The following is a 69,799-nucleotide window of genomic DNA, read 5'->3' on the forward strand; positions in this document are numbered from 1 at the left end:
TGAAATATCTAGTCTGTGTTATTGACGCTTAAGAGATTTCAGTACTTACATTTGTTAAGAGGAAACAGTTAGTTCTTATGATAGAAAGCTTTAGTACTTGTTAAGAGGAGACATCCAGGTCTTCTGATTCTCTTTGCAGTGCAAAGAGAGAGAGAGATAAAGAAAGAGAAAGAAATGGGTTTGATTTCCGATCAGCTGAACATGAAGGTCATCCTACAGGTTAGAACTTTTTCTTGCTACCAATGTTTCATTTTCCGTTCTAGTAGATCCAATTGTTCTTACCGTTTTGTGTCTGATTGTTGCTCAACATTTGACTATTGAATGATTTAATTTTGGTTGATCTGAAGGCTTTATTATTTCATATCTGATTATGAGCTTCAGAGTTCACTTATTGTTCTCAAACTGCCAGATATATCAAGAGTTTCTTGAATTTAATTCTAGCAGATCTAAAAGGCTTTGTGATCCATATTTGCTTGAATTTGGCAAACATGTGGAGAATATTTGAACTTGGAGCTTTATGAAACATTTGAATGTAGTATATAGCTAATGGAGTTATATGGCATTTGAATGAATTACATAGTTGGGAGGAGCTATATGGCATTTGAATGGATTGCATAGCTAGAGGTGCTAAATTAAACATGAATAGAATACAGAGCTAAAGGATCCAATGTCTTTTGAATGGAATACAAATGTAGAGGAGCTATATGCCACTTTGAATGGAATATGAACCCAGAGGAACTATATGTATTTTGAGTTTATTAAATGCCTTCCATAGAGATGGAACTCATTAGCATGAGCTTATGTGGATACCTGCACTTCCTCTTTCCAGATGTATGCTTGTGTGACTGTATCTTCTGAATGCTAACATTTGTGATCAGACTGATATGAGTAAATGATTATCTGCTAGCATTATGCTGTTAAATCTTGTTAATCTGTTACACTATCCTGTTTTTTTTAGGATATTGCTCTATGAAGACGATGAGAGCAAAAGGATTTTTCTTATTGTACCTCATAATCCTTGGATTATTCAGTATCTCATGCTTTTCTCTAAGTCCTGATGGTATGTCGTTGTTTGTTACATACGTTTAAGCAATATTGTAGATTGCTTTCTTTTAGGCTCGTTTTTGTTTTGGATGTAATCTCATGTTTGTTGTTATATGCATAATCAGGAGAATCATTACTTGCGTTTAAAATGAATTTGAGAAATTGGGAGGAAGTGTTGCCTCAATGGAAGGACGATGGCCTAAGCCCATGTAATTGGCATGGAGTTACTTGTGACAGCCAAACAGGCCGTGTGGTTTCCCTGTAAGTTAGTGGATGCTCAAGGTTTTTCAAGTGATCAATTATGAATTGAAACTATCTAACAGAATTCTGTTAAACAGAAATCTTGCCTCTTCCAAGCTGTGGGGAAATATTGCAACGAATCTTGGAAATCTTGATCAACTGCAGAGATTGTAAGTTGAGAAAGTTTTAATGGTCAATTTGATATGCCTATCATGAGGTATCTGTTTGTCTTTTTATGATCTTCTGATTGGACTGGTCTGTCTCAGGGCTCTTTATCAAAACAGTCTTTATGGTCCTATTCCTGCAACTATTGGCAACTGCTCTCACCTGAAAGCTTTGTGAGTTTTGTTGTCAATCTTTTCTTTTCTATTTCTAAATTTCGTAGTGTCTATGTTTTAAAGGTAAATTTGCTAACTTTCCTGTGGAAATGACCTCTTGGAGACCTATATTTAGTACTACAAGTCATAATGCCAAAACCTAGGCACCCTATAGATAATGAATAATTCAGACCACATAATTGAGAATTCACATGGTAAAGCCATTTGTAAGAATAGATCATAAGCTCTTAGAAATGTGCAATCTATCAACGTTTATATATGCTACATTTCTTGAGGACATGAAAAGCCATAATAGTTGCATGGTTTAAGAAAGTTGGGGAAATCTCTATACAAATGAACACCTTAGAAAGGCCTGGAATGATATTTGAGAAATAGCGTTTGATACCAGTCAAGGATTTCAAATTTCATCTTAATGTCGTCCCATTGATTTTCTCAGAGCAGTTATTATTAATTTTCAACATTTCATGTAGAAGATTCTTCAAGAAAATCCAGTAGTTTGATCCAAATATTTATGTTCATAAGCCAAGCATGCTATGTGCTCACTTATTGGATACTAAGTTCCCTTCATCTCTACATGAATGACTCAGCTGGAGCTGGATATTATGATTAACCTGATTCTGAGCTAATTCCTTGTCTCATGGGGTTGATATTTCTGTAGTAAAAAGATGAGCCGTTTAATAAAATTGCTTCTGCTAAGAAGGATGCAATTTCACACTTCTGAACATTTTCCTTCACAGACTTTTGCAGGACAATTATATAAGCGGAAAAATTCCTCTGGAGCTAGGTCAATTGATGGAGCTCAATATTTTGTAAGTGCATGCAGTGAAAACATTCAATTCCTTTGCATGAAGCAATTTATTGCTAGTTTAGTATTTATGAACTTCCTTTTTATCAGGGATATTTCAAGCAACTCACTGAGTGGAACAATTCCAGAATCTTTTGGAAATCTCCAGAATTTGACAAGTTTGTAAGAACACCTTTCTCTTTTCAGGACTTAAGATATGTTGGAAATGTGAATTGTAAGCACACTATTTTGTAAGCATCAAGTACATTTGCTAAAAAATCAGATTGATTTACCACAGGACATAATCTGACCTTTAGGCATAGGGCCCATGATTTCTTCTAATGTTGCTTATCTGATTTTCAGCAATGTCTCAACAAACTTTTTGCAAGGTGAAATTCCTGAAAATGTAGTTATGAGAAAATTTGGACAAGATTCGTAAGTGTTTTTTCATCAACAAAGTAGAAATTTCTTTTATTTCATTAGTGGAGCAAACTCTAGAAAATTATGATCTAAATTACATGAAAAATATACAGGTTTATTGGAAATATGGCCCTCTGTGGTCAGCAAGTGGATGAAATTTGCAAAAGTTCTCTAGAAGGTCCTTCTATTACCTCCAATTCTTCATCCTCTCCATTAGGGGATCTTCCAAGGCCCCCATTTGGTAATGAGTTCCGCCCCATCTCTTTTCTATCTAATGATTTGCTTTTTCTCTCCTCAAATTTTCTAGAATGCCCATTAATGAATCCTCACTTTGAACAGGTTTGATGAAGAAGCCATCCAAATTATCAACAGAGTTATTGATTGGGGCTGTAGTTACAGTTGGTTTAATACTTTTCATTGCATTGATGTGTTTTTGGGGCTGTTTATTGTACCATAAATATGGGAAGAAGCAAAACTCCTATGACGGAAATGGAGAGGATGGTATGTATAGGTTTTTTCTTGGACCTTGTACTAGAATCTGTTGTTTGTTTAAGCTGCATAAGTGAGGTTTGGATAGTGAAAATTTTGAAGTGTTGCATTATTACACCAATGGCCATTACTGCTCTCAATTAATAATGAGGGAGGTCTGCACAGGGCACATAAATGAACTGTTTTGCTTCTCCTATTATATGTTGCCATGTCAATAACCCCTTGTTATCAATGGGTGAATGTAAACTTACACTAGTAAAAGACCCAAGGTCTTACGTATTACTGACCACAGGGGGATGACTATATCTGATTGATCCTCCGTATTCACGTGTTTCTATTATTTAACATTGATCAATTACCAGATTTGGGATAATAGTGTAATACAACATCCACCCAATATATGGTCTTGAAATGAATGGATTTAGGAAGGCCTGTCATTATTTTCCTATAACACGTGGAAAGGGATTTTTAGTTATGTGCAATGATACAGTCTATGTATTGACGATGTTATTAGCATGTTTTTCTATCATTTGAAAGTACTTTTTATAGGATTCAAAGTCATTTCTATTTTGCCAGCCTACTTCCACCATGCTGCGCTATTTGAAACCACCATTTCTATTTCTACTCCTTTGGCTCTACAAGGATGCAAATCAACATAACTAGGGAGTTTCTTGATGAATGTCCATATGTAGGACAATATTCTTACAAATCGAAAACACTTATATAGTGGTTTTTGCAGAATTACTAGCTGATGGACATTTTTGTACTTATAATATTTAATTTTCTGATTCAGCAATATGGATTGCCTTCTTTTTATGCTATTTGAAGAACTCCACTGAGCTTTCTTCTCGTTTTCAATTCTATTTTTATGTTTTCAAAGTAGCACCATGTTCTGGATGTAGATACCTATGAATTTGTTATTATGCTTTCAGTTTGTTTTTTGTTTCCACGCGAAGATGTAGTATAATAGTTATCCTGTGGTGCTAGGAAATGTTAACATATCATATCATCACTAATCTTGTATTTCTGTAGGTGCTGCAATGGTAGTTATATTTCATGGTGACATACCCTACACATCAAAAGAAATAATCAGGAGGATTGACCAACTTAATGAGGCACATATAATTGGCCATGGAGGGTTTGGGACAGTTTACAAGCTTGCAATGGATGATGGGAGTGCATTTGCTGTAAAAAAGATCGACAAAAGTCGTCTAAGTTTTGACCTCCTTTTTGAAAGAGAATTGGAGGTCTTAGGAAGCATCAAACACCGAAATCTGGTTAATCTCAGAGGATATTGTAATTCTCCATCAGCCAAGTTGCTGATCTATGACTACCTACAGAATGGAAGCCTTGATGAAGTCTTGCATGGTAATCCAAAGCTTTTTCAAATTATTTGTTTACTCAAGTCCCAAATCAGGGTTTTGGTCCTGGGAGAAACTTATGCCATTCTTAGAAAAATAAACTTTCGAGGCTGTCTTATTTTTTCAGGTCATGACCCAAACAACTTAACACTAAACTGGGGAGCCCGTTTGAAAATCGCTCTAGGGGCTGCTCGAGGGCTAGCTTATTTGCATCATGACTGCTCTCCACGAATCATACATCGCGATGTGAAGTCTAGCAATATTCTGATTGGAGAAAATTTTGAGCCACATGTGTCAGATTTTGGTCTTGCAAAATTGTTAGAAGACAACATCTCCCATGTGACAACTGTCATCGCTGGAACGTTTGGGTATTTGGCACCAGGTATGTACATGTTTCACTGTACTAATATATAAAATTTTATATGTAATTGAACCCAACTATTCTTCTGTATTGTCATGGACAAAGAAATATGCATATTCTGGTATAACTATGCTTGTAGATGGCAGACTATGTTTCTTTCTCTAAGCTTTTGAGCCATGCAAAAAGGGACTCTGTGAAGCTGCACTTCACTGGGTCGTCATTTTCACAACCCATATAAAGGATGACTCACTGAACTTGCAGTTTGATGAGTCATGCAGGCTTGTTGAATTGAGTGATACAAAAGATGACTTGTCAAAGTCAAAAATAGACTAACCAAGTGGTCTAGACAATCAACATTGAGGAAATGAGAATTTTCTGAGTTTTTACCATTGTTTTGTAGTTGCATTGCCAGTTTTCTTATCCTTTAAGCTCTGATCCGTTATTCAATATGCTTTATAATATGTGTGTACAATATATCTGTATGTATGAATGTGTGTCTGTATGTTATAGTACATATACATCTGTGTGTGTGTGTATATATTTCAACTTTCTACATGCCATTCCCGCTGCCTTTTTTTGTTGTCTGTCAGTTCATCTATTCATCCATGCTCTTGTCCCTGTCTCCATTTGTTAATTGTGTCCCTCGTCCATTGTCCCTTCTGTATTGTGTTTTCTTTGTGACTTGAATTTGCTGGTGGAAGTGGGTTTTTGAGTTCGTTGTTGTTGAGTTCTGTAACTGTGAGGTGCTAGAGGCCATGATTCTCAGTCGATCTATTGTGGTGGAGCTTCATCTGATGGAATTTTGAGTGAGAAGTCCGCATTGGCATTCAAAGCTCAAAATAGGTGATTTGACTTTGTTTCTAGAATGATGCTATAAAGCAGAGGGAATAGTTTTTGGCAATGCAATTTTAGAAAGAAGAGACAGTTGAATTAAAATTGTTCATATTCTTTGCATATAAAAGTGTTAAACTGAAGCTCTTTCCATAGAAGCAATTGCTGAGAACACAAGAGAAGAGTTTAAAGCAGCAAAGATGAACCAATTAGAAAAGCAAAATGGAGAATCAGTAATTTCAAAATTTCATAACGTGTCTAGTCCACGTGTATACTAGTATATATAAAATAATGGGATTAACTATACCAGAAGGATGTCTATTTTTTTATTACCATGGGATAAGTTGCTGAAACATAATTGAGAATTGGGCAAACAATGTTTTCTTCACATAGACGGAGAGGCCTCAAGAGATGGAGAGGAAAATCTTATTATGTTAGGATTATGGATTTGCATTCTTGGTATTGATTGAAACAGCTTGGTATCTATCTATCTATACATCTATATATATAAATATAAATAAATAAATACAAATAATATTGAATGCATGTATATATATTGTATGTATCCATAAATAAAAATCCCAAACAATTTGTATAACTAAATCTAGTATTAGGAATGTGTATTTAGAAACATTTTCAAAGTGTTGAGACTTGGTCTTCTCTCTATTCTGTAGAGTATCTTCAAAGTGGAAGAGCAACAGAGAAAACCGATGTTTACAGCTATGGAGTTGTTCTTCTTGAACTGATTAGCGGCAAGCGACCAAGTGATGCATCTTTTGTTCGGAAGGGGTTGAACATTGCTGGATGGGTACAATGAAAATAATCTCATTTATCTACTAATTTCAAGGTCATTTGATGCCCTTCATTAAATTTGCTCTTTTATATCTGAATAAAAATAGGCAAACTTACTCAAAAGGGAGAAGAATCTATGGGGGATTCTGGATCCTATGTGTGAAGGAGCTTTCATGGAAAGCTTGGAAGCATTGGTGCATATATCTACACTATGCTTAAGTTCAATGCCAGACAATAGACCCACCATGCATGATGTTGTGAAGATGCTAGAAGCTGAGATTCTATCACCTTGCCCAAGTGATTTCGGTGATTCCGAATGAAAATTGTTCATATTTAAAACATGGTAAAAACTTGTCCATATTTATTCATCATTCTTTTGAGTATTATGTGACCCCTGCAAGACCCGACATCCGGAAAGAGAATATGGCAGAGTACTTGGTCGAGGAAAAGTGTAACCACCCTCACCAATGCATGAGAGTGGCTTTTACTTGTATATGTATATGCATCATGTACATAGTAATTCTAGAGGAGAGTCTCCTCCATCTGAAAGTTATTTCATGTATACCCTCCATTAGGGATCAAAATCAGTTGGCATATAATTCCACTACTGAGTCCCCATTTATGACCTGGCTAAAATGTGGCATAACTATTCGAAGAATATGTTGTCCCTTCTTGAATAATTGAAGTTGTGGTGTCCAGTGCAACTATTTCAAATGTTTTTTTTTATGTAGTCTTAGCTTTGGATTAGGTCGAGTTCACAAGAAATGGAAGGATACCAAACTAAAATTTCATGAAAGTGATGCAGTGAGGGTGCAGTATCAAAGTGAAATGTTTTGGAGTTTGATTTTATGATGGTATCTCGTTGAGGTTTCAAAGATAAAGGCAGTGAATGATAGTAACCAATGGTGTGTTTAGATTAATGTTGCTGCTTTCAATGTGTAATTAATTACCAGCCAGTAATTGTGTGCACGGATAGTTTTTAAATATAGTTGTTTTCCTCTGAAATTTTTGAGGTCAAATTTGATGTTTGTAGTGGAAGCATTTTGAGTTCTAGCTGAAATCAATGTGCCCCTACATTTGAACAAAAATGTATCATATGGAAATATGTGGCTGTAAGTTTTGAGAAATATTTTGCTTGTACTCTGTGTTTTAATCTATTATCAAGTGACAACCATGTTCAAAAGTCATGGCTGTTATTTGGCCCTACATATGGCAAAAGATTATAGGCAAGCATGAATATGTCTTACACACACATTTCTCATATGTAACCCCCGTGTGGCTCCATTCATTGAAGAGTTAATAACCAATCAAAAGGAAAACCATATAAAGGAATTTTGCTTCATCCACCCTCAATAGTAGTGGGCACACAATGCTGAAGTGGAAGCTTGAGGCATTCTGTGGCCCCATTCATTGAAGAGTTACTAGCCAAGCAAAAGAAAAACTATATGAAAGAATTTTGCTTTGCCAAACCATGGTACTAATGGTTCACAATGGATACGTGGTAAAAAGGCCTCATGTGTAGAGCATGAACATTTCTTGGGATCACCAACTTGGAATGGTAAAAATATGATTGATGTAGCACAAGTGGGTTGGGCCATCAAGTAGTTCCTTGTTCAAAGTATTTGGTAGTAACCCAATAGAGAAATGAGATGATTGTGAAAAGAGAATTTCCCATTGAATTTGTGAATATTTTGGGTTATCATCAAGTGTCTTGTAATATGAAGTTTGAGATTGTTGACATAACATGTCTACATCACCCACAACATAAATTGTATATAGGTAAAATCAAATGCAATGCATCAAACCCATGCATGTGACTCAAACTGAGAAAATAGTGACAAAAATGTAGTGAGTGAAACGTATCTGCTTAATCTTGAACCTTTTACTAATCAATCTCACATCAAATGTGTTGGCTAATCCCTTCATGTTATGAGTGGAATGAATTGTCATTTTACTTGGAGAATGCTTAAAGAGAAACCTCAATTGATTCAATTGTGATTAGACATAAAGAAGTGTATTGAGATACTACATATAAATAAATAAATGTGAGTAGGAAGGGGCAAAGCATAAGGTGTAACTTGTTTGAAGTAAAGGTTTGAGCCATACAAAGATCGTATATACCATACCAATTGTATCTTGCATTTTTTACCCATGCTTGCAATTGATCTAATGTTCTAATGGATGTACCTCAATTTTTACTATTCTTATATTATATTTGAATGTTCACGATGCCATAAGCTTTCATGTGATTTTTTATGTACACATTTTGTTTCTAGTGTCAAAATCACCACATATGGTTAAAGCCTAAAGGTTGTATACCCATTACAAAGATGCCATTATACTCTTTAGAAAACATAATAATGCATTCAAAATTTATAGATTTATGAGTTAGAAGAACATAAACTATATACCTTATGAGACATTATTTATATACATAACCTTAAGTGGTATACATAAATTGGTCCTTCAGTTCAATGACTATGTCGTACTTTACATTTAGTAGTTATGGATAAAGATGATTCATACTTTTTCCAATACCAATTCTTTCTTTCAATCTCTAACTGATTCCCAATATTAGCTTATGTATTTGGCAAAAGGAAGACTTGTCTTCTACGCCCTTACAACAATATCTACCACACAAGATGAAGGATTAATTACGAACATACTCCTATTAAGAAGCTGAAGTAAGACCAATTCTAGAGAAGTGCATGACTTGGGTAGCTCATGGTTGAAAACAAATCTAGGTATATATTACTCATATTGTTCTCTAAGTATAAAAAAAGATGGTGATGTCCACAATGAGTACATTGGCCTATCCCCAATTCAACATTAAAGCCAAGGCTCTGTATTGGGCTCGTATATTCCTCATATTATTCTCTATGTATCAAAGAAGATGGCAATGTCCTCAACTAGCCTATCCCCTTTCAACAATAAGGCCCGGGCTCCGCATTGGGCCCAAATGCGAGGACATGATGGAGAAGGTAATGGAAATGGGCGGCAAAGCAACAAGTTGTTCCGAGTTCTTGTCTAATAAAACAAATGTGTGTGTGTGTGTATGTTGGCATGATGGGCAGCCAACTTATTTGTGTGCATTGAGTGTCCAAACAAGAACACTTTTGTGATACATATAGATTTGCCCAAGAGATATATGTCAAAAAAAAAAAGGAGTCACGGGTGAGCTACCCAGTGAGAGAGAGAGAGAGAGAGACAAAGAAAGAGATCAAGAGGTAACTAAATGTTAGCAACTTCTAGTCTCTTGCAGAGTAAGGAGAGAAGGAGAGACAGAGACAGAGGAATATATAATAATTCTGGTAAATTGTAATAATAGCCCATAATGGCTTCTTCCACTCACATGGTGCACCTTCTTATGATCATGGCCTACATGTATTCCACCATTACCCTATCATCCTTGGTATGGTGTGGCGGCCCGAGCCCGCAAGCATCCGGCATTGTCCGAGAGAATGATGATGATGATGACACTAGTCTTGGTACCAACAACATCCCCGCGCTCTTCCTCTTCGGAGACTCGATCGCCGACACCGGTAACAACAACTGGCTTTTCACACTCGCCCGCGCCGACTTCTACCCTTACGGCAAGAACTTTGTCGACCGCGTCCCCACCGGACGCTTCTGCGATGGCCTCCTTGCGGTCGATTATCTCGGTAAATACAAAAAAGAAGAAGATAAGCCATCGTGTCTCATGGGGTCGTGCATCGTTCCTTCCGTCCAATCAGTTCCCCTCCCCCCGATGAATTTGTTACAACTTTATTACAATTACAATTTTGTGTTTTAACAATTGAGCTAGACTAGGCACATTAGCTATTGTTGTTACTAGGGGGCTACTTGGAAGGCAAAAGTAGGGGTTAATTAGGGCTACAATCCCCTTTAGGGGTTAATTAACGCGAGTATAGACCCGTTTGTTGTTAGTAAAGGTTAACTAAGGCTAGAGTAGCACATTAGCTACGTTTCATTATTAAACAAGGGCCTATTAGGGATATGGTAGATGAATTAGCTACCTTTCGTCGATAAACAAGGGCCCTCTAGGGATATAGTAGATGAATTAGCTACCTTTCGTCGTTAAACAAAGGCCTATTAGAGAGGTAATGGACTAGAGTGCCCATGAAAAACTTCCTTTCCAACCTAGCAAAATGTGTGTGGCTCGGTTTATGTGCATGCAAATTTCATGAACATCTAGTTTTATGTGGAGATATGTTAAAAAACAATTGCCGGAAGATTTTAGAATGTTTGTTTTCCGTATACACTATAAATATAGCATTGGGTTCTCAGAGATATTCTAATAGATGCATGGTTATCATTTCCCATGCAGCTATCTTCTTAGGGCTCCCTTTTGTGCCCCCTTACCTTTATTGTGGAGACAACATTTTACATGGAGTATGCTTTGCGTCGGCTGGTTCGGGAATTCTAGATACTACTGGAGCATTTTATGTAAGACCCCAAGAGTAAACATAAGAAGGAAACAAAATATTAGCCTTGTTTTCCATTTACATGTATGATGTGTGAAATATTAATTGTATAAGTTCATTGAACATGGATTCATCTCAAGATGGTTCAAGTGAGGAATATAGTTTAGCCATATTTTGTTAAACATGAAATGTTTCTCGATTTCCCTAATAGTGCCTTTATTGGAATTGCTGCCTAGGGACAACGCATACCATTATCGAAGCAAATTGACAATTTTAAAGACGTGAAGCAAAGACTTGTCACCAAGATTGGGCAAGAGCAAGCTTCCCTCCTAATTTCGAAGTCCCTTCATCTAATTGTCACTGGAAGCAATGATTTCTTTAGTTACTATGACGCAAGCTCCATTTTATCTCCTCACGATGTTGGATTTCCACCCACATTCCAAACGAACTTGTTGAGTCAATTCGTGTCCCAATTACAGGTATTGACCATTCAAATATACCTGTCAAATTTGCACAACAATTTAACCCAAGGATTTCTCTAGTTCAATTAAGTCGTTTTGTAAACACAATTTCTTCATGTTTCATGTCACATTTATTGTTCTATTAAGGCTTTATTATCATCAATGTACCTTATTCTTTTCCAGTGGAGTTCAAAACTCATATTTTCTAACCATATGACGTGATCATGGATGTTTAATGTCTCATGTGTAGAACTTATATAAATTGGGAGCAAGAAAGATGTTGGTGGTATCTGTGCCACCTTTGGGGTGTGTGCCATCAATGCTATATAAGTCACACGGTCAATGCGCTAATCCCCTCAACAATGCCATCCAATCCTACAATGTTGCCCTTCTCAATGCAATCACATCTCTTCAAGCAAGCAATTTCTCAGATGCCCACATTTTATATGCCAATGCTTATGATCTCGCTGTCAAGATCCTTAGCAATCCAATGTCCTTTGGTATGTATTACAAGTACTCATGTGTCTCTTCATACATGCCTACATGCACACTTACATATAAACATGTGCATGCATATAAATCCTTGCACATCATCAACCAACTACTCTATAAGAATATCACAATTGCATTGAGTTAGAATCATACATTTCAACATCTTGTATTAAATGAGCAAATTGTCAAGAGGAAAGTACGAAACCACAAGGGTTTCTCTTTACTCTCGTCATCTTAGTTCCCCATCCTAATAACATGCACACTTACATATAAACATGTGCATGCATATAAATCCTTGCACATCATTAACCAACTACTTTATAAGAATATCACAATTGCATTGCGTTAGAATCATACATTTCAACATCATGTATTAAATGAGCAAATTGTCGAGAGGAAAGTACGAAACCACAAGGGTTTCTCTTTACCCTTGTCATCTTAGTTCCCCATCCTTATAAGTTAAAAAAGAGAGTATAAACACAAGATGTCCATATTTCCGAAGGAAACAAAGACTTTGTGAATTTGGATCTTTATAAGCTTTCGAGAGAAATGTGGACAAAGGCAGGTCTTCACCTCTTTTGGGGAGAGAATAAAGTGGAGTTATGCTCCACCAAGGTGGCATTTTCCGCCCTCCATCACGTGCATGCATATAAATCCTTGCACATCATCTACCAACTACTTTATAAGAATATCACAATTGCATTGCGTTAGAATCATATATTTCAACATCCTATATGAATTGAGCAAATTGTCAAGAGGAAAGTATGAAACCACAAAGGTTTCTCTTTACTCCCGCTGTCTTGGTTCCCCATGCTAATAAGTTAAAAAAAAAGAGTATAAACACAAGGTGTCCATATTTCCAAAGGAAACAAAGACATTGTGATTTTGGATCTTTCTAAGCTTATGTCTCTCGTAAAAACATATATGTTTTTACAAGAGAAATGTGGACAAAGGTAGAGGGTCTTCACCTCTTTTGGTGAGAGAATAAAGTGGTGATATGCTCCACCAAGATGACTTTTTCGGCCCTCCATTATGAAAGGATCCCGATTTTAGATGTGTAAATGTTGTTTCTAAGGTAGCTACGTGAGAGCTTTTGCTATTTGACATTTTGGTTGATGTGGTATGATGGTTGTGTTTTCATGTATGAGTTTTGTAGCGTTTGGGCATATTTCCATCAAAATCGTTCTAAACAAAGCCAATTTGTGTGATTTTGATAATTCTTTGTGGTTTTTTGTGTGTCTAAGGGTTTAATGATTCGAGGACAGCATGTTGCGGATTAGGAGAATTTGGAGGGGCAGCAAGTTGCTTTCCTCTCATAGATTCCCTTTGTTCAAACGCGTCAAACCATGTATTTTGGGATTATGTCCACCCAACTAGTGCGGCATACCACATGATCGCACGTCGACTTTGGGATGGCTCTGTCGATGATATTCTCCCTTTCAACCTTCGACAACTCTCCCTCCTTGTCTAAACCTTGTCCTCTCCTACACCATCAATCTACCTCACTTGTATTTTAAACGTTTTGTGCATCCAATGACACTCAAGGATTGTTGCAACTCAATAAAAAGGATCTATTATTAAACTCATTCATGTATGTATATTGGCAAGTACTCATAAAGTAACATTTATGGCTTTCATAAAACTACACAATAATTATGCATGAGCATATTTTAAGTTGGATTAACTCTTGAATCGTTGATAGTTGTCTAATGACTGAAAAATAACATGCGTAGCTCATGTGAAACTACATGTTGCAACAATGGTAGGCATAACCAAGTCCATTTGATTCTTCGACCTGCAATATTGCTTACGGACTTAACAACAATTTTATGGACAAAAATGTAAATTATTTAACCAATTCAATTTGATACTTAAATCCCTGAAATTTGCTCAGTGAATCACAACAATTCAATGTAGTGCATTGTAAATGGCAATAATACCACCTTCACTAGTGTTTTGGATAGAATGTTAATTTCAATGTTGTAAAAGACTTTATAGTGCTCCTTAATGTTGTGGAAAACTTGGAAGTTGGAAATGCCAATGATGTATACAATCTGCATAGCCAAACCCGTTGTTCCATACCATTCCCTATTACCTCTTTGGGTAATGAAATCATAGCTAAAGTAAAACATCTCATGAAATGTGTTTATTTGGTGTTCAACCAACGGAACTTGGGAATTCTTATTCTTGTATATCAATAGTAAGTGTTTTTCATTTCAATTTGATTATTAAGCATTTGAGTGTTGTGCGAGTTATTATGTTGATTGTCCATGTCTTTGTGCCCGCAAGATGTGGTCAACACATGTTAAAATTGTTGAATGGTTGTGCTAATGTAGTTTATCATATTGATGATGATCGCCCAAATCATATTAGGATAAGCAAAAAAGCAATGTTATAATATAATTGCATATTGGATTTGTGCCTAGACATCAATTGTTCACACACATGTTTAAATAATAACTTTATTAACATTATCTTTTTAATGCAATGGTGTTGTTTTAACATTATCTTTTTAATGCAATAGTGTTGTTCGTCGATGCTGCAGATAATGGATGGTAAAGTGAAGTGGAATTATCAACCACCACGGCGGCTGTTCCCTCCAAGTGTACCTAACATCTACATGGGTGCTGCCATGAGGAGTGAATGGAGGACATCTATGCTGAATTCTGCTTGTATGAGGCTCATGTGGAGAATATGCGTTCAAGTAATGCTATACACATCGAATGATGTGGTGCTTTGGAGTTGTTTTTTTTTGTTGTTTCATCTACACATATTGTTTTCCTTCGACATGCAAGATGTCCTGTAAGATATGAGTTGTAAATTATCCTTTGTACATTGCTTAACTAATGGAAGTAGTTTTTTTTTTGGAAAAAAAAAAACTCTTCCTATTGGAAAGTGCAATAGCGTTGTTTTCACCATGAGCTATTTATACTTGACATTTTCAGTCCATTGTTTTGACGTTGTGAATCTATAAGCAATAACTTTGTGAACGAGAGCAATCATTGGAAGGAGGGTATAGAGTGACATTTATCAAACAATGGATAAATGGTTTTTATTGAAATTTGATCCATGTCCACTACCTTTGATTCTTGAATTTTAGAATCTTATTGCCTTTTAATCTAATGAACGAGACACAATATTCCGATGTATCTTCTTGGTTATGATAGACCTTTTCGGTGAGGATAATTGCATTTGATAATAATAAACAATTTTATTTGAGGATACCATCCTATTGTAAGAGAATATGTCTATGCATCTCGAGGTGGCTTACATTATATTTACATATTCTCATATGCCTTGTGGATCCCTTGATAGAGAGATATTCCAAAAGTGATCGACATGACTTTAAACTCAAAAAAGCCACTTGATGAGGTACATGTAAATAGGTATATATACTTATATGAATTGTAGCAAACATCCTTCTCTGTTGGGATGTGGCGAAGTCAAGATTTCATGTTTTTGGTGTTAATAGGTAAGAACCCTTATAAATAAAGACTAGAATGATGTCTTCGCTTTGTCATTAGTAATTATTACACACTCAATTTTATAGAATATCAATTCTGCGATGATTAGCATTGCATTTTAAATGGAAAATTTAAATTGTGGAAAATGTGTTGACGTCAATTGTTTTTGTGTGTATCAATGTGCATTGTCTTGCAAATATGCATATATGTTCTCTAAACATGGGTAGCATATTTCAAGTTGTTATAGGCGTGTAATAATTTAATGAAAGTATGAAAAAAAAACACATGTATGCCTATTTTGCATTTTTTTGACATGATAATTTTTCTCAAGCTATATGTACCCACATTCACACACTTTTTTTTTTTTGCATTTTACAATTAGTGTGAATACATTCTAAGTCATTCATTTTGGAGACATGTTCTAAATTTATTGTGTGCTTAATATTATTATGTCAAACTAACATTTGATTGTATATAAGCATGTCAATGGCTATTCATATGTTTAATTAAGAATGCCAATGCATTAACTTGGTATGATTACATATAAGCATGTAACAATTAGTGGATGATTGCTTATGTCTTAAGTGTGTAAAAGATGTAATGGATTGTTGGTATGTAATGGGCATTAGGATATTAGCATTATCATTAATATAGCATTCTAGTTCAAATTTTGGTTAGGATAAATTAACCTTCTATCGAGGTTGTAACTTATAATTACAATGGCTGATTTGAATGACAAAATGATAAGAATATCAAATGCAAACAATGTGGTTTGAGAATGGCAACATTTTCACTATCTTTTTGTAATTATACGAATTACACTTACATTAATTGTGGTATATTAATTACAAAAATTATGGTTGAGTTGGATGACAGGATCAATGACAAGATTAGTAAATGCAAATCACATGGAAATGGTGGGGATTAATTATGGTATGGTAGCAGACAACTTGCCACCACCAAATAAAGCAAGGGACTTGATGGTAGGGATGGGTGTCACAAAGGCCAAGATCTACAATGTGAACACAACTGTCCTCAAGGATTTCATGGGTAAAGGCATATCTTTCATTGTGGGGGTTGGCAATGAAGAATTACATGGGTTGGCCAATGATGTTGAAGTGGCAATGATATGGGTTAAACAAAACATAGAACCTTGGGCACCAATGATTAAGGCCATTGCAGTTGGAAATGAGGTGCTTACAACCGGGGATGCTCGCCTTATTGCTGACTTGATGCCTGCCATAATGAATGTTCATGCAGCACTTGGGCCACTAGCAACACATATAGTTGTATCAACACCACATGCAATGTCAGTTCTTGCAACACCATCTTTCCCACCTTCAACTGCAACATTTGAACCTAGTATAAGAGATGTTGTCATGCGACCACTTGCATTGTACTTAGCACAAACAGGGGCACCATTCATGATTAATGCATACCCCTTCTTTGCCTATAGGGCACAACCCGTCTCTATCCCATTGGCGTATGTTCTCTTTCAACCCAATCAAGGGCTTCCTGACCCTGTCACTGGCCATCTTTATTATAACATGCTTGACGCTCAGGTATTCACTCCATATTATGTCATGCCGGTAGAAACTTATGGAAATAGCCCCATTTTTACATTAATAGTAAATGATGCACATCATAGTGAATAACCTTAAAAGAGATTCTAGAGAGGGATTTAAAATAAGTCTCACATGTTTACTCATCCATAGATATTCCAAATATCTAAATTAGAATATATAAACATAATGGTGTAGTGGTAAAGTTGTTTACAATGTAGCATTCATGCTATGTTGGATTATAGGGAAAACAAACATGTACTACGAAGATCATGCATACTAGCATTTGCCCATATTCATAATTTTGGTATGAGATCTTGCACCTAAAGAGTCTCCTTTGGAAATAGGATAGCATTACCCTTTAAAAGCGGTAAAATGAAAGGATCACTTATTTCTAGTGAAAATGCTCAACTATTTTTATGCAACTATATCCCATTAGTTTTAATTGAAAAGCTTGACTATTTTTAGAATTCATACTATTATATTCTAATAACAAGAGCTCGACTATTTTTCATACTTGTACAAAAACTTTTGTTCTCTAAACAATTTAGAAAGGCAAGTCGCAAAATTGATGAGGTCCTCGTTACATATCCTATACTAGTATGCACGTGTGTGAACAACAAGACATACACACATTATGGGTTCCCAATGCCCAAATGCTCATATTGTATGTGCATTGCAAGAGATTGTGTGAATACATGTATCATCTCTTAGGTCATTTGATAGTAAGCATGTATTTTTCAATGAGAGGGTTCCATATGATTGTGTTTGTAACACTTTCTTACTAATCAAACATTATGCATTTCACCATCGCTTCTAAGTTTACAAATTGTCTTTCAACGATTGTTTTTTTACAAACATGATCATTTGGCCCATTTTTGCTCAGGTGGATGCAGTATACTCCGCAATCAAGGCATGCTCAGGTGTCACAAATGTCCCTGTAATTGTTACTGAAACTGGGTGGCCATCATTTGGTGATCCTAATGAGCCTGGTGCTCAACAACTAAATGCACAAACCTATAATTCGAATCTCATAAAGCACTTGGTGTCGCGTTTAGGTACTCCACTGCAACCTCATCTCCCCCTTGAGGTGTATATATTTGCATTATTCAATGAGAACTCCAAGCCGGGCCCTTCATCAGAACGGAATTATGGCCTCTTTAAACCGGATGGAAGTAGGGCTTATGACCTTGGGTTAGTTCAAGATGACATACATTCTTCTCCTTCTACTCAAAATCCACATCCATCATCTCCTAGTAACATTCACCAAATACATCCGAATAACTTGCATAGCTCTTCTAGTGTCACCAAAACCTCAAATTTATTCATTGGAAGTACCACCATTGTTTTTATAACTTTATTATCATTGCCTCGATAAAGAGGCAACCTATTGTAATACAATGGTGATATTTGGAAAGTTTTTCAAGAAGCAAAGAAAGCAACGCGAAATATAGGAGGGGATCATTTTCGATTCGCCTCTTTAATTATGTTTGAGAAATTTTATTAACGTGAGGAATGTGAATTAAAAGTAGAGGGCAATAGTGTTGGTGCTTTTATTATTAACCAAGCATGATAAAACTATGTGTGTGTATTTATGGCTTGTGTCTATCCGCTACCAAATCATAAATAGGGTTGGTGAAGGAATCATGGTCACAGATGGTGAAGATCCCTCGGCTGATGGCAAGTGTGATCTGCACTGTCTGATTTGGATAAATAAGAACACACAAAAAAAAAGGTTGTCAGAGGTATCCCAACTTTGACACCTCGGTCGCCCAACCACATTTGGTCGCCCAACTCTGACCGTTGCAAGTTGGGCGACCACCGTAACAGGTTGGGCGACCTGATTAAAAAACAGTTTGAGATCCAACGAAAACTTGAGTACTACTTGACATCAAAAACATGAGATGAACAACAAAAACTCGAGACAACACTTGACCTCAAAAACTTGAGATCGAACAAAAACTTGAGTACTACTTGACATCCAAAAACTTGAGATAAACAACCAAAACTTGAGATCCAACAAAAACTTGAGTACTACTTGACATCAAAAACTTGAGACAACACTTGACATCAAAAACTTGAGACAACACTTGACATAAAAACCTTGAGACATCCATTTGCAATCACACTTACAAAATCTGGAGATATCCATCCTCGTAAAATCTCCTCGATCAACATCTGTATAGTCTTCATCAAATAAAAGCCACAATCCGAACCATTTGGTTGAGTTGGGATATGCATTATGTGATGTCTACCCTCCAACACAATGCGGTGGTCTCCTGTTGCACTAGAAATTGTTTGAATCACGATATCGACAAGACTCCACATAGTGTCTGTCACCTCGTTGTTCAGTGGATCACAGAAGACTATTGTGTTGGTTAGCATAGAAACTTTCTGCCACATCTTTGTCCACAACACCCAATGGCCCGATACCACAATCAGAATGAAGATGAAATCACGCTCGGCCACACGTTCGAGGATCTCTTGCACCTTCACCATTTTCTTGTGTAGCTGCACCCAAAGGGGTCGACTATGGTGAACCGTTCTAACACCTCATGGGGCAGCGAGTACTCCATCCACATGGTGAATAATGACATGGTCCATGTGGATGCCATTTCTCCATCCTTGCACATTATCTGAAGATTTGACCCCACAATGTCAAAGGTGAGATTGATCCTTCGGCATGCAAGCTGGTACTTGTTTCTGAAAAAGATTATGTGCGGAAGCAATAGAAAACGAACACAGAAAACACGTAGGTTTAATGGAAAGCTTTACAGTACGCGGGAGAGACAGAGAAAGAGCAGAACAACATAATTATATTACAAAACAATAATAGTTCTTTGTACATGAAACGTGCTCAACAACACTATTTATACAAGTCCTGAGAAGACTGACAGAAGTACCGCGTACTTCAATGCTCACTTGAGCGTCTGGCACTGACTATGAGACTATTAACTCCCTAGTAGTCTAGCTGCTACTAGGCTTCCGGTTACTGATGGATCCAGCTAACCGGCTCCCCAGCTCACCGGCTCGCCGATCCGACTCAGGCTTGTTCAACCGATCCGGATCTGGTTGAGCTTGTCGCTCAACTCTCCCCCTCAAGCTCAACTTGAGGTCGGATCGTAGTGTCAGTCTCCATGGCAGCCGGTCCTTCCACCTGGCTCCTTTTGGCATCACTCCGCCTTGCTCGCGCTCCTTGTCCAGTCCGGTCTCGTTTGCCACGACCCTTCTGTTTCTGCGCATCTCGACCTCCTCGGTCACCTTGTCTGCTCAATAGGTCCAAATCAGCTCCCTTGCTGTTGTGACTTTGGCGCTTGTCGACCCACCGATTCCTTCTTGTTGGCGTCGACTTTTGCTGCCATCTCGTCCTTTGGCCTTGAATTGATCCGATTCTTCCAAATCCGTTTGTCGAACCGAATCGGTTGTCTTCAATTCGTTCCAGCTCTTGTCCGAATCGGTTGCTCCCGATTCGTCTTCCGGTTCCAGGCCCTTCACCACATCGGACCATGTCCGGGTCTTGGCCTTCTTCTTCCGGTCGGCTCTGTCCTTCTTGACTCTACCGCCGCTGCCACTTGTTCCGACTTGTTCGGATGTGTAAACTTCCTTTGCCAACTCGACTCCTTTCTTCTTCTTGTCTCCCCCTTTGTCGGTTCTTCCCTCATCGGCGCAAGCGCAATATGCAGTTTCTTTGCCTTTGCCCATTCCAGTGTCTTTGCCTGTTCTCCCCCTCAAGTGTGGCACGTCGAGATGCTGAACACCAAGCATTTCGGTGAAGTGTTGCAAGTTGTCCGATCCGAGAGGTTTGGTGAAGATGTCGGCAACTTGTCGATCCGTATGAACATACGGAAGTTCGACTTCACCGCTCAGGACACGCTCACGCACGAAGTGGTAGTGCACTTCGATGTGCTTTGTGCGAGCATGGAATACAAGGTTCTTGGCGAGCTGCATGCTGCTTATGTTGTCGCAATAGATCAGGATCGGGGTCGGCACCTCGATCTGCAGGTCTTGCAGCAGTCGCCGGAGCCAAATGGCTTCACAGGTGGCAACGGTAGCGCCCCGGTATTCAGCCTCAATGCTCGACAGAGCCACTGTTGGCTGCTTTTTGCTGCTCCACGCAACAGCCGCGCTACCAAGGGAAAACATATAGCCGGAAGTTGAACGGCGATCTGATGCATCGTCGGCCCAGTCGGCATCCGTGTAATCGACTAGCTCTTTGGTCATACCTCGCCGGTATAACAGTCCTCGGTCCTTCGTGCTGCTCACATACCGCAGTATTCGGTGCGCGCACTGAAGATGCTCTACGGTCAGCTTCTGCATGAATTGGCTAATCACACCGACTGGATAGCTGATGTCGGGTCGGGTGATGGTCAAATATATAAGGCTTCCGACAATTTGTCGGAACCATTTCTCATCGCAGGCCGGTCCGGAGTTGGGACAGAGCTTCTGGTTCCGGTCCAGGGTTGTAGAAATAGGTCGGCATTCTGTCATGCCGAACTTGTACAACATATTCAACACATAGTGTCTCTGTGAGAGCAATATGTCGTCGAGGGTTCAAATCACCTCGATCCCAAGGAAGTAGTGAAGGTCCCCTAGGTCCTTCATCTCAAATGCATTCGACAGATGGGACTTAACTCGGCTGATTTCATCGAGTCCGGGTCCGATGATGACTAGATCATCAACATACAACAAGATGCATATCGGACCGTCCGAACCTTGCCGAATGAACAACGAAGAGTCAGACTTGGAGGCCAAAAACCCCATCTTACGCAACCGATGCGTGATCTTCGCATTCCAAGCTCGGGGGGCTTGCTTTAGGCCATAAAGTGACTTCTTCAGCCGACATACCATCAACTTGTTCATCCCTAACTGGAAACCAGGGGATTGGGTCATAAAGACCTCTTCTTCAAGATCGCCTTGAAGAAATGCATTCTTCACGTCCATTTGGTGAAGATGCCACCCCCTTGCCGCAGCAACCGCTAGCACCACACGAACCATCACCATCTTCGCTACCGGAGCGAAGGTCTCGTCGTAGTCGATTCCGTGGGTCTGCGCATATCCCTTTGCTAGTAACCGGGCCTTGTACCGGTTAACTGAACCGTCGGCGTTGTACTTTACCTTGTACACCCACTTGCATCCGATCGGTTTACAGTTACGAGGAGGGTCAACCAGGTTCCATGTATCGTTGGCATCAAGTGCCCGCATCTCTTCCTCCATAGCGGCACGCTAATTTGTGTCCCTTGCCGCTTCTACGTAGGTCTCTGGCTCACGCACTTCCACCACCTTGGTCATGTACGCATAGTGATGCACCATGTACTCATTGTATCCATACCCGGTGTAAACCACCGTTACCCGGTTTGAGGCCCTTCTTGGCCGGCTCGGTCTTTGTTGCCGAAGATCCACCTTCTTTCATACCGGAGTCAGATCCGCTCCGATCCTACTCATTATTACTCATTTCATAATCTGGCATCTTCTTCTTCCCCTTTTCTTTGCGCGTGAACCGTCTCCTTGGTTCCTTGTGTGGGGAGAGCACGACAGAGTCTTCACTACTCGCCGGTTCCTCATCCGATTGGTCATCTCGACTCAGCCACTCATTCGGTCCACTTAACCGAAATGAGATCGGACTCTCTTCTAGAGTGTCGACGTCCTCATCTTCTAACTGGACCGGTTCAGGCTCACTAGCCTCATCCTCTGGTATCGGGTCGGGGTCGGAAGTCGGAATCGGTAAGGCATACCATGATGCCATCTCATCAAACTCAACATCCCGGCTAACCCGGACCTGCTTCGTCCAGGGGTTGTAACATTTATACCCCTTTTGCTCATGCGAGTAACCGATTAGTATGCATTTCTCCGACTTTGCATCCAACTTCCTCCGCTTTTCATCTGGTACATGCACATATGCAATGCTACCGAATATCCGAAGGTGTCGCAAATTCGTCTTGCGCCCGAAAAATAGCTCATGCGCGAACACCTTGTCACCGATCCGGTTTTGGATGTAGATGGCCGTCTGGACCGCCTCCGCCCAGTAGAAATGGGGCATGCTCTTCTCCTCCAGCATCGCCCTTGCCGCGTCGAAAAGCAACCGATTCTTCCTCTCGGCTACACCATTATGTTCCGGTGTGTATCTACAGCTGAACTCTCGCCGAATTCCTATTTGCTGCAGATAACTGTTGAATTGGCCGGAAAAATATTCTTTTCCGCCGTCCGACCACATGCACTTGATCTTCCTCTCCGATTCCCTCTCCACCATGCTTTGGAGGTTCCGGAAACAGTCAAAGACTTCGCTCTTCCACTCAATGAGGTAGATCCATGTGTGCCAGTTGTAGTCGTCGATGAAGGAGACGAAATATCGACTCCAGCCAAGACTCACGTTCTATGTCGGTCCCCATACATCCGAATGAATAAGGTCGAGCTTGTTATGGCTACGATTTCGTTCGGTGGGGAATGGAAGCCGGTGTTGCTTCCCGAGTTGGCAGGCTTCACATACTTGGGCCTTCCGGCCACCGAACTTCGGCAAACCGAAAACAACTTGTTTCATTTGCAAGTCTTGAAGCCTCCGATAATTGACGTGGCCGATCCGCTTGTGCCACAGGTCGATGTCCGATTCGACCTTCTGTCCTTTGGCGAACAAAGCGGTGCCAACGTCATTGGTGTTAAGGATGAACATCCTCCCGTCTCTGCGCCCTTGCGCAATGATTTGGCCCTCTTCCTGGATGAAGCACCCAAGGTGCGTAAACTGTACCTGCATCCCATGGTCAACGATCTGACCGACTGACACCAGGTTCTTAGTGATAGTCGAAATGTGTAATACGTTCATCAACTTCCCCCTCTGTCCAACGTGGCTCAAAGGGACTTCTCCGACATGCACGATTGGGTGAGGAGTGTCGTCTCCGATTTCGATAACTCTCGGTTGTTCCGGTTTCTCCAGGAAGGAGAACCACTCTTTGTGGCTTGTCATGTGATTCGACGCACCAGAATCAACATACCATACTTCCTTTGATTTGGAAGTGGTCTTTTTCATTGAATTTGCCTCGTGCTTCATCACCAAGGCTGACCCCTTATCGGTCTTCCTGGTTCCGGATCCTTTCGATCATTGCGCGTAGTGCGAGCTTTGTCGGTTTTCCCGACCGGTTTTGCCGGATCCAGATCTGTCTGAATCGGCGCGCTTCTTCCAACACTCGCTTTCTCGGTGGCCCTTTTTACCACAATACCAGCATTCTGTGGCGGGTTTATCTTGTCGGCATCCGGTGCCGCCTTGACTCCCCCTGCTTGTGGAAGTCCCAGAACTGTTGTCGGCACGTTCTCTGTGCCTTCTTTCCTGCTCTTGTCGGCCGCCTCCAGTGCGTGCCGACCCACCTCATCCCCCACGCCCACGGGGCTTATCCGCCTCCGTGTACATCATCCGGTTGTCCGATTGAGTGGTCCTAGACCCACTCGCGTGGTTTTCTTCGACCATCAGCATCGATTGCAAGTCAAAGAAGGTCAGTGGTTTCTCCCGGGTGTAGATTGTTGTCCGGATTGGCCCTTGCCTTTGCGCTAGACCACCAAGGCATATTTGTACCATTTCGTCTTCGTCCACCATCACGTTGATGGACCCGAGTGCGTCGCAAATCTCCTTTATTTTGGTGTAGTCCATAACCGACATATCTCTTTGTCGGATGTTGTTCAACTCTTGTTGGAGCTGCAACTTACGGGTTGTGGTACTTGCGGCGAAAATCTTACGCAGATTTTCCCAGGCCTCCTTTGGCGTCTTTGCATCCCTGATGTAGCCGAGCATCTGGTCGTGCACACAGGACGCGAGGCAGTATAATACTTGGCTCGCCCCTTGCTCCCATACCGGGAAGTCCTTGTGTCCAGGCTCTGGTGCTACCTCATTCGTTCCTTCCACGAAACTCCAATACCCATGCCTCAGTAGGTACTGGTGCATTTTGTATGACCAGGACGCATAGTTGCTCTGGTTGAGCTTCTCTATAGGAAGTGAACTTGCCATACCTCTGTCCATTTTATTTTATTTTTCGTCTATTGTTCTATTCTCACAACTTGTAGGGTTTTTCTTGAGAAAGCAAATGTCAGTTGTAGAGGTCTTCAACCCTCACGCTCTGATACCATGAAAAAGATTATGTGTGGAAGCAATAGAAAACAAACACAGAAAACACGCAAGTTTAATGGAAAGTTTTACATACGCGGGAGAGACAGAGAAAGAGCAGAACAACATAATTATATTACAAAACAATAATAGTTCTCTGTACATGAAACATGCTCAACATCACTATTTATACAAGTCCTGAGAGGAATGACAGAAGTACCGCGTACTTCAATGCTCACTCGAGCATCTGGCACTGACTACGAGACTATTAACTTCCTAGTAGTCTAACTGCTACTAGGCTTCCGGTTACTGATGGATCCAGCTAACCGGCTCCCCAACTCACCGGCTCGCCAATCCGTCTCACCGATCCGGTTTCATCCTTCCGGATGCCGATCCGGATCCGGTTGAGCTTGCCGCTCAATAGTTTCAAAGAAACATGCATGCAATTTGACTCAAGCCACCCTTAAATCTGAAAGTTTACAAATTGTATTCCACAAATAAAAAACTTGGCAAACTATTTGCTCAGTGTTTGGATCCACGATCTGATGGCATTGGTGCTTCCATATTTACCGTGGCCACATTCGGTGATGTGTTATCTGAATATGATGTTAATGGGAGAGTATCTATCACCAACTCCACCTCCTTCCGCCTAACTTGCATTTTGGGTTGTCTCTGTCTAGGTGGTGTGGATACATCTGATGGATGTTATGCCTCTTGTGTATTGGTTGACACACCACCCTCTTTGGTGGATAAGCCCGCTTTTTTACACTACTTCACCAAATATGACATAATCCAAAGATTTAACCCTCCAACACTAAAAAAGCATGAAAGGTTCATACTTACATAAGAATCCAATCTGGATGCAATATTCTTCTTCAACATTTCCATCTGTTCATCCTTTTTGGAGTTGTAGATGGCCATCTCATGCTACATAAATCTCGTAGTGAACTTTGCATCGGTGATCCGTCAGAGTTCAACGGGAATGGAGTTGAACCTCAAAAACGGCCCTAACCTTCAACTTCTGGATGTATGATTGCCGATTTTTGTGGTACTTGATTTCAGGGTCCATGAAATGTTTTAGCGATCTCTGGTGCTCATAGTTGTTGAAGCACACCCCTAGGGTATCCTCCTCTATCCTCATCCCTGGTGGTAGCACTATGTCAATGCCATGTGTCTTGCGTAAGTGTGTTTCCATGTCGCATTTCTTGAGATACCATTTTTATGGCAAGACTTAGCCATGATACATGCACGGGCCTTGTTCCATCGTGCATCTCGCCCAACCCTATACAACAAGTTCGGAACCTCTCAATGATCAATGATCAACCAAAACCCTAAATAATCAATAATCAATTAACCCTAAACCCTTGACATGAAAAATATGATCTACACCAAAAACAATTTGCAAAAAAAGTAGAAACATTGGGCAGATGGGAAATAAATGGGTGACGATAGCAAAAGTGGCAAATGGATGTAGTTGATGACAGGCTGCTTGAAACCATTATCGGCAAAAAACCCTAACAATCTCGTTTGAAAAAATGTGAGAAAATGATAGCCGATTTCAAGGTTTTATACACATCGGTTGGGCGACCAAACTTGGTTGGGCAACCTGAATTGCTTGGTTGGGCGACCACAATACTTAATGGGTTGGGCGACCAAACTTGGTTGGGGATACATGTGGTTGGGCGACCTGAATTGCTTGGTTGGGCGACCAAACTTGGTTGGGGATACATGCGGGTGGGCGACTTGAATTGCTTGGTTGGGCGACCAAACTTGGTTGGGGATACATGTAGTTGGGTGACTTGAATTGCTTGGTTGGGCAACCATAATACTTATGGGTTGGGTGACCACACGTCGGTTGGGTGACCACAATTAAACTTGGTTGGGCAACCAAACTTGGTTGGTAGGTTGGGCGACCACATTAGGTAGGTTGGGTGACCACAATAGGAAGGTTGGGCGACCACAATAGGTAGGTTGGGCGATCACAATAGGCAGTTGGGCGACTACTAACAGGGTTGGCCGACCAAGGATCAAATTTGGATGACCTCTGACAACTTTTTTTATCGCATATTTTTTTTTCCAAATGGGACGATGCAGATCGGACGCTCTATCAATTGAGTTACCTGCATTGTCCGTGGCCATGATTCCATCGCTAGCCCTATTTATGATTTGGTAGCTAATAGACACATCAATATGTGTGTATGTATCTATGCATTGATTGACATATTCACATTCGTGGGGCCTCCCCAACGAATGCATACGAATGCGAACACAAATATAGATAACGGGCAACAGTATTCGTTTTTTTCTTTTTTTAACTTTTTTATGAAAAAGAAATCGCTTTTTTTAATGCTAGCTACTGTAAGCGAGCAACACAGAACAATCAGCGAAGAGGCCGCACCCTGCATCTTGTCCGTGATGCTTACACCCTCGCCTCCCCTTGCATCTTGTTCTCTGCCTAAAAATTAGGGTTTCGGGCAAAAACCCTAATTCCAGTCGAAACCCTAATTTTGACCATATTTCTTCTTCTCAGCCTGCATCCTCGCCTCCCCCTCATCCTCTGAGTGACACCTACATATTGTTCTCGGCCTCCAAACCTACGGTTTTGCTAAAACCCTAAATTTGTCTGAAATTAATTAATGTTTTAGTAATTTAATTCATTATTAGTGGGTTAATTAATATTTTAATTCCTAAAACCCTAATTTTGGCTGGAATTAGGAACTTTAATTAATTAATTAATACTTTTAGTAAATTAGTTCATGAGTAGTGAATTAATTAATATTTTAGTGAATTAATTCTTTTTGTAGTAAATTAAATCATTTTTATTAAGTAAATATAATAAAAACGAATGGTTCAATGTAATATTCCTGGGGTCATTTTGTATTGTCGAATATCACGCATCCGTCAATCTATGTATATGTGTGTGTGTATGTATGTGTCATGTATGTATGTATGAATGTATGTATGAATGTATATGTGTGTATGTATGTATGTATGTATGTATGTATGTATGTATGTATGAATGTATATGTGTGTATGTATGTATGTATGTATGTATGTATGTATGTGTCAATGTATGTATGAATGCATGTTATTGATTTTGCCGTCCGACCAAAGACACATAAATATAAATAAATGTAATTTAAATAAATAAATTTCTAAAATCCTGCCACGTGGAATAAGAGCCCAATGCGGGTTTTGCCACGTCATCGTCTCTCTGTTTCTCTGATTCTGCCGCTCTCTCTCTCTCTCTCTCTCTCTCTCTCTCTCTCTGTGTCACCGCTCCTCCCGACATTTCTCTTCCTGCCACATCTCAGAATTAGGGTTAGGGTTTCCTTCTCCATCTCAGAATTAGGGTTTTACTTCTCCATCTCAGAATCAGATTCCTTCTTTTTTTTTTGGGCTCTTTCTCCTCCTTCTTTGCGTGACTGTTTTTTCTAGCTTCCTTCCTTCCATGGATCCTCCACTCACATACCCTTCTCTCACCCCTTCTGGACCTCAGCTTCCCACCACTCTCGATCCTCGATCTCTTCTACAGTACCCCGATCCTGTCTCGGTAGATGCCATAGCGGAAGATCTATCCAAAGCTCCTCTTCTCTCCCCTGTTGAAGCATCAGAGACCATCCTTGTAAACATTCCCGACGCCATAGCTCATCTCATCGATAGAGACAACAGTCTCCTTCTCTCCACGGGCGATTTCTCTCTTGTTCGCCTAACCCAGGGTGGCAATGGGATCGCAGTCTTTGCCCGAGTGGGGAAAGACCTCCAATGGCCTCTAACGAAAGACCAATCTTCAGTTAAACTAGATCCTTTGCATTACTTTTTCTCTATATTAGTCCCACCTGAGGTTGAAGCGGCGTGCAGAACATCTTCTTCAGAGGAGGAATCTGGAAATAGGATATCAGGTAAGGTATCTAATTTAGAGGAATTCAGAAATGACTTATCGGAGGAGGTTCTGCACTATGGTATTACTTTCAGGCCTAGCTCTGATACCGCCTCTTTGGTCCTCTTGGACGACATGCTTATTCAATATAGCCATTTCAGCGCCCCACAAGTTACTCTGGGCAATGGTGAGATTTCTGTGGAAAGCAACGGAGAAGAAGGAGAGGAGAAAGGAAGAGAGAGAAAAGAGCAAGATTTAGGTGAAAAGCTATCTTTAGGGTTTCGTGGGTACCCGTTGGAAGATGGGTCAGCCGAGTATTGGACATTGTTAGCTCCCAATGTTGAGGATTACAGCTCTGGTATAGCTAGGGCTATTGCTTCTGGTGCTGGCCATGTTATCAGGGGCATATTTTGGTGTAGTGATGCAACTGTTGCACAGCTAGAGAAAGGAAATCTCTATATGAAAGGAAGGGTGAAGGCCAAAGATTCTCCAACCCAAGTTAGCCCAGCCACAATGGAAAGAATGAAAAGGTTGGTTTATTTTGCTCATTGAAAAATTGCTTGCTGTTTTCAATTTAAAATGTCGATCAAATGAAAAAGAATTAACATTAATTAATATATAGAATTATGATGAGTGGTATTAAGTCTAAGGTTTTTAATTAACCCTCACAATATGCTGTTTATATAATGAACTGTATTATTGTCATAATGTAACCATCAGAATACTGCTCATAGTAACCTGATTGTAAGGGTTGGTATAGAGCTCATAATACTGTTCATAATAATCCGATTATGAGTGTTGTTCGTCAGAAATAAAGTAGGGATAATTTGGTAATGAAAAAAATAGAAGTATGTGGAACATTAAAAATGTATGGGGTATTCCTGTCAATTTGTGTTGAAGTTATATTTATTTTAATGTTTTCCCCTAAATAATGCTGGCATGAACTTGAGCGTGGTTTTTGAGCGGTTCATTTCTGGTCATATGTGTAACAAATGGGTATTTTGGTATTTTCCCCTTGATAATATCAGCATAAAGTTGATTGAGAATGGTGTTTGATGGATTTGTTAACGGCACAACTGTATATGTTAGATCCTAAATGTGTTCATTGGAAAGAGCATAATTGTGGTGAAGAAGGCCACAATACTGACTAGAACCAATTGGTATGTTATTGTGGGTTGTGATTGTAGATGCCAATCACAGGAGTCCCCTTTGGCTGACCATAGGGACCACATTTTGGGGCAACAGTACTTCCTCTTGGGAAGATTGTGGTAGACCGATAACTGTTATACTCAGACTGCTAGCGGGGCTAGCACTGGGCAAAGATGGAAGGCACTTTATAACCACTTATGAAGCTAGCCTGTAATTATCGATGAAACTTATTTAATTAATGATTAGGTGATCACATAATTAACAGTAAGGGACAACAGAGAGTAAGAGCTTCAACAATACGTTAGAAATGCTAACTTACTTATATTCCTCTCCTCCTTGGGGATCGTTTTACATGGGTTTTATATAAACAAGGATGATGGAGAGGAGATAATGTGTTCATCACCCTATCTGTACTTCCATTCCATTACAGATTTGTTTCCCATAAAACTTTTGGTCACACAACATTACAGTTGTTCACCCCCTTGGCCACACAATATTACAGTTGTGTGTTCATACCCACCCCTAGGGACAGCTTGGAATGTTTCCCATGAAACTTTTGGTCATGACATTCCATCCTCCTGAAGGATTTGTCATTGTTGTCGATGACCAATTTTGGAAATGCTAACATATGTTATGACATTCCATCCTCCTGAAGGATTTGTCATTGTTGTCGATGACCAATTTTGGAAATGCTAACATATTTTACAAGTATTCTACACGTATTCTAAGTATTTAACGTATTTAACGTACTTTTATCTATAAAATACGTATTCTAAGTATTTTTTTTAAAAAGTTAGAATACTTAGAATACGTATTGTACGCGTATTTTATGCTATGTATTTTACAACATTGGTTAGTGCCAAGCAAGAAATGAAGGTGCTCTAGAGTACCACTTATGTAATTAAATCACTAGATTAGTTCACAGATGGCGGCTTTTCACTCAGGCAGTTGAGTCATAATTGCCGCTAAAAGTTATTTAATGAACGATTAACTAATCACTCATCAACACAAAAACACAGTGGAGGGGTAGGGCTTCAAGCAATCTATCAGAAATTCCAACTTAATTATATTCCTTTACTATTGTCAGAAAGTAAAGGATTACTATGGAGAATATAATCATACAATTGAATTTTTTAACAGTTGTACAATTCACAATATTATGATGCCACGATTTTGAAACACAGTTATGATGGAAAATACCTTAATAAAATTGAATTTGTAACTATGGCTTGACCCAAGCACTAATATCAATGTTAATAATTGGGTATAGTTCACACAACACTACAATTGTGATGGGAATAATAGCAGGATTCTATTGGATTTTTTGCAATGTTTTGACCCAAAAAAAAATTCAATGTTATTAGTTGGTATATTCTGATAATACAACTATGGTTTTGAAAAAACAATGATTGTGAGTAGCATGATCCTATTTGATGTGTGACATTGTCTTGGCTTAGCCATGCAATATCATGAACTGTTTCAAGGGGAGCCACCACATGGCTTTTTGTCTTTGATTTCTTTGCTCTGAGGTATCCATCTATTTCAGGGCAAAAAAGATATCAGCAATGTGTGAGCAAGTTTCTGCTGGTGTACTCTCTGGATTTTTGAAAGCTGCAGCATTCATAGCAAGACCACTTGTCACATCAAAGGTTGGACAGAAGCTTTTCAATCTTCTTCCTGGTCAGATTGCAATAGCTTCATTGGATAGTTTTGGTAAGAACTCTTCTTTTGCTCTCTTTTAACCCTTTTTTTATTTCACTTTGTCTTTCCAACTGTTGTTGGCATGAAGCTTCTAAACTAGAGATGAATTCTTTGCAGGGAAAATATTTGATGCTTTAGAGATAGCGGGAAAGAATGTATTAACCACGACATCTGTTGCTACCACCGGATTAGTTTCACAAAGGTAACAACTTAAATCAATCTCTGGGACCCCTGTTAGTTTCTATGCAAGGAAATTCTTAGGTTACAAATGCTATTGAATGGTTCACAAGTGTTTTCTATATGTGAACTATTCCCTCATGTTTTATGTTTTTATGGTTTGAAGGTATGGAAATGAGGCAGGGCAGTTGACACAGGAGGGATTGAGCACTGCTGGAGGATTCTTGACCACGGCGTGGTCAATTTCAAAACTACGAAAAGTGTTATATCCAAGCACTCTTATGAAAGCTGCTGTGAAGGTTGCGGGTAACGAGAAAAAGACCAGAGAAAATGGCAATAAAGATACAAAGGATCCTTCAACCCAAAACTCGAAATAAGTGTTTTATTCTAGGGATCGATGGTACAGTATGATATCAAATGTCAAATGAACTTTGGAATAATCTTCTCTTGACAGAGGATTAATCCTGTGTGCATAATACAGCTCAGAGCTTTTACCACATGTTCAAAATAAAGTGGTTTTGCAATTGGTATGGTTGAGACTTTTTTGACTAAGACTATTGAAGTGAGTTGGTGAGAGAAATAGATCGTGTTTGTACAGTTAAGAAGCAGCATGTTGTGGGTAAAGTACATATACATCCAGATGGAATTGTATGGTTTTGCAGATTGTTGCAGTGCATGTGTCATCAGTAAGAGGTGAGCTAAAAGAATTATCCAAATTAGACTTGATTCGAGTGGGGATATTGTGGACCAAGTGCAATGGGAAGATTATCAGTGTCCCGAAATGCAATTATATAGCAGGACTCTTATCATTGACATCCCTTTATGCTCTATGGCATATATTAATCATAGACATGTATGGAAAGAAATGAATTAACCAATAGATATTCCATGAATCACCTCCACCTTGAATTTTTTTGAAAGACATAGATTATCAAGCTGCAATGATCCACAAGACGATGTGTTCATGATTGAAATAGAAATGTCATTTTTTCCCAGGTTAGCTTTTCATGGAAGTGTAGCACGTTGTATAATGCTCCAAGAAACCATATCATTGGTCTATAGCCTTAATAAGCTAACCAAATCATCAGTAACCATTTTTCTGAATACAAATACTTAGCAGTCTTCATTTCCTAGTGTGCTATCTAAATCTTGGGAAATACCTTCACAGCACTGAAGCTCAAATCCAGCCTGAAAATGATGGAAGCTACAGTGATATAATATCTTAAGATTAAAAACATTGCATATATGACATCAAAGATGGGGATAGTTTTATAGGACATGTACCCACATGCAATGAGGTGTGGTATGGTGGTGTAGGAAATGCAACTTCTCATTTGTGGAATTTTAATGTCACCAGAGTCTTGTACATTTAATGGCATTAACATATAGAGAACTAGCAATACACTATTTTTCAATGTGAGATTCTGTCATTGTTTTATGATAGACTCACACATTGAAAGGTTATGGATGAAAGGTTGCCATTGTAATCGGATAATTATGATGGGAATTAGTTTAAAATCTAGAATGGCTTATTGCCACACTTCAAAGGTTGATGATTTTCAATTTTAATTTTATGCAAATTATTATCTAAATGGTTTAAACAATTTCATTTGAAATACAATTCATTTATAAAGGATTTATGGGTTAAAATTTTCAGTTCTATACGTTTTGTAGTTTGATTTGGTTTTCAATTTTTTTAAATGAGTTTGAGATTCCAAACTGAACCATTGCCAATTGCTTATGAAACCCACAAGTTGTAATCTTGATCCAAGTCTTTAAGAAAGCTAACTATATTGCTTATAGCATATCATTTGTTTGGCTAATATATAATTAAGCTATTAGTCGTGAACCGTAAAGAATCTAACTCTAGTAGAGTTTAGTATTTAGAAGCGTAGTGTGTGTGAGAGAGAGAGAGTGAATGTATAAGCAAGAGAAGGAATTACAGAGAATAACCAGAAAAATAAGAAAACACACAGTAGGGGGATGACAGTTTATGCACTTAAGAGAGCTATATTAATTATCTAAAGATCATCGACAAAACAGAATGGGCAAAGGGGGTTTTATATACAAGTCCTCAAGAGACTGCCATATTAAATGTGTTGGTGGAATCTAACCAAGATATCCACTTGAACACGATTTTGTCATAAGAATATCTAATATTCTTTGACTACATTAACACTCGACAACTACACGGACTACAATAAAGTGTTTTCACACACTTTTTAACACATCGTCCTTTTCTTCATAAGCACATGTTCACACAAGTTGAGCTTGATTCTCAACATGAACCATACACGAGTGGCTTATGATTCAAGACATTACTCTTCAAAACTACTATGAAAAGCAAAAGAACGTTATTTATAAATGAAGTCAATTGACTTTCCTTTGCTCTCTTTTATATTTTTATTACTAATGTGCAAGGTGTTGTTCCTTGTTAATGCTAATATTCTTCAAAAGCCCATATATCTCATCCATTAATGATCAATAAGGTGTTCTTAAACATCCATTAATGATCAATACATTACCAGCAATCCAAGATTTATCTGTGGTTATATATATCCTAGAGATAAAGTCAATATGCATCACAATAGACCCTAATGCCAATCATCAAGAACATTCATTGAACAATAATACTTGGTCTAAAAATGAAAACTGGAAACAACACTTTGATAATGAAGAAAAAAGGAAAGAACATTATTTTACAAATGCTTAAACAATAAGCACATAAATATGATTATAACTCATGCATAAATTGTTTGCCGTTGCATATGTATAGTTATAATGTGAGTAATGAAGGATGGTTAACAAAATATTATATCTATACAAAAAGACTGAAAAGTATATAATGGGATCTCCTATAGTGTAATGCCTCCAATATCTCTTAATGGTGTTCTTCTCCATCAAAGTATGAGATTTGTTCAAACTTTTAGAAAGTATTAAACAGGAGCTGAGCTCAACGTGTTCTTTGGTGCACTTATCCAAGGAGTTCCAGATATCGCAAATCGCCATTGTGCTGCAACATCTTCTGGATTTGCATAATCTATTCCAACTCTGGGTCCGATTAGAATGTTGTCAGCTCTTTGGCCATCCAGAACCTCCAGCCCGCCTATGGAACCACTCTTAATACATTAACATCATTAAGCATGAAAATGTCAAATATTTCCGAAGAATTTGCATGGTTAGACAGTCAAGTACAAGTTCATGATTTGTAAGTGATTCATCTGAAAAAGGAAGTAAACATGTATCTATAGCAATTTCAGTGGACCATCTCACATGAGGGAAATAATATGTCCATACTTTGCACTATCTTTTACAATATTGGTTGGTCCACCACCTGCTACTATGTAACAAGGTACAACATTTCCAATTTCCAATAGACAATAGAACAGTTGAGATCTGTGTTTTCATAGCACTAGTAGAGCTCATGAATAAAATATCTAAAATTAGTGAAATATCAATGAGTGAAGAGAGAGGAGAGAGATAATCCAAGTTTAATAAAAGCATAAAACTAGACAAATATAAGTGTGAATAGAAGTTCAACTCAATGCCCGACTTAAGGACCCAAACAATGAAGAAGTCTCGAACTAAGTAAGAGAAATTTGAGTTAAATACATATGTACGCACATATACACATGCACGTACGCAAAAAATGAAGTATATTGTTAAAATTATTAATGAATGGTTCAAAATTTGACAATCAATCTATTTAAACTCCCCATTTCTAAATTGTATAATCCAACAATTAAGATCTCATAACGATAATATTTCTATAATCAGAAAACCAATAATATTTCTATAATAAGAAAATGTTGAAATCACATTATACTTGGAGCAAAACAGAATTGCAAATATGACTCAGTATTATATATGAACGTATGGGATGTGGCTCACAAACTAACCATTTGAAGATATTTCTTATGATAGGAGAGTCTACGATATGGAGTACATGTATATTCTGATTGGAAATTCAAACCTGGCATATATAAAGGATGGTTGGACCACTCTGTTGTCAAACCAAGTGCCTGACCAATCTGCACAATTAGAGTAACTTCAATGACTCTATTGCATTTGTTTTAGGTCAATCGTAATATTAAAGATAAATCCATTTACTCATTGATGTCGTCAGAAACTTAACTACTCATTTAATTACTTTACTTAATCACTTAAACACATTATACACAAAACACAATGAATACCAATAAGAACCTCTTATATTTACATACTTATATAGATTTCAAAAACAGAAATTCAACAGTTACATCTGTTCATATCATAATCTTCATGTGACCCTTCAGATCATAACTACTATATTTACATTATTATACATTTACATCTTTATATTCATTGGATATTAACACTAGGTCATTTTCTGGGCTAACAATCATCAGTGCAAACTACAAATCCAAATAATCTCAACTTTATGAAGAAAAATCCCAAGAAACAATTAATAACCAAGGACTCATAATCTGAACTTGGATATGTATCCCCCTGGGAGATACTTGCAGGATGAGGGACCTCTATAAGGTCATGTGCCGATACTATGATGCAGGCTGCATCTTCAAGAATTTCATATTAAAGACAACTCATTTTGTGCAAAACATGATGTCACAATATCTGCACAAGAAGCTTTAACAATCCAAACTTCTTGTTTGATTAGTGTTGACTCAAAACTCAAACTATGTGCACTGAGAAATGCAAAAAAATGGAGCAGTATTCAGATGAATGCCTAGATCTGTCATCTATCTCCCATTACCATTCCACTTTTTTCTTCGTGAATATGATAAGTATAAGATAGTCAGACTTGTAGAAATCCTCCACATATCTCAAACTCTAGTGAGTTCACTACATATTCATGCCCTAATACAGCTATGAGCTAAACAATTGGACATTCCAACTTGTCTCTGTTATCATATAGAAGTTTAAAGTTTAACCAAATGCAAGAGCTAGTACCTTCCCTGGACCATTAAGCAACTCTGGTTTCACTGACATCATACCTCTTCGAGATTGGATGGTCTCAATTCCTACATAAAGCATTGCATTACATACTGTTCAGTGGAGTGGATGAACAAAGAAAACAAAATGCCAGAATAAATTACAAGAAAAGAAAAACCTGCAACAGGTGCACAAGACCGAATTAACACAGCTGCCCCAACACCCTCGAGGTCTGCAACAATATTTAACATAATGTGCAGCCCATAGCAGAGGTAAACATATGCATGACCACCCGGTCCAAACTAACGTCCAAGAATTGGTAAATCCCAAGTTACAATATTTTTGCATGTATCAGCATATTGCCTCTGACCATATGCTAGAGAGAAGCATTACAGAATGGATCAATACTGACCACTGGAGCAGTTCGTGAAGTAATGCCAAATCGTCCATGGCATGCAGAGTCATTGGGTCGATAAGCTTCCACCTAGAATTAAGAAATCATATTCATATATTCATATGTTATATAAGCTATAAATGACTGCCTCTTTGAATGAAGGTGAAAAAGGAAATTTACTAAAATATCCCTAAGGTTTCAGCTCAGAATAGTGCCCTTAAGTTTCCAAAAACTATCAGAACACCACCTCTCTGTAGTACACAACTACGTATGGGTATTCTGCTAACTTTTGAAAACCTTGGGGTACTCTAGTAAATATCCAGAAAGTTAAGAGGTAGTTTTGCCATTTTTTTCCCAAAAACCCCACCTCTGTTATCTGCAAAACCACGTCGTCTCTCCGAAGAAGCTTCCCAAGAAGCTTGGGAGCAAGTTCCAATGCATCACACTGAAAAAAATCTGCACTTAAGAGTGCAGGAAGCTTTCCACAGACAAAAGTTGCAGGAGTAGGGATCTCCCTTCCAATAGTGGTCTTATTTAGACCTCTTCGTGGAGCCGGAAAAATCCCTATCAACAAACGTTTTACCACCATCGTTATTGAAATGCAGCATCAACCTACTTATGGAAGTAGACATATTAAGGTTGGTGTGGAAATTTGTCACCTCCCGACCCAACCAATTCCCTGACCTGATGCCAACCATCCTACAAGAAGGTTTATGCACATGCTGTAATATGCATACATGTGTCTGGCATGTTTTATGGGGAAATTTGTACATACAATACATATACATGTCCAAAAAGGATTCATATTTTGTTGCATGTTCTAATACATACACTCTCTAAAGCACTCTAAGAGCGAGACATAAGAATATATATATATATATACAACTAGATAGTTAGCTCTATGTAAACCAATCAAACACTAGTATTCACAGATTTTGACTTACCTTTTGCATGACGGATTTTGCTGTTGGCCGCTTTCTTCTTCTTCATCATCATCTTGTCTGCTGAGGATTCATCACTATTTCCGTGAGTTCCATGCGCCTCGTCGTTTTCTCTTTCTCGGAGTTGGGAGACTTGAGGGAGGTGCTGGCTATGGCGGAGTCTGCAGGTGCGCAGAGCGGCCCGACGGGAGGATTTCGCGAGAGCAAATGAAGTTTGCCAGTCCATGAGATCCTTCCGTTTGTGTGGGGGGATTTTTCTGGTTTTTCTGGTTTTGGGCGTTTGTTTGGGCGGTCCATCCTCTCATGTCCGTCTCTCCAAGTGTGAAACCGGACAACAAATTGTGGCCCATCGAGATAGAAGCAGAACATGTGTTGTCACATCGACTCTAATTACATGTGTGATGTTTCCTTGCCCATTCAGGATTGCGTGCTATTGATGGTCACAACTCAGGGCTAAGTGAGTGACCCTGCGTAATTCAGATTGCAAATCAAAGGGTCTATTCATAACATGATTCTGAATCCCAATTAGAGCTACGCAACATCTTGTCTTCACGCTAAGATGTCTTCGCTTAGTCATATGAATACAGACAAGGTTTGGACTCTTGGTCTACCATCACGAGCTCGAGTCGGAATTGATGTCAACATAGTTTTAGCATTGTCGACTACGGCGCTCGAGTCAAACAGAGGGAAATTGATAACCAAGCTCCTCCAAGTGGGGATTAATTTGATCAATGAAAAACATCGTATGATGCAATCCCATTGTGGGGGTGCCTATTAAGAAGAATTGCAATATTTGGGTCTTACGTGCATTATTGGGAATTCAATGCCGCCACGAGCAACAAACCCTTACCTCTATCCCTTTCGCTAACTCCATCTTGATACAATCATTTGCCATGACACACACATTTTCTTGATGGCTTCAGATAGTACAACCAAGTGTATATGGTGTTTGAGGATCAAGTGAAAAAAGTATTTAATGGGATGATTTCAAAGCGATGATCCTAATTTTTTATGAAAAGACCATGGCTATTCATATGATGTTCATGCAAGTTTTTGTTGACAACTTTTGTTATTCTAAAGTGGATGCATGAACCCTTGTGACATATCCTAATGTTTGGCTAAATGTCAAAAAGTTCACCTCAACCTTAGTCAATCCAAATGCACGTTTGTGGTCTCACGCGACATGTTGATTGTGAACATGATCAAAGATGGCATTGCCCTCAACCCCCATAAAGCCATGACCATAATCAAAGCCTTAGTATGGAGTAACCAAGGCTTTCACTTACGTTCTATGGGAAAATTTCATGGCATAGTTGCACTTCTGGTACCCCATTGATATTGCAACAACCCTGCACATTGCTTTCTATTGCACTTCATTCAATTGGATGACCACGAAGGTTCTCCTTTCTCAAGCATTGGGCCTACAACCACCCAATTGAATTTGGGAACTCCGCATGTCCATTGATGCTTTTGAGATTGCAATTAGTAGCATACCTACACAACTTCTACGAATACAAACAATATCAAATTGTTAAATTTGATACAATCTTTGCTGACATTGCAACTCTCCTCCATGTTGGGGTCTATTGCACTTGATTCAATTGGATGATCGTGGATGATATTAGCATTTAATCCCTCGAGGTTCTTCTTTCTAAAGCATTGGGCATACAACAACCCAATTGGGTTTGGGAACTCCACATGTTTGTTGAAGCTTATGACATCACAACCGATAACATACTTATGCAATTGCACAGACCCAAATGGTATCATTTGTTATTTTATGCAAATTTCCTTGTTTCCCAGGCAAAAAAAGGACTACTCCATGATGGACTAGGAGGCATTCAACAGGAAATACAATACGATCAAGTTCCCCTGCTATTTATTGGGTTGAAGATCCATGTTTCTCTACTCTTCTCTACTTCCTTGCGGAGGTGGCACTGGTGGCGACACATCCGTCAAAAGATTTTGGTTTTGTCATCGTCCATATGATTGAATCAAAAGATCTAGAGAGGTCTAGGCTTTAGTGCTTCCTGGCTGGATGATGGTAGAGTCAAGAGTTCACGAGAGTACACGAGTCAAATCAAGTCAAGTCAAGTCAAGGAAGAAGAAGAAGGAAAGAAAGGGAGAGAGAGAGAGAGAGAGAGAGAGAGAAGAAAGAAAGAAAGAAATATTAATGTCTTCTAAGGCCAAAGTTTGGCCCATGAGACAATTGGTGTACAATAAAATAGGGTGTCTACCCAATCATCAAAAATAAAAATGAAAATAAAAATAGAACTTAAGCTAAAAGAGTTATAGTATTTGTACAAAACGTGTTATGGTGTAACATACTTGATAAGGAAATGACTTTGTACTAGGCCTCATATCCTTTCCATCCAAGCCTCATCGAAAAGAAGTGGGAGGTCAAAGGGTTTCGGTGTGGGTGTGACCTGTGGTCCCGATGTAGAAGGTATCCCAACCATGGCTTCCAAGCGGTGTACCTCATGTTCCCTTTTTTTCTTAATTGTTTATGCACCACGTCGTGTTGCTTTAAAACCCAACATCCGAGGGCGTTTGGTTGTTCTTTGGTTTTTTGCTTCATCAAGGAAGAGGCCGAGTGGTGCAGGTGTGTCCATATTCGTCGTTCCCCCTGTCCCTGAAATACTTCATTTGTTACATGTTGGTGATATTAGAAACGTTATTGTCAACATTTTGTAGTATATTCTCTCTATGTTGTTTTCGCCTTAAGATATATCTGTCAAGATTTGAACTCTTGACATGACCATGTTATAATGGAGTGTTATTTGTTAACCACACATCTAGCATATAATCATGTATATACTTCCTCATTGTAGGTTTTAGCTAGCATCATGTGCATAATTCCTCCCTTGTATTATTTACACTTGTCACATGTATGCGTACCTACTACCTACATGCTCTATTGTATCACATGCGTGCAATAGGTATGCATGCCACTTAGTATAAATAGTTGAGTTCACCTTGAAGGAATTCAAGGTGAACAACGCCAGTCATGGACATATCAATCTAGTATTCCCATTTCGCCCATCCTCTCTCCTTGATCTTCATCTCTATCTTTATGCTCTTGTGTCATTCCCTATCTTAAGTTCCTCGCGTCGTTGCTCCGTCATAGCCTCATCATCCGTGCTCCGTCTTAATCCGCGCTTGGTGTGTCTGTGACAATTTGTTCACCTTCCAACTAGAAGCATCACCCGTCTCTGTCATCGCCCTTGCTTCTAGAGTTACCATCATCAACATCGCTTCATTTCCTATCTTCCTCGCCATTTCTATCTCCTAGTTTCTTCTCATCTTTTTCATTGGCTTTATATTTCTCCTCATCATGGTCTCTATTTTTTAGTTTCTTTCCCGTTCCCGTTCCCGTTGGTGTTTGTGTTCCAGTTCTTGGTGAGGGACGCACAAGGCCACTCACTCCCGTTGGTGTTCGTGTTCCAGTTCCCAATGAGGGCCGCATGGTCGCTCACGCCTATTCGTGTTTGAGTTCCCAGTGAGGTCGCACGGTCGCTCACTCCCATTCGTGTTCGAGTTCCCGGTGAGGGCCGCATGGTCGCTCACTCCCGTTCGTGTTCCAGTCTCCGGCGAGGACCGCACATGGTCGCGCACTCCAGTTCCACATCCCTGCGAGGACTGACATGGTCGCTCATGCCCATTGGGGTTCATGTTCCAGTTCTCGGTGAGGACCACACATGGTCGTTGACTCCCGTTCGTGTTCTAGTCTTCGGTGAGGACCCACATGGTCTCTCATTCCAGTTATTTTTCATGTTCCACATCCCGGCGATGACCGACATGGTTGCTCATGCCCATTACGGTTCATGTTCCAATTCTCGGTGAGGACCACACATGGTCGCTCACTTGGTCGTTGACTCCCGTTCGTGTTCTAGTCTTCGGTGAGGACCCACATGGTCTCTCATTCCAGTTATTTTTCATGTTCCACATCCCGGCGATGACCGACATGGTCGCTCATGCCCATTACGGTTCATGTTCCAATTCTCGGTGAGGACCACACATGGTCGCTCACTTGGTCGTTGACTCCCGTTCGTGTTCTAGTCTTCGGTGAGGACCCACATGGTCTCTCATTCCAGTTATTTTTCATGTTCCACATCCCGGCGATGACCGACATGGTCGCTCATGCCCATTACGGTTCATGTTCCAATTCTCGGTGAGGACCACACATGGTCGCTCACTGTTACCCGGCCGACAAAGGATTAAAGACCAGAATGTGAAAGGGATGGTTATTCAGAATATATTTTAATTAAGTAAAGTAGATTATAATTATGTAGTGAACGGACGGACCGGAATCGGTATGCCGATCCGGATCCGGACCGGTTCCGAACAGGTGCCGGTTGGCACCGTTTTGTATGCAACACCGGTGACCTATATAAAGGCCCGGTTACAATGTAAAACTTTGACGGAGAATTAATATAAGCTTCTTGTTTTATTTTCACGTATTGATTACCGTTCTGTATTAATTGTTATATCTTACGCGTGTATTAAGTGAATGCCTTATTGCTAAGTAGCCAATTAAGTCGGATTAATCGTTGTGTCTTAAGTTATCTCGTCGTAACACCCCTTTGGTGAAGTGTCTTCCGGAGACACCCTGTGTTAGGCCATTGTCCGGCCCTAAGGATTAACACTCACGCCCGTTGGTGTTCATGTTCCAGTTCTCGGTGAGGACCACGCATGGTCTCTCATGCCTGTTGGTGTTCGTGTTCTCTGTGAGGACCGCACATGGTCACTCACACCTGTTTGTATTCGTATTCCAGGTCCTGGCAAGGACCACACATGGTCACTCATGCCCCTTGGTGTTCATGCTCCCCGTGAGGACCGCACATGGTCGCTCACACCTATCAATATTTGTGTTCTAGTCCTAGGCAAGGATCACACATGGTCGCTCAAGCCCATTGGTGTTGAATACCTTGTCTTGTGGAAGGGTTACTCCTTGTCTAGGATTTACAAAATACTTTGGAGGTGATCTAAGATTTTCATCAACAATATCCCCTTAAGCCGACAAACTATTTGGGAAGGCATCGTTGGAGGGGGGATAATGTCAAGATTTGAACTCTTGACATGACCATGTTATAATGGAGTGTCATTTGTTAACCACGCATCTAATATACAATCATGTATATACTTCCTCATTGTAGGTTTTAGCTAGCATCATGTGCATAATTTCTCCCTTGTATTATTTACACTTGTCACATGTATGCGTACCTATTGCCTACATGCTCTATTGTATCACATGCGTGCAATAGGTATGCATGCCACTTAGGATAAATAGTTGAGTTCACCTTGAAGGAATTCAAGGTGAACAACGCCAGTCATGGACATATCAATCTAGTATTCCCATTTCGCCCATCCTCTCTCCTTGATCTTCATCTCTATCTTTATGCTCTTGTGACATTCCCTGTCTTAAGTTCCTCGCGTCATCACTCCATCATAGCCTCATCATCCGTGCTCCGTCTTAATCCGTGCTTGGTGTGTCCGTGAGAATATCTACCTAATTTCTTTATATCTAGTCTCTAGAGTATCTAATAGTTTGGGGAGGGTGGGAGAGGTACCAAGTATGTCTTGGTATTTTGCCCTTATCTCGGCGTAAGTTGGACACTTGCATGTAAAGTGGTACTCATCTTCTATCTCTATGTGACATAATCTACATATCCTTTCCTCTCTAGGGACTCCATTAGTATGACCATTCTCAATCTCAAGCAGGTGAGATGATATTCTAAGTTGTCCAATGGCAACCCTTAGTGCATTTGGTAAGAATGCATCTAGATATTTTGGTCGTGTAATAAAACCTAACTTATAGAAGTGCATGAAGTGTTTCTTATAGTACAACATTTTAGATGGCAGTGGCTCTAATGGGGTGGTCCATTTATACCGAGTGTAAATTTGTCATATTTCTTGGCATATTACTTTATTACGGTCCTCACGAGATATTAAAGTGTTATCAATCTCGTGGTTGTACCTAAGGGGAGGTAGATTGTTAATGTCTATACCATTTGTAAGAAGCCAACTCACCATCATGCCATACCATGAGCTAGTATAACCAAACTCGTAGAGAGATTGAGATGCCTCAAAAGCTTGATGAGATATCCTATCATGTGGTTGGCTATGTATCCTATGAATAAAGACAACACGTTGAAAAAGTGCTTCTACTAACATCGAGGGTAAGGTGAACTCAACTCTAATAATGTCATGTCATGTGGTATCGTCGATTTGCTTCGGAGTTGGCGTGATAACATCATCTCCAATGGTCTCTCTAATTGCATCCACATGAAAGATGGTAACCCTGGAGCCCAAACGATTGATGCATACATGAGGGAGGGGGTCACTAATGAGTCAAAGAGACACCTCTTAGTCCGTGGCTCTTGAAAGTATGCTTGGTGGCATTGCCTCTCTAAGAGTGAGAGGGATGCATGTCCTCTTGTAAGTCTATCCTTCCCTACCCATGTCATAGAAAAATTACCTGAGCGGGCACTGAAAGTGACTCCAAGATATACATATGATCCAACTACCTCAACTTGGCTATGGGAGATGGTTAGGTGACACTTGGTTCTAACTTGAGCCGATGTGTGGAAGATAAGGACTTTAGTTTTCCCTAGGTTCACTACCAAATCTCGTTGTGTGCAAAAGTAATCTAAGGCATTAAGTTGCCTTTGTAGGTCATGTTCAGACTCTGAGAGCAAAACTATGTCGTCTGCATAGAGCAAGATACAAACCTGTGTACCCCCAAGGACTACTCCGTTGCCTCCCTTACGAGCAATAAAGTCCGTGATCTCATCAATGTAGATCCCAAAAAGAGTCGATGATAGGGGACAACCTTGTTTTACACCGATAGTGCTAGTGAAGTAGTGGGATAGGCCACCTAGGCATCGTACGTGCCCGGAGACTTGCTCATATAGTGCGTAGATGGCCCAAATCACGTCATCTGGTATCTTCGAGCTTTTGAGCCTATCAAACAACCGCTCTCTAGGGACACTGCCCAAAGGCTTTGCAGGAGTCCACAGAACAACAATATAATATCTTCGTGCGAGCCATTAACATCTAAGCGTGAAGATACGATCAACAGTAGAGAAGGCGCGTCGAAAGCCAACCGATTCAGGTGGTCGAAGATTTTAAGGTCTCCATATAATCGCGAAGCTCAACAACTTCCATTGCTGCACCATATAATTTAGCGAGCATACGACCTATCATAATTGTAAATGGTCCTATATGTATGTAACTGGGTCCATGGGGTCTTCTCTGTTATGTATGGGGGCCACTCTGTTGAGAGTCCATTGTGGTCAGAGTCCATAGTGTTGAGAGTCCATATGGTGTTCATAGTCCATAGAGAGAGAGAGAATAGAGTGAAGTGTGTGTGCGAGAGGAGAGGGTAACGTTTGTCTCTGCTGGTTTTTGGTTTTGTGGTGTTTTTCTTCTGTTGTCTGCGAGACACAGAAGAGTGAGACAGACACAGAGAGAGAGAGAGAGAGAGAGAGAGAGAGAGAGAGGTCTGCCATGGATTCTCCCCCTCCCCCCCTCCCCCCACCTGCCAGGGATCGTCGCGCTGCAGACAACGAACGCAGACGAGGTCGAGACAGAGAGCCCCGCCGAGAGCCTCGCTTCGATGAAGACCGGCTCGATTACAAGAGGCGGAGAAGCCCCCCTTCCCCCCCTCCCCCTCCCCCTCCATCTCAGTACAGAGGTAGAGACAGAAGACCTTCCCCTCCTTACAAGCGTTCTCGAAGAGACGATCGGAGGTAAGTCCCCGTCTCTCCCTCTTTTCGTTTTCTCTTCTCTGCAGAATCTTTCCTTTCTCTGTATCGGTAGAGGAAACAGAAACAAAGTAACTTTCTCGACTTCCCTCGTCTCCTCTACTGTTTCTGATTGTCAGTACTTCTGCATTTTTGGATTCTCTGTTAGGTTTGTTGTTCTATCGCAAGAAAAATGGACCTTTCAGATTAGTCTGATTTCCTGCCCTTTTCCATTTCCCCTTCACTTCGATACTCATCTAGAAGAGAACTGTTCAAATATTTACCACATTTTCTGTAGGTTTTGTAGCAAGAAAACGGATTCCTAGAGTTTTCCATTTCCCTTTTGTATGTTGTCTTATTTTTTTGTTATAGTAGTTTTCAACAGCAAGAAAATGGAGAAATGCTCTGATTCATCCCTGTTTTCACTCTCTCTCCTTCACAGAATTTTCCTGCCAGATAATAAATAAGCTATTTGGTTAGAAATATATTCTCTGTAATTCCAATAAATCTGGTATCCAGGAGTTCCCTTTACTAGTTATTGTGTTAGAATCAGGCCTGTATTCTTTCCCTTCTTCCTCTGTTGTTTTCTATATGTTTTGTAGCAAGAAAATGGAAAATTTCTATCTTGTCCTCCACTTGTATATCTGAATATCAGATAAGTCTGATGTGTAGACTCTTCTGTATTTTCTCTGCTAAATTAGAGATTGCATGTTTCTTGTAGGGTATTTGGTCAGAAAATGCATATGCTTTTCCTTTTCTGAGTTAGACCAATCATCCTTTTTTCTTTAAGATTTGTGGCAAGAAGATATAAAGAATGCTATATTGACTTGCTTTTCAGTGATACAAGGCGTGTCACTTTTTTTAAAAGTTTTGTGGCAAGAAATTGGAAATGATTTTATGTTGGATTACGTTTCAGTAACATAAGTTTGCTGACAGGCATCTTGTTTACTCAACTCGGGGAAATCAAGGCCCTTCTATTATCGCTATTTTTCTGTTGATCACTGCTATTGTTTTTTTCAAATCTGTAAGTTTAATAATAGGAATATGGGCAAAATCATAATAAATTCTTCTCAGTGGTAGAGGTCTTCTTAAAATGAAGATGGAAGAATAGAATGTATGCTTCTATCTGAGCAATCGTCAACAATATGCTCTGTAATAGAAATTAGTAATCCATTATTTTGTCTATGTTGAATTGGCATATGGTGATTTCATGACAACCTTCTTTGCCAAGCTGAAGAAGAAATTTCTTGCAGTTGCATTGATATATACAAATTACATACTTCATTGGTTAGATTGATTTTATTTCCCGACTATATTGTTGTGGCATGTATTTTGATGATAGTTGATAGACCTTATTTCTCTTTAGAAAATTGATACTTTAAACTAACATGTTGATGTTGACACAGGCGATATTTATCGAGCTGATTCTTTGTGCAAGAAATTTGCAATGAGTGTTAAAGTTGGGGGGGAGTGAGGAAATCTGTTTAGAGTTATCTCCTTTTTCTATGATATATCTCAAAAAAATTTCTTGTGAGCGGAATGTAGGGAGTGTTTTCTTCCAACTGATTGATAAGATCAGATAAGGTTAGGGGAATTTGGGTTGTGCATATGAGAGTGACAAGGCCAAGCATATGACATACTATGCTGTTCCTCTTCGTGTGCAAGTGAGTCGAAAGATCTCAAGGTGTATGATAGTTCCTCTCTGAGTTACGTCGCACCACAAAAAATTGCAAGTAAGAGCATCTAAATAAATAGTGGAGATTGTTGTACTTCATTGTGTTGGTGCTCTTGAGATTTTATGATGGGTTAAAAATAGGCTTATTGAGGCATGTTTCTATAAATTTTTCTTTTTCTTTGATTACCTTTGTTTGTATGGATTTATAGCAAGCGTGAAAAACTTGAGCGCACCTTCCCTTTTCTTACTACAGGATAGGAACTCATGGTGGACGAAGTGGCAGTTACAGTGGGGATGAAAGAAGCACTGGACGAAGACAAGGTAGTTTGTTCTCTTTAATTTTTAGAAAAACATGGTGGTTTTTGTTTCATTTTTCTTGAATCTCTTTAAATCTAATCTTGATTTTAATCTTGTTTTTTTAATGTTTACCTATAATTATATTCTTAATTTCTTTACTCAAGGTCTCTCTCTCTCTCTCACAGATATGTATGTATAATATGATTTTCGAGTTGGTGAGTTAGTCACTTTTACTCTTCCTCTCTCTCTCATACACACCACATTCGCATGTATGTATAATATTATTTTCAGAGTTGGTGATTTAGTTACTTTCTTGTTTGCATAAATAATCTTTCTTATGTAATGCGCCCAAATCTAATTCTTTTAATATCTACTTGTACATGTATTCTTAATTGCTTTAATCAAGCTCTCTCTCTCTCTCTCTCACACACACACACACACATGTGTAATATGATTTTAGAGTTGGTGGATTTAGTCATTTTCACTCTCACTCTTTCTCTCTCACATGCAGCACACACATGTATATATAATAATCTTTATCTTTTGTAATGCGCTATAAACTTAAATTGGTTTATGAAGGCTACTTTTAAGGTGTTCATCAAACCTTTATTTGTGCCAGATTATATGGGGCAGATTCTTCCATTTATTAACGGACTGTTGCTTTTGTGCAGAATATGGAAGGGGAGGAAGTAGAGATGGGCTATTATCTAGTCGCAAGTAAGTGCTTTCTGGTTTTTGGGTAATAATTGAATTTTTTTTATACTGTTATAAATTCCTCAAATTTTCTGATTTGTTATTGGTCTTATATGTACAGGGAAGGGTTGATGACATACAAGCAATTCATTTCTGAGTTGGAAGATGATATCTCTCCCAGTGAAGCTGAACGCAGGCATTTGTTATTATTTAATATCTATGATTCAGAATCTGAACAGTTAGCTAGATTGTCTCTTATTAATAGTTGGTTCCAATAGGTACCTTGAATACAAAAATGCATTTATCTCTACTCAGAAGAAGGTGTTTTTCGAGCAGAACAAACAAGAAGACTGGTAATGCCTTAATCATACTCATTATAGTCTAATTTTGAAACTTTGAATTTCACTTATGCTTTTGTGACCTTATTGTTTTAAATGTTTGACTATGTTTACATCATTTCATGCACTATTAGTTGGAAAGCTAGTGTAAATGGTTTGAACTTGATTTCAGGTTACGTGACATGTATGATCCATCTCGGTTGGGAGCTGTCATTCAAAGGTATTTTGCATTCTCCTGTGTTTTGAATGTTGAAGTTAATTTTGTATGTTCTTGTTATGTATTTGGGTTACTTGACACATACAAGTGGATGCACAGGCGGAATGAGACATGTAGGCTTGCGGCAAGAGACTTTGTAACAGATTTGGAATCAGGCTCTCTTGATCTGTAAGTTTCAAGCATTGTATGTTTTGAGAATATCTTTAGATCTTCAATTTACCAATAATCAAGGCAATGGATGTTAATTACTACCCTTTTTCACAGAGTGCTATATTGGGCTGTATTAATTAAGTATGCAAATATTGGCTTTTATTTCAGTGACTTCATCTCAATCATCTAGTATGAATTTAGATCTACAATTAACTAGTAACCTGGAAAAGTGACATAGAGTTGCGTTATGTTTTAGAGAGATGTACCCAACAATATAAACTAAGCATGGGAGTAGTACTCTAGTGAAGACGTTAGGAAGAAGCTGCAATGCGATTGGCATGACTGGCCTTGACACATTCAAAGTTATTCTACATCTTTAGAAGAAGTGTTCCATCAGTCAATGACCCAACAGAATTGTTCCACACATTTTGATAGACATGCATTACTGAACTTCTTTCCAGACAATTTCTTGTTAGAATCTGAGTTCATGTGAACTTTCACCTACCCTCTGGCTCCTAATGACTTGAGGTGGAATGGCAGTTCTTTTGTCCAGCATCTGTAGAATCAGATTCTCAGAGACAAAGATTGCACTTTTGTTTCCATGCTTGCCATTCTTTTATATTCTGTTTTATTTTCTTTCAAAGTTCCCAATCTTTGTGGGCCACAGTCATTTGGACAACTGTTTTGTGATATTTTCCGTTAGATCTACTCCTGCACACAGTCAAATTTCTGTTTAAAGTATTCAGCTGTGATCTTTCCTTCAGCTCAGGTACCCGACTTCAACAGCTTTCCAGAGGACCTATTTTTAACAAATTACTCTTAATAAATCGTTTTTATTAGAGGGCATTAATAACAATGGCCATACATCTAATCATCTTTACTAAAGAGTGACTCATTTTGATCCCTCCAGGAGCCCTATATTTTCTCTTCAGGATCAGAAAGACCAAGACAACTCGGATGAAGATCATGATGGCAGGCCAAGAAAGAACGGGTATGGTGCCACCAAAGACCAACATTCTGGTCAAGCCCCAAAAGCACCATCTGTTTCCTGTGAACCAAGGAGGATAGATAAGGATATTGAACAGGCTCGTGCGCTTATCAGAAAATTGGACACTGAAAAAGGCATTGAACAGAATATACTTGTGTCCTCTGATGCAGAGAAATCTGAAAGTGAAAAGCCAATGAATGCAATTGTGATTGTCAGGGTTGCCAATCATGTTAAGGGCTATGAAGGTATAGAGCTTCTGGATGTGGTTTTGACATATCTATGGCGTGTCCATTATGTGGATTATTATGGTTCAAGAGAATATAAGGCACAGCCAAAAGGTATGCGGCATGTGAGGGCAGAAAGCAAAGCTAATGAAGATATCTTGCTTTCCACGGAATGGGAAAAGAGGCTTGATGCAATTTGGCAAGGAAGATTGCAGGGGAATGATCCTCTTGCGATCATGATTGCTGAAGAAAAGATGGAACCTGCAATAGCTCGTGCTATAGAACCTTTGATCAGGAAAATAAAAGATGAAAAATATGGATGGAAATATGGTTGTGGGGCAAAGAATTGCTCGAAACTTTTTCACGGTCCTGAATTTGTGCAAAAGCACTTGAAGTTGAAGCATCCAGAACTAGTTACAGAATCAACTTCAAAAATTTATGAAGATCTCTATTTTGAGAATTACATGAGGTATTTATACTGAAATTGCTTACGTGTATAGTTCCATGTGTTCTTGCTCATAAAATTCTCTGAATAACAGTGATCCAGAGGCTCCTGGTTCCACTCCTGCTATGGCATCCCAGGTGTGTGTATATATGCATATAGAGCGATGGAGGACATTGCTTTATTTATTATCATGGTTATCAGTTTCTGTATTGAATAAACTAAAAATTTGTCCCAGAAGGAGGTGTCTCGGAAGCCTAGCTCTGGTCGTGACATGGATAGGGGAGGCAGGGGTAGCAGAGAGAGTATTGATAGAAACAATGAGCAGTCACCTTCACACGATTATCCATCAGGTGGCCCCTTGGACAGTGCAGGACAGTTTGATGGAGATAAAGACAGATTTGAAAGGCTTGGAGGTGGCATGAGAGGACCTATGGGCATACCTCCTGTATTGATGCCTGTTCCAGGTGCCGGGTGAGATGCAATCCATATATATAGGGAGCATTTCTGGCTTATACAATTGTTGGGTTCATGAATATATACCAAATATTGATGTCTATATTGCCAAATGTTGACACATCATGACTCAGAAGTCTGTAATAAAGATCAACATAATGGTGATCAACATGATCAATTAACTCTATTACTCAATTAAGATATCTTTGCAAGTTTGGGCATTAAAGTAAACACAACATAGGGTAGAATGGAACATTATTATATATAGGTAATACATGCTTGTGACAAACAGGTCTATGTTGGCTATAGAAGTGGTGGGTAACTGATTGAGTAGTGCTAGTATATATGAAACCTTGAATTTACAAGTATGAGGTTAGTTGGTTGTTATTTACTTGCTAGTTTGTAGCTATAAATAATAAAATTTACCAAGAAGCTGTTACAGAGAAATTAGAGAAGCATATTGAAGAAAAAGTAGAAATAACTTATTTTTGGGTATAATTTGCTATTATATTATGAAACAAGCTGAAAGTTGGTGGCAGATTTTGTGGTCTGAATTTAGTGGAAGTAGTTATGGAAGGCAAAACTTGCTTTGGCTAGTTATATAAAAGAACTTTTGGGGTGATTCATAGGTACACTAAACGTGTTATGGAAGGAGAGTTTGTTGTGTACTATGTTTTGCTTTCTTTTGACAAAACAACTTGATGGCAGACCCCTTGGGCCATTTGTGCCTGCCCCCCCTGAGGTTGCAATGCGTTTATGGAGGGAGCAAGGTGGTGGAGGTCCATTTCCAGCTGGAGGATATGATGATTCTTTTGAAGCTGAAGGAGGTAATTCTCGTGCAAATAGGAATCGATCTGGACCTATGACGGGAGTTGGTCTAATAGACACGCCACCAATGATATTACCTTTGCCTAATGCTCACCATGATCCTCGTCGAATTATGCGGAGGTAAATTTTTTAATTTTTTTTTCATGTTTCATTTATGCTGAAAAGAAATTTTGCTTTGATACACCAATGCACCTTTTCTGTCTTTGTTGTGTAGTTACCGTGATCTTGATGCCCCCGAAGATGAGATCGGTGTGATTGACTACAGGACCTTATAAATACAGACTGGATAGATGCTAAATGTGATAATATGCCTAAAACTGAATAATTTTATATAGATTGAGAACAGATTGGGGAATTATTTTCTTGAGATACTGGACAGTAAAATATTGAAGTCTATTTTAGTTGGTGTAACAAGTTTTGGCTCCATCCTGAAATATTCTCGGAGCTTTAATCTTCAACCTAGTATAGGTGAACATTTGCGTTTCAAGAGGATAAGCTAATTTACCCTTCTATAAGCTGTCACTATAAGAGGGCTTCAATTTATCCTCCGATTTTGTTCTGTATATTCTTTTGTGAGTTCAGAGAAATTGGGTCAACGGTGAAATGATGCAATATAGTTAGAAATATTATCAGAACTTGGCCAAAGTTTATTTTTAGATTGAACAAACGTGTAGGTTTTCTTTCCGTAGTTGCTTAAAGTAATGAATTGAAAGGTAAAATACCCATTAATAAAGGGTACAAACTAGTTTTATTATTGATTGTGCTTGTGTGAATATCAGAGATTGTTCTCCTTTTTATACAGTATGGAACATGTAGGGCAACGTTCATTATTTGTTCCTCACACTTCCTTGACCTCAAACTGAAAGCATTTGCTTGGATGAATATGCCATCGTCATTATGTTTGGGAATTCCTAATAAATCATTGCTGTGGTCTTTCATCCTTTCCAAGTCCTTCAAGACTTTGGTGTGAGACACTTGGATGCATACTTGGTGCATGTTTAGTTGGCATGAGACACTCAATGGTGCAATGTTGGCATGAGACATGAGTTAATGAGGTGTTATCATTGTACTTGCATTACCTTTCCTAACAAATTCTTATTAAAAAAACCCTATCTTGAATGGTATTGTACTTGAATTCCCTTTGTTTGAAAAGGTTAACAAAACCCTACCTTTGAATGGTGTTTTAATCAAATCACAAGATAAATACTACTTTTGCATGACACTAGATGCTTGTTGGCAGCACTTTTGGCTTGATGGATATGAGTTGAGGTTTTGATGCTGTACTTGTATTCCCTTTGCTAACAAAGTTCCCATTTAAAAAAACTATCTGAATAGTGTATTGACCAATTTATAGAATATATGTAGCTTTTGCCCAGCAGATGATAAATAGTAAGTGCATCAACATTATTGCATGTATATAGATATTGTTCCATGCATTGTAAGTGAAATAGGCAATTAGGAGACAGAGAAAAAAATGATCTTACAAAAATAATCTTACACAGAGAGAAATAGTAAATGTTAAGCAAAGAACTAATGTTATTAAGAAATGTGGAACTTTGCACAATGGATACCTCTTGTTCAATTTTATTTACCTTGAAGAATTGTTTTTAGGTTATTGATACATATCTCTACATATACTACATTTTTGTTTAGTATCATTTGTTTGTGTGAAAAAATCATTTCATTAAAAGAAGTTGCAATAGAGGGACAACTTATCACAAGTAATAAATATGTCATGTGAATTGAGCCCAATCTTTGAATACATGGTTGATGTTGAAGTGGTCACATCGTAACAATAAGACCCTATCTCGATTTTATCCTTGCAATGATAGTCATTTCTCTCATCCTTGCAAATGCTACTCATTGCTCAATAATCACAAGATAAACTTGAGAGTTTAGGTTATAACCTTCATCTATCGATTCCCTTAGTAAAAGAAAATTACCCCAAAAGAAACTTGGTAATTTACCATTGCCTAACTTGGGATTTCTGCATCTCTTTCATTGTGATATTTCATGCGAGTACTTAGTTTTTGGAATTATTCATAATTAGTTATGCTATTTTGATTCAACCCATTGTTGCATTGTACTAGAGATGTTCATCTCGATACTAGTTACGTATAAGCATTAGATCAAATTTTTTTATTATTTGAGTTTGATACTAATATGTGGAAAGCTATATTCAAGAAGTGGCCTTGACAATATGTTATTTGTAGTGTTTTAGATCGTCTCACTCCTCTCTCTCAAGTAGATCGTTTGACATGGGCGACATGGGCCTGGACCCATTCCATTGGACTCAAGAGATTTAATAATCTCTCTGATTGACATTTGGAATGGGCCATAATGACTAATCTCAACTTTGATCTTTATTTAGTGTTTGATAAATTTCAGTCTCATATGCCTCATTAGCTTTTTTTTTTTTGCAAAAAAAACTCCTTCCATTAGTTATAAAATTTTACAAATGAGACGATTATGTACAAATCCCTGAAGGGACGCGATAGTTCCATCTTATGTGGGTGCCCACGGGCTCAAGAAAGGGAGAGGACGCCCATTGTTGGATGAAGGCTATTCGTTGTCTTTCAACTCCCTCAGAGCCGCCCTTAAGGCCATCATATTGGCTCTTCAGAGTGGCTACAATTTCACTCAATATCTCTTGCAGTAACCTTGTTGGATTTGCGGTTTGGTTGGAGAAGACTCGCCTACATCGTTGTTTCCATAGAATCCAAAGGGTTATTGGGTTGACCAATTCCAACACCTCTTGAGATTTGTCATTAAGAGGAATGGAATGGACATTGCCGCTGGAGGAGAAAAGGACCTCTTGTGCTTTTATCACCAAAGTCATCCCCTCCTCCTGATGCTCGTATCTGCCAATTGCAGCTTGCCATGATAGCCAACATATATTTCCCCACTTGATTGAGCCTTGCACTTGGCATAATTGCAACAAGTGGCCAACCCCCCGCCATATTCGATGGGCCGTTGGGCAGTCCCACAGAGCGTGTCGTATGGATTCTACTGCATGTGGGCACTCTACACAATTAGGAGAGCTAAGGTTCCCACGTTGCCATGCTCCCACTGGTAGGGAATTATGTATTAATAGCCATTGGAACGTGGTAATTCACCTCGCCAAAACTTGGTGATTATTGTGGAAGGAACTTGAAATGTGTGCTAGACCTTCGCAGTAGCCGGTTCTCGGGCGGCTTGAGCAGCTAGAATGTGGCGACCCAATCTAGTTGTGAATTGGAAGAAAAGGATGGGTTTGCTTCCTTGCCCCGCGTAGGGATCACGCCATGTCCATTGCAAAGGGTCCCAACTGACCTTACGTAGCCATGTGTTCTCATGAGTACATATATGCTAATCGGGTTGTACTTTGATCGGATTAGGATCTACAATCCATTTATGACCAATATGTGCGAGTACTCGAATTGCGTTATTATGTGTTGGTGTCTCAGTGTCTCGCAATTTAGAGCCTTCGAGTCTGTCTGGTGGTCCCCTACCTCTCGGGATCAAAGATCCCTTCTCCTCGTGGCCTATCCATTTCTCCATTGTCGTCCTTTGAGTAGCAGATTCCCTAATCAGTAGAGTGTTAATGATTTCCGATCTCATAGTCCATCCGCCTCTGATTCCATGGAGTATGTTCGCCTGATCTTGTAGTGGCATTGACATAAACCGTCGCCAACATTCTATACTTTTTCTTGAACCTTCTGCAATGTATCCCCATGACAACCCCTTACGCAATCCCAGTAGTTGATTAGATTCATCATTGAGACATGGGTTCCATAGGATACGTTGACTGAGCCAAGCAGGTTCAGATCTCGGTTGATCACACTTGAGCCCTCGACGAATGTCACACCACGCCTTCCACATGGATGCACTGAATCTATCCTCCAATTGGCGGGAGAAACTAGGTTTGAGATCCATGTTTAGAATCCATCCCATTTGGGGGGCCCAATTGACCCTTTTTTGTGGCCTAAAGTAAGCGAAACGTAACCTTAGTAGCATTTTCCAACAATCATTTCCTGGTTGGAGTCCTCGCACCACAAATTTGGCAAGTAAGGCTTTTGATTGGGAAAGGGGATCAATAAGACCCAATCCCCCTCTCGACTTAGGCGCAGTGAGTATAGGCCACACCACCTTGGCGTGAGCTACATGGTCTTCCTTACCAGACCAAATGTAGTTGCAGACTAGTCGTTGAATCTGATGTATACTTTCCTTGGAGATTGTCTAGCATGATAGACTGTACCATGCTGTTGTGAGTAGTACCTGATTTGCCACTATGATGCGACCCGCTAGCGACAATTTTTTCGAGCTCCAATGTATCAACTTTTGTTGAAGGGAATGGATAATGGGTGCAATCATAATCTGTGGCGGTATGTTGAAACCAATTTGGAAACCCAAATATTTGGTGCTTGCTCCTTGATTGATCCATTTGAAAGCGGGGTGTGGGTGCCACACCGGATGTGTTTCCTAAGAGAGCCATATTGCGCAGGATTTGTGCCAATTGATCATGGCGTTGGATCTCTTGCAAAATGCAGCTAGCCCACTTTCTAGCTTTTGGAGGTTTTCCAAGTCCCCTTGCAGGTAGACTACTGTGTCATCTACAAATTCTATATCCAGGATGCTTTGGTGAGAATGAGGTACGGGAAGACCATGTAGGTTTAGATGCTGTGAGTTGAGAAAGCAAGAGAGAGCTTCGGCGTATAATAGAAATAAGGATGGAGCTAGTGGGTATCCTTGTCGTACAAATCGGGATATTCGGAAAAAGGAGCCCATTTCACCTGCCAGCGAAACGCAACTGTTGCCATTCCTATAAAATCTTGCAATGCCTTTGATTCATGTCTCTTGAAAGCCGAGTTTCCTCATCACACTTTCTAGAAAGTTCCAGCATACCCTGTCATATGCTTTCTCAAAATCTAGTAGCACCACCGCGACCTTGTTGTTGGTACGCTTGGCAAGGGCTACTGCTTCCCAGAATGAGAAGAGATTGTCTAGGATGCTCCGATTTCTAACGAAACTTGTCTGGGACGGATGAATGAGTTGAGGGAGAAGTGGAGTTAAATGGCGTGCCACGATTTTTGTGAGCAACTTATAGACAATATTGAGAAGAGTAATGGGCTGCCACTTGCTAATGTCGTTGGCATTCCCATCACTTTTAGGAATGAGATGTATCATCCCCTATCCAAATTCCTCCGGCATGCTTCCAGAGGTGATGATCTCCTCATATGCCTAGAGGAGGTCTTCTTTAATAGTGCCCCAAAGGCATGTGAAAAAGTGCAGGGTGAGACCGTCGATTCTGGGGCAGCTATCGACATCTAAATAAGTGAGGGCCTCCCATATCTCGATGATTGATAGGGGACACACGAGCCAAGTATTCATTTCCGGCGTGACTTTCTCGGGTATGCTTTGGAGGATAATATCTTCTCTTATTTCTTCCCCTGTAGCTATAATGTCTTCGGTAAGTAGGCGGCTATAATACATTGTGGCAATATTCCTCATTTTGTCGCCATCCTCAGTGGTCGTTCCATCCTCTCGGTTGAGGCTGCGCATCACAGTTCTAGCGTGCCTCGGGCCTTTGGTGCGGAACAATTCCTTTGTGGTTTTGTCCCCTACTCGAATCCATCGCGTCATGCTTCCATGAAACTCCATGTCATATATTTCCTTTTCCGCCATGCTAAGTTCCTCTTTGGCCGTGGCGACTTGTCCTACGATCCAAATACAGGACGAGTATCTCTGTTGGAGTCGTTGTAAGGCTATTAGTCCCCGTTTTGTCCTTTGTCGCTTCTCCTGAGCATCCTTGCTTCTGGTCTTAACAATCTCATGTAGGAGAGTAGAAGCTCTTGTTAATTTAGCTAAAAGTTTGTCCGATGCTGATGAGCCATTGACGGGTAATGACCATTGGTTGGATAGTTGGTCCTTCACATCTATAAGTGTGTTACAGTAAATAGTGTGTGGGATGCGAGTCTGGAATGGGCCCCATTTTCGGTGCAATTGAAAATGACTAGCTACCGTGTAATGGTCAGAGAAAGTCGTGCCTGGGGTTATGCGACACCACCCTCCCTTCGCTTTTAGAGCCTCCCCCACAAAAATACGGTCAATGCGAGATAGGGTGGGTCCACTATTCCGCCCGTCTGATCGGGAGAATAGGAGAGAATCCCTTTTCCATTGGAAGTTGGCAAAATGCCAAATGTCTCACAGGTTAAGGAGGACACATAGCTTCTCCCATTGTTTACGTTCCCTTCCTTGTAGAACTATGGGTTGTTGTTGTTGGAGCTATCGTGAATGGATTCGATCATATTAAAATCCCCTCCAATTCACCACTCTTTCACACCCACTACTTGTAGGTGGATGCGGTCCCAGAATGTTGCTCTTTCTATTTTGCTATTTGGATCATAAACATTCATGAAGTTCCACCATTGCCCTTGGATGGCCAATGTGCAAAAATGTGCCCTACCAAGTATAAGTGATTCTTGGTGTATTAAGCCTTGGGCTAGATGTTCCCGAATCAAAGTGCAAATACCACCTTGATTTCCATCCTCCCCAATTGCTGGCTCCCAAATCGTTCGCCATGATCCTGGTAGAAGGTCTCCGACTTCCTTTAACTGTGTGCTATCGAGGTGGTGTTCCTGCAACATGATGATGTCAGCATCACCCCATAGTAAATATTCTTCAAGATTCCTTCTCAGTTTCCATCTATTTTGTTGGTCTAGTCTACTTTTGAGTCCTTGCACGTTCCATGTTATAATCTTCATACTCATGGAATGGGGTGGGAGATTGCCAGTTGTTCCTGGTGCTTTGTACAATAGGTCGTGAGTGGGGAGCACTCACCATTTAGACATCCAGTCATTTCCAGGGATGGAATAGTGGTCCACATCCATGAGTGGAATTTGTGGGCTATCCTGTGAGCTTCAATCGCCCCTTCATGCTTCTCATAGAAATAGACAAAGCTTGGAGTTAGTTGGGTGTCTATGATAGTCCGCAGGTGGATGTGGCAAAGATGAGGGTCCTCTTCATCCATGGTGAACCAGAATTCAGTGTTATGCCAATGTTGCTTTAATTCGTTCATGAACTCTTAATCTCTTATTTGTGCTACAAAGCATGTTGCTTGGCTACATAACATATCTTTAATATTGGACTTCGACCAATCTTCCTGAGTCGAAAGCAAGAGTGGAAAGGAAATTGAGGTAGTCGGAACTCCGTTATTGTGTACCGCTGATACATGTACCCTTATTTTTTCCACTGTCTTCAGCCCTATACCTAGCCATTTCAAGGCGTTTTGTGGGTGTGGTTCAAGGTCTTGGCTAGAGGAAGCACACTCATTTGTGTCCGGGACGACTATGATTTGAGGCGTGACATTTACACTTCTGCCTTGGTTTGTTGCTTCTGTGGTGGGTGCCGTTCCACTCAAGCTCCTTATTAAGGTCTTTACATGACTTATTCGTTTGCGCTTCCCTGTTTTGTAAGCTTTAACGAGAACTTTCTCTTGTGTGCTTGGTGTCACCTTAGGCCGTTCCTTGGGGCTTAAGAAAGAACTAGGGGAATGCTCGTCTGTGGGGGGGAGCTCTTGTAGTAGATCAAATCGATTGGGGCTCATAGGCGATGGAGGATTTTGTGTCGATGATGTTTTTCAAAGGACATGGGTTTTTTCCACTACCCCCCATTATGCCTCATTAGCCTTCATTTTAATCATTTTTGTATTGTGCAAATGTTTGATATGTAGTTGCAAGAGGAGATTACTACCAAGGTCGGATTATTAAAAGCTCAATTGTGTCTTTTGAGATGATTCTAGTCAATGAATTTGTGAAATGCATACAAAAATGTCATTTGTTTTACCAAACTTCAACCTATCATGAATAAGGTAATAAATTTGATTGGATCAAGAAGTTCTGTGATAACATCTTCCTTTGACAAATTGGCTTACTCATGCAAGTGTTTTGAATTGTTTCTTCCTTCTTGGCGATGCATCTCACAGATTTTGCTTTTTCATTCTTCACATCATTTTTATGTGTGAAGGAACACATTATTCATATTTTGCTCATCTACGTTTTCAAATGGAGTACTATTAAGTTTCCTTTCTAAGCCATTAGTGGTATGATTTGGAGGGTCAAATCAAACGAGTGTCACAATGAGTTATAATAATGTGAAATAGACATCAATTTAATTATTACTTGTGATTTCTTTATCCACCACTACGACAATCCACTTCATGGCACCATAGTGCACTTTGTTTTTCTTGTGGTTATGGTTAGTTTGCACTTCACCGCGTTTCATGAAATTCATATTCGTTACCATTAAGAGAAAATAATTATAATTTGTTTTGAGTTCCTCAATCCCGCACACACACACACTCTCACTCTGAAGTGCACATGTTAATATGATTAATCTCATTGCACAAGTCATATACGTTCATGGGATTTTTGTCTTTTGTTCTTTATTTTAGTGTTGTGATGTTATGTTAATGATTTGTCACTTTCCTTTTCTTTCTAGAAGTGGATTATATTTTTAGATGCAAGCAAGCAATGGCACCTCATCTAAATAGCAAAAGCAACAAGATCTACTTGTGTGACTTTATACTTTTCATGATTCTTCGTTGCTCTTTAAACTAATTCATTGGCATTTTCCTTCTCATCACGTAAATCATGTATCAAAATGACATTCCATGGTTTTTTACGTTTAGATTTCATCATTGTTTGATTTTTTCATAATTGTTCATTATGGCAAAATTCTATCGGAAGAAAGAGTAGACATGACCTGTCAAATACACCATGTAAAAAAAACATGGTCAATACAACTGCTTATTGATGTTGGATATCAGGAAAGAATGTCCACAATTGATTTTCACAAAATAAACTCGTACATCTCAAATAATTCTTAAAAAAAAAACACAGGCTGTATATCACCATGGCAAAAAAAGATTGCACATGTTGTGCTAGTGTGGGAATATAATTGAAGTTGATACTTGAATACACAGCTTATGGCAAAGGTCTTATATTATATGTTGTGCACATGGTTGCGTGATTTACAGAACAAGGCACGAGAATGTTTCATGCACAAACTACTTAAAAGTTTACACATTGAAATTTGAAATCTTACAATAAAAAAGTGAAATCGATCTACTTGGTGCACACCATTTTTTACATTGACTCAATTGGCCAATAAAATATAACTTGATGTGAGGCGAGCTTTTACATGTTGTTTAAGCCTATCGCTAATATCGAGGATGTAAGTTTGAAAGTAGGCAAACATCTTACAGGTAACCCGAGATCTCCATGTAACACAATGTCAACGCGGCATAATTGTGCCATATAGATTGCCCCATGTCGTGGATGCTCGTGCATAGCGAATTTCCAATAAGAAAATTTTGGTACATTGTTTTATTCCCGCGTTCGGTTTATTTGTGGATTCAGCTCTTTGGCGATCAATCTTATACTGTTTGTTGTGCGTAAGTGTGACCTATTTTTTTACAAATGAGTAAAGAAAATGCTTCATGCACAATTTACTTAAAGTTCACGCATACTGAATCCTACACTATAGGGCATAGAGAAATTTGTCTCCTATTTGCAACTCACTTTCGGTAAAACCCATCATCACATTATTGTTTTTTCAACAATGCTTTGCATGTGTTGTTCTCTGGCGCGTTAGTATAAGGTTGCAAAGTTTTTACTTGTTCATGCTCAAACTATTGACGAATACAAAGTTTCATTAGCGTCCTTAGTTTTGAAGAGAAAGATGAAAAGAAAGAGCTATATTAAATTGCATGTTCACAGGGGAGATTAGGTGCATTTATGTAGGGATTAATGATAGGATTAGTGGGAACTTAATATGTTTCATGATTAATCATCGACTGATGGTAAGATGATAGTAAGACGAATTTATGAAAAAAAGAGGCTTTGTTTGCAGTTTGTGTGACATGTGAGCATATTCTAGTTATTTCTGCGTTTCAAAATACAACAACAAAATGGCACCTAGGTATATGTGAGCAAGAGGTTAGATCCACTAATAAGTGGAAAATATTATGAGAACACATATATTACCCCTTTTCTGTTACAAGCCCATATATATATATATTTGTTGGGCACAATGCTTCACAAATCACACATATAAAATGCTCTTCATAGGGAGAATGCACGTTTACACCATCCTTTTATTAAATGAGCTTCGATTGTTGTTGTCCTGCGCTCTAGACATTCCTCGGTCATAGCGAGTATGGCGGACTTGCGACTCATTTAAAAATGGTGAAATATATCATCCAAGTTTGGTTCCATTTAAACAAAGGGATCAAACTTCTTTTTTGGTATCATAGTTATAGCCATCATCCGCATTTAGACAAAAAAGCTGTCTTCCATTATTTTAGTACACAACAACAAAGAGAAATAATCTTTTACAACGCCCTCTTAATCATCATTCTCTTCGTCGCCCACCCCAATTACATATAGGAGTGTGGACTTATGAAAAAAATGCGCAAAGACAAATGCACTTGCAAACACACGAAAAACAATAGAAGTGTTGATGCATTTCTAATGTTAATTCGAACTCTTAATATGGCCTTACTAATGCCCTTGTTGTATTGATGTCCTACATTTCTTGCCTTGTTTCTACAACATTCTATGTTAACACGCCATCATTTAACGACTGTAAGTGGGCCTAATCGAGAGCGCACATTGGGTAAAGCTCAATTAGTTATGCAATCCACCAAATAATGAAGCCACTACTACGTTTCATCAATGATGAATAAATATGGATAAGTGCTTGGACGGAGTGTCCAAGTAACAAACATACGTCCAATAAAGAGTGGATTCACAAAAATAAGCGAATCACATATTGACCAAAGACATGGCAGTTGGCCTGATGAGACGGTGAAGAATCAGTGTGGCGTATGTTCACATGGCACTGGTAAAATTTTATGACCTTCAACACTAGTAAGTCAGCGAGTGAAGCTAGAAGGCAACAATTTGTTCATGAGTTCCTCAACAAAGCCTTAAATGAAAATCATCAATCTGTCAAAGTCACCACATGACATAGCTAAGAAATGTGGTAATGAAATGCACTAAAGTTATGGAGATGACTTGCAAGCCAAAACTATACATATATAGTAGTCTATGATGATGAAGATGATGGTGATGATCCATTCCCATCCATCCATCCATCAATGGTGAGAGAAAAAAATGTATTTGCACCAAACCCCAATTCTACATGAATTCATTCTAAAACCATGACTTATATATAATCTCTCTCTCTCTCTCTCTCTCTCTCTCTCTCACACACACACACACACACACACACACACACACACACACTCTCTCTCTCTCTCTCTCTCTCTCTCTCTCTCTCTCTCTCTCTGTTGGAGTTAGTTTTTTCCCCTCAACTTAAAGCTCTCTCTCTCTCTCTCTCCTATGTCATCATCATCTGGGCCGGTTGATCCTATTGGAAGCCATTTGTAACCCATTAGAGCTCCCCCCATCATTATGTTAGAGAGAGATGCAGAGTATATAGAGACAGACAAAGGACATAGAAGCATGACTATGAGCAGATTCACCATTACAGAAGAAAGAAGAAAAAACTCCTCCGCAACCTCATAATCCCATTGTCTTTCCCATAGAGAATAAAGAAAACGGAATATTCTTCTCAATTTCTCTTTAATTCTCTCCGCCCCTCTTCACTCGATTGATTCGTGCTTCTATTTGGAGCTCATTTTGCATGGTGTAGCCATCAGCAGAATAACAACAACAAGAGGAAGTATTGCGCATAAATTGAGTACTACGAAGAAGAAAGAAGGAAGCATTGGGCGTAAGAAAATTAACAAGAATATATATTTCTTTCTTTGTTTCTCAAGAGAAAGAAGAATCATGGACATAGGATGGCCTACCAATGTCAGACATATAGCACATGTTACTTTTGACAGATTCACTGGATTCTCAGGCCTTCCTGTGGAGCTGGAACTCGAGGTCCCTCGTCGCGTCCCTAGTGCAAGGTGCCTTTTTTCAAAATTTGTATGCAAATTGTTTGTATATAGCAGGATTACAATACTTTTTTACAAAATATTTGATACCATTCTTGAATATGTGCCCAAGGTTCTTGTCTTTGAGTATAGCATGCATTTACAAGTTTTCTCATACCACCCTTGAATATATGAGTAGGATTCTCAGATAGGATATCATGCTTTCTTCAATTTTGGTTACATAACATTCTTGAGTAGAATATGTGAGGTTCTTGAATATGTGTGTAGTTCTCTTTTGTACAATGTTTCTGGCGCCATTCTTGACTATGGTGCAATATGAGTATGAGATAATTACAGTTTCTTAATTCTGATACTGTTCTTGAATATATGGATGGCTATTGGTCTTGAATGCTTTCATGGGGTTTTGGTGCTTCTGTTGTAGTGTTAGTGTTTTCGGGGTATCGGCTGAGTCCATGCAGTGTTCTTTTGATGGACGAGGAAATAGTGTTCCCACGATTTTGTTGCTTTTACAAGAGAGGCTATATGAGCAAGGTGGTTTGCAGGTATGGCATATATCATAAACATTAATGGATCAAATGTTTTAAATACTGACATCTACAATACTTGTTTGTATTATTATGGCCAAAATGCAGTCCATATCAAATACATTTCACAGATAATATCAAAAGGGCTAAATATATCCCATGAAACCTTAAAACTATAATGGTATTGGGCTAATAGAATATTATTAGTTTAATGTTGACGAATATTATTAGAAATTCTTAAAGTTCTTAAAATATTGCTAGAAAATTCATAAACTTTAATCAAATATTACTAACAAGTTCCTAAAAACCTGGTAGCCAAATCTGAAAACCTTGGGAAGCAGACATTAGGTGACATTCACTCCTGTTTACGTCCTTGCATATTCATGGATCTTTACTAGCATAGATGGTACTCATATATACAAATCCTGTTTGCTTGATCAAGGCCGAAGGTATATTCCGAATTAATCCTGAAAATAGCCAAGAGGAGCAAGTTCGAGATCACTTAAACAAAGGCATTGTGCCATATGATATCGATGTGCATTGCCTGGCAGGTCTTATCAAGGTTGGCTAATATTCTTTTCTTCGATTTCCATTGAAATCTTCTCACTCAACTTACCAGAATGATTATTGAATATGTTTCTTGATATATAATGTAGGCGTGGTTTCGAGAACTACCAAAAGGTGTACTTGATACTCTAACTCCCCAACAAGTAATGGAATGCCATAGTGAAGATCGATGCATTGCCATAATTCGGACACTTCCCCCCACAGAAGCTGCGCTATTAAATTGGGCTGTCAATTTGATGGCTGATGTTGTACAGGAGGAACGGTTCAATAAAATGAATGCACGAAATGTCGCCATGGTGTTCGCCCCCAACATGACTCAGGTCTTTAGAGTTCCATATATTAAGTTTTCGTACTTCAGGGCTCCTAGAGATTAGTGGTCAAGGTTTATGGTTTAGGGCTGAGGTTTATGGTTTGGGTTTAAGGGTTTACAGTTTAGGGTTTAAGGTGTAGGGTTTATGAATTTGAGGTTCGGGGTTCAGGGGTCCTTGTTTCATGGCTATTACCAAGACAGAACCTCACCTCTCATTTTTTTTTTGTGCACACTGATCAGATGTCGGATCCACTGACAGCATTGATGCATGCAGTGCAAGTCATGAACCTTCTGAAGAATCTTATTGTTCGAACAATAAAAGATAGAGAGAAATATGATCTACCTTCCACTTCGCAAAGAGAGCCTCAAGATGAGGATGATAGCGGTTCAGAGTTGGATTCAAGTGGAACCAAAATGAGGAACTTACCTTTTGTTGAGGATGATGGATTCTCTTTTAAAGAAGATAACGAGGCATATGATAAATTTGGCACTCCTAATGGTTCAAAACAGATGGCTATAATTAAAGAGAAGAGAGATGAAGATGAGGTCTCAATGGAAAGCCAAGGACCATTTTCGAGTGGGTCGAGATCAAGCACATGGGATAATATAGATGTGAATCTCCGGATGGTTGATGATTCCAACAAGAATGACGAAATGGATGGCACAACTGTAAAACCTCCATGTTTGCACAATGGCACTAATGAACTTAATAGTGGCAAGAAAACCTTGGGGTTTGTTGAACATACCAGTTCTGATACCAAAAGTTTTGCCCGCTGTCCCGTGCCAAAGTCAGTACGGTCCAAAGGAAAAGCTAAGGTGGTAGAAGAAATAAAACAACAAAATGGAAGAGTTGAGGCATGGTAAGATAAACTTGTTTCCTCTACTCTCATATGTTTTTCTCTCCAGGGTAGAGTGTATTATTCATGAAGACGTTTGGGTTTCCTTTCATGGTTTATATTGACATCCATTCAGGTATATGTTTACCACTATGGAAACTCCAAACTTTGTAGCAATACGAGTTGGTGATGGGATGAGACATTCATTCTCCTTGGGTTTCAGGGCATAACCCATAAAGATCATCTCAGTCAGTAATGACTGGATCTTTGACAAATTTATAGATGTTGTCGTGCCTTCTAATGGGGGACGTTAAAAGTTCGGATTTAAAAAGTAGGGATCAGTTAAAGAATATTTTGATAAACAACCACAATTTTTTGGTTTCTCATTTGCTTAATTTTTTTCTGTTCGAATTTAAAATAGAGGTAGGAATTTATGTTGAAGCACCTTTTCTTTTTTAACTCTACCAAAGTGTAGCATGGTATGTGGGTGGATGCTCACTTGGAAAAACAGTTTTTGATTAGACAGAAAATATTTTCCTTCAGATGTTAAGCTTTGGATAGAATGTTGTGATGAAAGCGCAAAGCTGAAAGTTACTAAGGCATAAAGCAAAGTCATGGAAATTTCTAATCATAGTTAATGCCCACACCATGCAATGCTTTCTTGGGCATATTCAGGTCAATGATAACTCTCTCGCAAAATCTCCAATTATAGATAATAGATATACTTCATACAATTCCTGTTAAGGTAATAACAATATTCTTTCTTGAATATGTCAAGTAAATGGTTTTTATATACAGATAGATACATTCAACATCAACTGAGGGAAAACAATCAGCAGATATAAACAAACCTAAATATGCATTAGTGGAAATAAGTCCTTTATATTTTCATGTTGATCTGGCCTTTAATATCACTAATTTCTTTGCATGTTCATGTGTTTCTGCGAACACATTTTCTTTTGCATTAATTTCATTCAATTATCTATAATGTATATGAAATTTGCTCCTATATAAGTCTCAAGCTAGTTTCACAGAGGTGCTTCAAAGCAATATTGGAATTAGAAAGAATGCACTCCCTTTGTGTCTGTTTTTGGTGATTCACTCATTTAATTTTATAATCATAAGCATGTACTTCCAGTTGGTATGCAGCAACAATACCTACCACCCATGATACTCCACTTATAATGTATTCATGCATGAATACAGCACCATAGCATTAGCATGGATAAGCTTTCTAGAAGGTCCTATTAGATTGTAACCTATATTCTTATTTCATGTAATAAGGTCCTATTAGAAAAATGATGAAAACAAACATCGGTTATGCTTGATTAGGGTGGTTGCACTTTTTTGAATAATATTGCAACATATTGAAACTTTATAAAAAGATAAACCAAATGTAAAGCTATTGTTGTAGTGGAGTAGATATGAGTTTTAAAAAGAGCCATTTCTTTAGTTAATATTCAGGTATGAAAACTTTTTTCTTTTTCACATGTGTACAATGTTGCAATGTTAACATTGGTTTTGGTTGATGTGGTGCAGGCAAAGGAGTGATAACAATAATGTTCGTGTTGGTTATTATGATAATGCTCATACTGAAAACATAGAAATGGTGAGGCCTTCAAAAACAGATATGAGTAAACAAAATAGTAGCTTTTTAAGAGCCAATTGAATATATCATGAGACTCACAATTACTCCTTTGTGCTGTAGCTTTCACATACAATGAGTTCAAATGTTACTGTTAAAACGACAATTGGGCATGAAATCAAGAGGACCCGAAAGCAAGTCAAGCGTCAATTATATTATCATTTTCCACTAGAAGTATAACATAAAAGAATGTAAACACCTTTACATACAAGAAATGATAGTCTTTTTTCATATTTGCTAAATTTTTGGTATAGTGTTTTCAACTAGATAGTCTGTAAGGCATTTCACACCTCAACATTAGTAGTTGAGTGAGTGTATGGAGAGGGAAAGGTTGATTGGGCCAAAGTGGACATGGATGTACCCCGTTCATTTCATGCATTGATTCAATGTACTGATTTGAACATGGTATAGTACTGAAGGCCTTCTCAGAATGAGAATTTTAGCTTGAGAGAAGTATTCAGGCTAAGGACTCAATAATAGAGTAGCATTGCAATCCCAAATCCTCACTGTTATGAACTGTGAAACTGAGTTAATGTGAAGTTGTTACATTTCAACTATCTTTTCTATTTTATATTTGGCTTTGTTTAGTCAATAGTTCAATTATTTGCATTGGAAGATGGATTGAAAACGAATTTGTTGTATTTTAAGTATTTTATTTTTTCTTAAAATTACTAGAACCATAACTTTATTGGAGAAGATGGGTGATGAGAATCCTGTTGGCCTCATGGTCTGGTCATGAAAGCCATAGATTGAGAACTCAAACCCCACTCATTATCAGGTTGGTATAAGCCTAAACTTGGGGTAACATTCTTTGCATCTTCATGTTTGAAACCCGTGCTAAGCTCAGTGGAGATTGTGAAGTTGATGGCTGCAAGGAAGGTGGTACAAAGTCTGGTTGACCAGTGGAGGTAACACATCGATGCCACATATTACTGTTTGGGTCTACTCTCCGTGCCTTTTTAATGACTTGAGGAATTGGTAAATAACAATAATGAGTATTCACAAGTCCAACAGTAATATTTGTGTATCCGGCAAATGCACCATGGACCTGTCAAACAGTACATAGAAAGTTCTACATTTAGGCACCTTCCACACTGCAGTGGAGGAAGAGAGGAAAGGGAATCAGAAGTTTCCCACTCCTAAGAACCCATGCACACTAGGTAGCGGAACCAGTATTAATTTTCTTGTCTGCTGTACCCCTGGCCCCACCATTTGTACCTAGGGAGTAATCTCAATTGAAAAAACTCATGTTTCGGAAGAGGTAGCACTTCCTGTTTTGATTAGTTGTATGTGTAGAGGGGAGTGGAAAAATTTGAAACGTAAAGAGAGATGAAAGAGACTCGACATAGCATTGGCTCCACCTCGCCTATTATATGCTCTAGCTTTATATATGACATGAATGGCTCATGCAATAGAATATGATACATACAGCATTCTGGCCAAGAATAGTACAGAGGATGTGATCAGCTGCATTGCAAGGTCTCGCTCGAATCATGTATGTAGGATCAATATATTTCACATCTGCAGGCATGCCAGCCTTCTTGAAGTAATCTTTAACCTGAATTTATATCCATTTTCATATTGAAAGCTTAGC

At 39.1% G+C, this 69,799-nt stretch overlaps 8 protein-coding genes across 13 annotated transcripts in view; 6 read left to right on the top strand and 2 right to left on the bottom strand.

The window, feature by feature from the left end:
* Positions 1–7,384, top strand: part of LOC147864882 (LRR receptor-like serine/threonine-protein kinase FEI 1) — an 8,252-nt gene extending 868 nt beyond the window's left edge. The window contains exons 1-15 of one of the 2 annotated variants that reach the window (XM_087319062.1): positions 1–219; positions 619–831; positions 959–1,060; positions 1,170–1,305; positions 1,383–1,454; positions 1,551–1,622; positions 2,360–2,431; positions 2,518–2,589; positions 2,770–2,841; positions 2,940–3,067; positions 3,166–3,327; positions 4,348–4,683; positions 4,804–5,058; positions 6,543–6,676; positions 6,768–7,384. The exon at positions 1–219 is cut by the window's left edge and continues 868 nt beyond it. In XM_087319062.1, the coding sequence (XP_087175188.1) occupies positions 970–1,060; positions 1,170–1,305; positions 1,383–1,454; positions 1,551–1,622; positions 2,360–2,431; positions 2,518–2,589; positions 2,770–2,841; positions 2,940–3,067; positions 3,166–3,327; positions 4,348–4,683; positions 4,804–5,058; positions 6,543–6,676; positions 6,768–6,980 (1,815 nt within the window). In that variant the 5' untranslated portion in view covers positions 1–219; positions 619–831; positions 959–969 and the 3' untranslated portion in view covers positions 6,981–7,384. The remainder of the gene's footprint in view (positions 220–618; positions 832–958; positions 1,061–1,169; positions 1,306–1,382; positions 1,455–1,550; positions 1,623–2,359; positions 2,432–2,517; positions 2,590–2,769; positions 2,842–2,939; positions 3,068–3,165; positions 3,328–4,347; positions 4,684–4,803; positions 5,059–6,542; positions 6,677–6,767) is intronic. The other variant, XM_087319061.1, reaches the window with a different exon arrangement.
* A 2,467-nt stretch (positions 7,385–9,851) lies between these two features.
* On the top strand, positions 9,852–13,623 carry LOC147864883 (GDSL esterase/lipase At5g08460-like). Its single transcript, XM_087319064.1, has 5 exons — positions 9,852–10,322; positions 10,988–11,106; positions 11,321–11,563; positions 11,796–12,045; positions 13,282–13,623. The coding sequence occupies exons 1-5, from the start codon at positions 9,995–9,997 to the stop codon at positions 13,506–13,508; spliced, it is 1,167 nt and encodes a 388-aa protein (XP_087175190.1). The 5' UTR covers positions 9,852–9,994; the 3' UTR covers positions 13,509–13,623.
* A 1,846-nt stretch (positions 13,624–15,469) lies between these two features.
* Positions 15,470–18,561, top strand: LOC147864884 (glucan endo-1,3-beta-glucosidase 11-like). The gene is made up of 3 exons (XM_087319063.1): positions 15,470–15,509; positions 16,378–17,063; positions 17,950–18,561. The coding sequence occupies exons 1-3, from the start codon at positions 15,470–15,472 to the stop codon at positions 18,439–18,441; spliced, it is 1,218 nt and encodes a 405-aa protein (XP_087175189.1). The 3' UTR covers positions 18,442–18,561.
* Positions 18,562–28,560: 9,999 nt separating this feature from the next.
* On the top strand, positions 28,561–32,777 carry LOC147864885 (protein EARLY-RESPONSIVE TO DEHYDRATION 7, chloroplastic-like). The gene is made up of 4 exons (XM_087319066.1): positions 28,561–29,556; positions 31,722–31,888; positions 31,994–32,078; positions 32,220–32,777. Exons 1-4 carry the CDS (start codon positions 28,598–28,600, stop codon positions 32,428–32,430), a joined length of 1,422 nt encoding a protein of 473 aa, XP_087175192.1. The 5' UTR covers positions 28,561–28,597; the 3' UTR covers positions 32,431–32,777.
* A 1,961-nt stretch (positions 32,778–34,738) lies between these two features.
* Positions 34,739–38,550, bottom strand: LOC147864886 (DNA-3-methyladenine glycosylase (MAG)). Its single transcript, XM_087319067.1, has 7 exons — positions 38,324–38,550; positions 37,747–37,943; positions 37,398–37,469; positions 37,164–37,287; positions 37,004–37,074; positions 36,027–36,084; positions 34,739–35,159 (listed from the first exon to the last, which is right to left on the bottom strand). Exons 1-7 carry the CDS (start codon positions 38,544–38,546, stop codon positions 34,990–34,992), a joined length of 915 nt encoding a protein of 304 aa, XP_087175193.1. The 5' UTR covers positions 38,547–38,550; the 3' UTR covers positions 34,739–34,989.
* Positions 38,551–45,776: 7,226 nt separating this feature from the next.
* On the top strand, positions 45,777–53,008 carry SE (C2H2 zinc-finger protein SERRATE (SE)). 3 transcript variants are annotated; one of them, XM_087319069.1, is made up of 12 exons: positions 45,777–46,071; positions 47,994–48,061; positions 48,709–48,754; positions 48,852–48,926; positions 49,009–49,083; positions 49,241–49,288; positions 49,385–49,453; positions 50,346–51,116; positions 51,187–51,229; positions 51,328–51,563; positions 52,254–52,493; positions 52,588–53,008. In XM_087319069.1, the coding sequence occupies exons 1-12, from the start codon at positions 45,830–45,832 to the stop codon at positions 52,646–52,648; spliced, it is 1,974 nt and encodes a 657-aa protein (XP_087175195.1). In that variant the 5' UTR covers positions 45,777–45,829; the 3' UTR covers positions 52,649–53,008. The 3 variants fall into 3 exon arrangements, with proteins under 3 accessions (XP_087175195.1, XP_087175196.1, XP_087175197.1); XM_087319070.1 differs by having other exon boundaries at positions 51,331–51,563; XM_087319071.1 differs by lacking the exon at positions 45,777–46,071 and adding an exon at positions 47,503–47,798.
* A 10,899-nt stretch (positions 53,009–63,907) lies between these two features.
* On the top strand, positions 63,908–68,441 carry LOC147864888 (uncharacterized). Its single transcript, XM_087319075.1, has 7 exons — positions 63,908–64,335; positions 64,745–64,865; positions 65,290–65,409; positions 65,504–65,734; positions 65,965–66,584; positions 68,100–68,169; positions 68,269–68,441. The coding sequence occupies exons 1-7, from the start codon at positions 64,211–64,213 to the stop codon at positions 68,383–68,385; spliced, it is 1,404 nt and encodes a 467-aa protein (XP_087175201.1). The 5' UTR covers positions 63,908–64,210; the 3' UTR covers positions 68,386–68,441.
* PFK5 (phosphofructokinase 5) overlaps positions 68,341–69,799 on the bottom strand; it is a 5,129-nt gene continuing 3,670 nt past the window's right edge. The window contains exons 13-15 of one of the 3 annotated variants that reach the window (XM_087319072.1): positions 69,635–69,763; positions 68,731–69,253; positions 68,341–68,674 (exon numbers count right to left, since the gene is read on the bottom strand). In XM_087319072.1, coding sequence (XP_087175198.1) covers positions 68,996–69,253; positions 69,635–69,763 — 387 coding nt within the window. In that variant the 3' untranslated portion in view covers positions 68,341–68,674; positions 68,731–68,995. Of the gene's footprint in view, positions 68,675–68,730; positions 69,764–69,799 lie in introns of those variants that run through there. The other 2 variants (XM_087319074.1, XM_087319073.1) reach the window with 2 other exon arrangements.

The sequence above is a fragment of the Azolla caroliniana genome, unplaced genomic scaffold (assembly GCF_043228905.1).
Source record: "Azolla caroliniana isolate FFs.n. ecotype wild unplaced genomic scaffold, voAzoCaro1.0.p SCAF_4, whole genome shotgun sequence".
NCBI classification, from domain to species: domain Eukaryota; kingdom Viridiplantae; phylum Streptophyta; class Polypodiopsida; order Salviniales; family Salviniaceae; genus Azolla; species Azolla caroliniana.

Excerpts from the sequence above, each read along its gene's own strand:
- LOC147864885 (XM_087319066.1), top strand. The coding sequence starts at position 28,598 with ATGGATCCTCCACTCACATACCCTTCTCTCACCCCTTCTGGACCTCAG. Across the intron at positions 29,557-31,721 it reads ACAATGGAAAGAATGAAAAG|GGCAAAAAAGATATCAGCAA; the intron begins GTTGGTTTATTT and ends CATCTATTTCAG. Across the intron at positions 31,889-31,993 it reads AGCTTCATTGGATAGTTTTG|GGAAAATATTTGATGCTTTA; the intron begins GTAAGAACTCTT and ends AATTCTTTGCAG.
- LOC147864883 (XM_087319064.1), top strand. The coding sequence starts at position 9,995 with ATGGCTTCTTCCACTCACATGGTGCACCTTCTTATGATCATGGCCTAC. Across the intron at positions 10,323-10,987 it reads CCTTGCGGTCGATTATCTCG|CTATCTTCTTAGGGCTCCCT; the intron begins GTAAATACAAAA and ends TTTCCCATGCAG. Across the intron at positions 12,046-13,281 it reads TAGCAATCCAATGTCCTTTG|GGTTTAATGATTCGAGGACA; the intron begins GTATGTATTACA and ends TGTGTGTCTAAG.
- LOC147864884 (XM_087319063.1), top strand. The coding sequence starts at position 15,470 with ATGTGGCGAAGTCAAGATTTCATGTTTTTGGTGTTAATAG. Across the intron at positions 15,510-16,377 it reads CATGTTTTTGGTGTTAATAG|GATCAATGACAAGATTAGTA; the intron begins GTAAGAACCCTT and ends GTTGGATGACAG. Across the intron at positions 17,064-17,949 it reads ATAACATGCTTGACGCTCAG|GTGGATGCAGTATACTCCGC; the intron begins GTATTCACTCCA and ends ATTTTTGCTCAG.
- LOC147864888 (XM_087319075.1), top strand. The coding sequence starts at position 64,211 with ATGGACATAGGATGGCCTACCAATGTCAGACATATAGCACATGTTACT. Across the intron at positions 64,866-65,289 it reads ATGAGCAAGGTGGTTTGCAG|GCCGAAGGTATATTCCGAAT; the intron begins GTATGGCATATA and ends TGCTTGATCAAG. Across the intron at positions 65,410-65,503 it reads GCCTGGCAGGTCTTATCAAG|GCGTGGTTTCGAGAACTACC; the intron begins GTTGGCTAATAT and ends TATATAATGTAG.
- SE (XM_087319069.1), top strand. The coding sequence starts at position 45,830 with ATGGATTCTCCCCCTCCCCCCCTCCCCCCACCTGCCAGGGATCGTCGC. Across the intron at positions 46,072-47,993 it reads TCTCGAAGAGACGATCGGAG|GATAGGAACTCATGGTGGAC; the intron begins GTAAGTCCCCGT and ends TTCTTACTACAG. Across the intron at positions 51,117-51,186 it reads TATTTTGAGAATTACATGAG|TGATCCAGAGGCTCCTGGTT; the intron begins GTATTTATACTG and ends TCTGAATAACAG.
- LOC147864886 (XM_087319067.1), bottom strand. The coding sequence starts at position 38,546 with ATGGACTGGCAAACTTCATTTGCTCTCGCGAAATCCTCCCGTCGGGCC. Across the intron at positions 37,470-37,746 it reads TGGTTTTGCAGATAACAGAG|GTGGAAGCTTATCGACCCAA; the intron begins GTGGGGTTTTTG and ends TCTTAATTCTAG. Across the intron at positions 37,288-37,397 it reads CTTCACGAACTGCTCCAGTG|TTTGGACCGGGTGGTCATGC; the intron begins GTCAGTATTGAT and ends CTTGGACGTTAG.